Raw genomic sequence first — 72,089 nt, 5'->3', positions numbered from 1 at the left:
CTACCAAAATCTGTCTCACCTAAGCTTAGAAAACCTGGTGAGAGGGCTTCCTAAGATTGGGAAAAAGGTAAGGGTTGTGTGTGGCAATTGCCAAAAAGGAAAACAAATTAAAGTCGTACACAAGAAAACAACTACCTTAGCCACCTCAAAACCACTTGAACTATTGCATATGGACCTTGTTGGTCCCACCAGGGTTCAGAGTCATGGTGGGAAAAGACATTTCTTAGTAGTAGTTGATGATTACTCCAGGTTTACCTGGGTCACCTTTCTAAGGGAAAAATATGTTACATTTAACGAGTTAAAAAAAACTCGCTAAGCGACTCCAGACTGAAAAAGGATGTGATTGATTGGATTCGGAGTGATCACGGAGGAGAATTTGAAAATGATCGATTCCAGAAATATTGTGATAAAACTAGAATTCAACATGAATTCTCAGCACCAAAAACTCATTAACAAAATGGAGTAGTTGAGAGGAAAAATCGGGTGCTACAAGAGATGGGCTCAGTCATGCTAAACAGTAAAAATCTAGCTAAAAATTTCTCGGCCAAAGCAGTCAATACAGCTTGTTATATCACTAACCGCATCTATCTTAAAGCAGGCTTAAACAAAACTCCATATGAATTGTGGTATGGAAAGCCACCAAGCGTTAAGTATTTCCAGGTATTTGGTAGTAAACGCGACATAGAGACTGGAAAAACTTGGAAAAATTTGACCCTAAGAGTGATGGGGGTATTTTCTTAAGATATTCTTTAAATAGTTGTTCTTATAGGGTTTATAATCTTAGGATCCTTGCTATAAAAGAAACTGTTAATGTTGTTGTTGATGATCAACTACATGACAAAAATGGTCCTACTATTGATGTGGATGAAGATGTGGAACCAATCATAATAGGTAAATATGATGACAAACCCACTTCACCACGAGAGTTGCAATCCTTGGGGGACATACCGGTTATCAAGGATCATCCTCTCAATCAAATAATCAGACATCCGCATGCTGGTGTGAAAACCCGAAGGCAACTAGAGACAATAAATAGTCATATTTGTTTCGCCTAAAAAATAGAACCTAAGAATGTTGCAGAAGCTCTACAAGATGAGTTTTGGATAGCCGCAATGCAAGAAGATCTGCAACAATTCGAAAGGAATGAGGTGTGGGAACTAGTCCCAAGACCACAATACACAAATATCATTGGAACCAAATGGATATTCAAAAATAAGTCTGATGAATATGTGAATGTTGTGAGAAACAAGGCTAGACTGGTTGTGCAGGGATACTCAAAAATCGAGGGCACTGATTTTGATGAAACATTTGCCCCGGTTGTGCGACTTGAGTCTATAAGAATACTTATGTCCATAGCATGAGCGTTGAAATTCAATTTATTTCAAATGGATGTAAAGAGTGCCTTTCTCAATGGAATACTAGAGAAAGAAGTTTATGTTGAACAACCCAAGGAATTTGTTGATCCCAAATATCCTCATCAAGTATTCAGACTGAGAAAAGCCCTCTACAGTTTTAAACAAGCACCCCGTGCGTGGTATGAGCCCTTAACTTAATTTTTGATTGACAAGGAATTTTCAAGGGGGAGTGTTGTTAAGACCCTTTTTGTGCAAAAGATTGGCAAAGCCTTACTCATTGCCCAAATTTATGTGGATGACATTGTATTTGGTTCCACATGTGAAGACATGGCTCATGAGTTTGCACAATTAATGCAATCTGAATTTGAAATGAGCGTGGTTGGTGAGGTCAATTTCTTTCTAGGATTGCAAGTGAAACAATTGCAAAATGGGATAATCATTAGCCAGACCAAATATTCAAAGGAATTGGTAAAACATTTTGGTCTTGATTTTGGCCGGACACACCATACTCCCATGAGCACTACACTTAAGCTATTTAAAGATCAAACTAGTAAAAGTGTGGACCAACACTTGTATCGCAACATGATAAGGAGCTTGCTATATCTCACAAGTTGGTCGAACACTTCATTTAGTGTAGAAGCTTGCACTAGATTCCAGGCTGATCCTAAAGAGTCACACTTAACCGCTGTCAAGAGAATAATTCGATATGTGGTTGGGACCACATATTTTAGGCTTTGGTACCCGTTTGACACTCTACAACAATTGCTGGGTATTCAAACGTCAATTGGGTTGGAAAAATGGAGGATCGCAAATCGACCGGTGGTGGTTGCTTCTATATCGGGAATTGCCTTGTGTCTTGGCACAACAAAAAGCAAAACTCCATATTTTTATCAATTGCCGAGGCCGAATATATAGCTATTAGTAGCTACTGTGCCCAGCTTCTATGACTGAAGTAAATGTTGACAGATTATGGGATTAGGCATAACACTATGACATTATTTTATGACAATACTAGATCCATTAATATTTCCAAAAATCTGATTCAACATTCTAGAACCAAGCATATAGATATCCGACATCACTTTATACGTGAACTTGTTGAAGAAAATATCATTTTGTGTGGATCATGTGCCTACCGAGAGACAACTTGCCGATATACTAACAAAACCTCTGGATGCTAATAGATTTGGAGATCTCGAAAAGTCCATTGGGGTATATGCGATCTAGGTTTTTTATCGACAAAACTATTTTAACTGTCATATTCGAGGATTGTAATTAGCCCCATTAAACAAATTTTGTGTATAAATGTGTTAGTTTATTTTTGTATTTTTTTTTTTTTTGTTTTCTATGAATTTTGTATCCTAATTTGAGGGTACAAATTCAGTATTTTAGGTATATATTTATGTACATCTCATTGTTTGAGTCAAAGCATGCTAAAACTACAAACTTAGGTAGTTTGCTAGTCTTCGATGTCTCCTTCGATGACATCAAAGTCTGCCTTGGAAGTTAAGTTTTTGATGACCTTTGATGACATCGAAGACACTTGGATGACATCGAAATTCAAACTTCAATGCCATTGTAGACACTTCGATGACATCGAAGTATCATTGATTCCGATTTAAGTAGAGTGCGGAAAAGGGATTTTCACTTTCGGTTCGTCTTCCACAAGCTTCACCCTATCTTTTTGGCTCCCAACACAACTGCACCAGCTCCAAATCAATATCTCTTTGAACCAACTCCTCAAATCGAAGGATTCTTCATCAAAATCGTCAGTAAGACGGTTAGTTTCTTCACCATTCTGATTTATTTATTTATTTATTTATTTTTTGGGTTCTCTGTCAAAATTTGGGATCTTTCTTGTGTATTTTTGTATATTCCTTTCAATTTTCATTTGTCTCTCCTTATCTTACAATGTCGAAGGATAAAAGGGAAAGCTAAGGTAGTGGGGGAGTCATCACGAATCCTCCAGAAGGGCTGGGGCAACTTTGTTTTTGGTTGAGGAAGTTTTACCTTCTCTTCCGCCTCTCTTTTTGTAACAACCCATTGTCTCTGCCAGTGATGCTTTTGAGTCCTTGTCAGAGTTTCTAGTATTGATGGAAACATTGGGTGAGTGACCTGTTTCCATACGCCTTCATGTGTAACAGGAGGTTTGACCATCCTCACTAGGAGTGGCCCCCATCGCGAGTGATGACTAGGAGTTGACTGATGTGACTAGAGGTGACCGAGGTCATTATTTGGTCGGATATCACATAGCGATGTTCCCATCCATTCTCTGGAGTGTCTTTCGACCTAGACCGAGTTTCTCGAGCACATCAGTCGCAAAGTCAAGAACCTATATGAGTTCTCCTTTGGCATCCGATCAATCATTCCTCGAGCGAGGGACCTGTCGACACCCTTGCACGGGTCAACTGTGCATTCTTAGCTGACCATCCAGGCTGAGGTCGATCTTTGGCCGCGGATGGTCCCTCAGATTGGTAATGACCATTTTTATTTCGATATTGGCCAGGAACGGATTAGTGTCGATTAACATTGCCTCCTTGCACTTTTTCAGAAAGTTCAACAGTCCACGGTTGATATGGTCTTGAATGATGTTTTTGAATACAACACATTTGTTAGTCAAATGTGATCAAGTTCTATGCCACTTGCAGTACTCGATCTTTTGTAATCCATCGCTCGAAGGTATCTTATGATTTGTGAAAATTTTAATGAATTTTTCAACCAATAGAATGTCAAATATTTCCTTAGCTCATGTGATATCAAAGGTATATACCTTCTGAGCCATTTGTGCAGTCAGAGTGGTCGACTCTGCTTTGACCAATGTTGAATAGACTAATGGCTTTTTAGCCACTACTTCAGCAATTGCAATCTCGTAATTGGGGTCATTGTAATACGTCCATAATGATGAGTTTTATTGCCTTGCCTCTTCCTGCAACAGCTCCTCATACATGAGAGACCTTTTTTTGGTCAGGCCATATAAATCGACAAACTCTGTACTAATGAATTTCTTACGGAGCTTATATTTGAGCCTATCTTGTGCCAACTGTACAAACTCGGCCTCGGTCATGACAACTTTATAGTGGCTCTTCACCTATTTGAACTGCATGATATAAATCTCACATGATTTCCTTGACAAGTGTCAGAATTGTGCGAGATCAACCATGGTAATTTCTCTATTTTTTAAGAACTGAGTGTGGAATTTCTCCCCCAACTCCTGCCACGTGTGCATTGAGTCTGACAGTAGATTTGAATACCAAGGGAAGGCCGCTCTGGTCAGTGAGTGACTGAACAATTGTAATTTATAGTAATCATTGTTGGCCAATTCCTCAGACTGTATGGTGAATCGACCCACATGCTCGATGATCGACTAGCGAGAACAGGGAAAAATATAACCGATAGTTTCTTGGCAATGGTTGTTGCTAGGCTATCCACCCAAGGTAAGGATTGTGGTACACGGGCATAGTGTTGTGGCCGAGCATTTGGCTAGCAATCTCTTGGACCATTTGTACTATAAGGTCATGATCCACCTGCTGAGGTTACATGGCTGGTGGGTGATCCGGACCAAAGTGGTTAAGATTATCTTGAAATCTATGGGCCTTCTGTGGATTGAACCCACCTGATAGTCCAAGATTCTTATTTTTGGGTACAAAATTTCTGACCTCCCGTTCAGGTCGCCTACCTTCCATAGGAGGTGGCACATTCCTTGCCTCCTAAGCATGAACAAGGGGTGGATTATGTTGTATAGACTGCGTTACTAACCGAGCTTCCATCATCATTTCGTTGTATTATTGACGGTGTTCATTCCGTTATCAAAGCTACTAGTCGCTGCATGGCTTTAGTCTGGCTAGCCATGTATCGATTGGTGCTCTCAGCTTGAGCACGAAATTGTACCCCTTGGGTTCTTCCATATTCTTTCACCATCTGAATGCTCATCTGAACATCCCAAAGCACGACAACCACTTCATCTGGGAGCACAGTTCAAGACATGGACGGTCTTGCCTAATCTGTGGTGGCTATTGTCGGGTTATTATTTAGATTGGATGCCTTAGGGGTGCGGGGACTGACACATCCTCACCTGGAGGTGGTGCGGTTGGTGTGGAAGGCTCGGCTTTGGCAATATGGCTGCTCCTTCTTTGTATAACTAACAATATCACACCGGTAATTTAGAGACAGGGTTCCACCGGGCATGCTAGAAAATTATTCGACATTGTTTTTCCGGGCAGGTGTGCGGGCATGTTAGAATTGAAATTGCAGCTCCAATTAGAACCAAACAACAATGACCCTGAGTGCTGAGGTAAGCAGACACGTAGTGTGTGACCGAGATCTAGAGAGATCAGTAGCCTATTCAGCCACTCGCTCAATGTGTAAAATTGGATCAGACGATTTTGGGAGGGTGGGGTTCATCCTCTGATGATGGGTTACTCCTTTACCTTTCTTACAAAAAGACTTTTCAATACAAAAAGAATAAAATGAGAAAGAAATCCTTACAATCGGTCGTGAAGAGTAGCTGAAGAACACCTTCCTGATTGATGGATGAAGTCCAGCGTGTGAGCGTAGACTCGAATTACAGCTAGATTACATGCTATGGGATTGCTGTTATTGATTATGCTAAGGAACAGAAATCAATGGGGTTTGAAAGTAAAGATTGTGCTGGAAATGTAAATTTGCTTGATAAGGAAAGTAATGGATTACACTAGGAAATGTAAATTGACAAGATAATTGATAGGATAATCGAAAGATAATGTTTAGTTTGTTTGGTTTGGTATGAGATGATTTTCCTTCCTATATTCTTCTTCTATTTATAGCTCTGATCCATCTATTCTGGATCCTTCCCACATTCTGACGGTTACTATAACCATTTTCCACTACTAGGCTTTTGGATGCTTCTCACATTCCTCTTCCTTCGTTGTCTCTCCTTTCACCATCTGTCTTGCAATCGATCAAACTCGGTCGCTCTATCTCTCTGCCACTTCAATGATACACAACACCGGGTAATAAGTCTCGTCTCACATTACCGAGAAATATCACCGTACATATCTGTAGATATCCGAGCGCGCCATGTATAGCCATATAGATCACACATAACCCCCTTTGATTGGTTGTGGCAAGGTACGACCGAAGTGGGGACGAACAGTATTTATTAGATTCTTAGTTTAAATATGGAATTATTCAGCCTGAGTTTTACCTTATTCCTGAACATGCTGGATACTCAGTTGTACATCTCAGAGTTGGACCGTTATCTCTTTAAGAGAAATGGTTCAAGAGGTCAAGGCCCCTTCTTGATTTCCAATACTAAGTGTCAAACTACTATTTAAATTTAAAGCCTCTAGAGCAGCTTGAACTACCATGTCCTCAGTCGAAGGTGGTGTTTGGACAACCCCAAGTGCGGGGATGCAATGTAGCAATAACACGGTGAGACCGAGGTTGTACCCAGAGGGACTTGTTATTGTGCGATTTCTAGAATACGTTAAAACTAAAACTAAAATCTTAGCTAACTAATAAAATCTAGTTATAAAGAGTAATTGTGGAAAAAACTATCAGAAATAAAACACTAAAGTGCCAAGGATCCATTTATAGCTTCCTTAATGTTAATTTACTTCATTTAATTAGATCACATAAGTGGAATCGAAGTCCTATCATATTCAACTGGATAATAGAGCAGTTAAATCATTGTTCATATGCTTCAAAACATATTTGAAATTTGTGAAATTGGTTCCCTCATAAAGCATCACCGTATTGATCGTTGGGAATTCAAAACATCTATCATGCCTGGAGTCAATGATAGATTAATGGATTTTACAGACCAAACGATTGTAAAACATGTAAGAGAATATTAATAGTCTTCCTAAGCATCCAAAGTGCCCGGAGTTAACAATAAATCAAATACTTCTATATTCAAACAAAAAATCAATGAATTGTTCAACATATAAATTAAATAACTTGAATCAAAGTAAAATAAACATTAAGAAGAAGTACAAGCTTCACCTCTTAGCTCTAGCTAAGAGATTAACCAATCATAGACATGATTGAACTAAAACTGAAATAGAAAAACATAAAAACTAACTAGAACCGAAAGATTAAAGAGGATAGAGGACTCATCAAAGCTCCATAACTCATTTCTTATCTCATATTTTTATGTCGAACTCTTAGAGAAGAAAGATCCATCTTAACAAATGTGGCTTATCATCCTTCTTAGAAAGAATGTATGTAAGACCCTAATCATAGTCCGTACTGTTTTGTGGACTTTCGCGGTCCTCTCGGTCGAATTCCGGCAACTCTGACCTGTATCCGATGTTTGCGCGCGATCCTAAGCCGGGTCCTGTATACCAAAGTCGGCTCGATCCGAAACTTGTATCATAGCGACCACACTGTCGCCGCGGTTCTAACACCACAACTCGCACACCGGTTTAATACCCAGGCCACGAGATGTGGGCCTGCGTTCATTCTGAAGAATCACCATGCGTTATGAACTTCTAGGGAATCTCTACGACATGTCACATCAAACCAAGTCAAGTACACCACCTTACCTCAATGCCACCTCACCTAACAACAAGTATAAGTGACCTCTCTCTCTTTTCCTACAAGTCAACCCTCTCTCTCCCCTCACCACTCATCTTTTACACATTTTCAAACAAAGCCATATCTTTCCTTACAACTACCACATCACCCCATCCCTTTAACCCATTACTTCCCTCTCTCTCTTAAAACTCACTCTCAAGCAACTAAGAATTCCACGTCCAAGCTCTCTCCCTAAACAAGTGTGGCCCACTTTTCCACCCTCATCTCTCATCCCCACCATCAAAACTCCATCATCCACTGTTAAAAGTCGAGCATAGGACCATACAAGTACAAGGAGCTAAAGAAGGAGGCCAATAGGTGGGTGCTCTACCGTTGATTTGCATTTGAAAGTCCACTTGTTGGTGGGACCCATTAAGATGTATATGTTGTAATCATGAGGGACCCATAGTGGCGGGGTCCCTCCATCACCGTCTTTCTCTCTCTCCCTCTCTCTCCCTCTCTCTTTCTATTCGTTTTGATGAAATCGGCCCCACTAATTTGTGTTTCGTCTACACCGTCCATCATGAATGGTGGGACTCCACCGTGAAGTACAACTGCACCCGGGCTGTCCAGGGTCTGGACGCACCCAGATCCATAGCTCAACTGGCAGACTGAGTGGAGATACCTCGTTTCAACACTTAAGGTCTTAGTGGAGGTGGCTAACATGAAGTGTGTGTATACTAACAAGCTAACAAAAAAAAAAAAGAAGAAGAAAGAGGATGAGGGCATGGACGCTGACACATCCCACCCTCCCACACACGTGTACACACACACACATATATATATATATATATATTACTTTATAATATAATATTTTATATTACAAGATGCACGGGTGGGCCACTCATACGCGGGACCCACCTTCAATTTACACCATCTGCACGGTCCAGATGTATCTGGACGGTGGATTTGTTCATGTACATATAATATATTATATTATATGTTATATATTTATATATATTAATATAATATATATTATCATGATTTGAGGTGGGCCACACGTGTGGCACACCATGTAATGTGCATGAGATCTCCACCGTCCAGAACATTCGGGCATCTGGACGGTGGCTAGTGTAATTTATATATATTGTATTATATTATATTATAATATATATACATATGTAAGGTGGGCCACGTGAGTGGTGGGTCCCACTGATGTATGTTTGTATCCACGCCGTCCAGCTATCTGGATGGGTGGAGTCCAACTTGATGCATGTTTATATTAACGCCGTCCATTCATCAGTGGACAGGTGGAGTCACTGTGATGTATATTTGCATCCTCATTGTTCGTTAATTTGGACGAGGCCCCACATGGTGTATGAGTTCTATCAGCGCCGTCCATCCATTTGTAATCCAGACCATTCAAATGGACGATGGGCACTGACTGGCTAGTCTGCCACACCAGTTATAGCCACTATTTCCAGTAGCAAGTTTTGTGGGCTACGCACGATGTACGTGCTTCATCTATACCGTCCATCAATGGGCACCATGACATCAGTAAGTTCTGTGTGGCTTACACCTGATATATGTATTTTATCCATGCTATTATCAAATGGACCACACTGCAGTAAAACAGTGGGGGGATTGAACGTCCACCATTGAAACACTGGTGGGAGCACAGAAGTTTGAAGCAATTAATACAATATTTGTTTTCCTTCTAAACTCCAGGTCTTTGTGACCTTATGAAAAGACTGGATGGGAAATAAATACTATGGTGTGGCCCATTGAAATTTAACTGTGGAAATCGTTATCACGACTGTCATTTGTGGTATGGTCCAGATGATCCTTGTATATGATTCATTTTTAAATAATGCTATAAAATCATCTCTAACAATGGGTGAAGGGAGTAGTTGGTACGACCCATTGGTATGGGCCATTTAATGTATTAGGAGCCCACTTGATTCGGCCCATTTGTAATGGCCCAATCGATTCGGCCCATTTGTAACGGCCCAATCGATTCTGCCCATTTATACCGGCCCATTTGATTCGACCCATTTGACTCGGCCCATTTGTAACGACCCACTTTGATAAATATAAGGCCCATGTGATTAGGCCCATCTTGATGTATTTGTGGACCGTTGCTGAGGCCCACTTTTATCACGCCCCAAACCCGGGGACGGACAGTTTTCGTGATGCCCCGAATTCGGCACTTGACTTCCATATACCAAGTCCCGAGTTCGGCGCACCACAAGGAAGATTTTTGACTGAATTTTTTTTATATACATATAATAATACCTGAGCATGAAGATCCATGATCAAAATACCAAGCAACACTCTCCATTATAAATCCTGATGGTTACAAGTACCATGCTTTCTAAGGGTACACGACGTCAACATTGCCAAATTGAAAAATAGATACAATGCATCGAGAAAGCTTAGTCTTCCAAGCTACTCCTGCCCTGAAAAAAATGGGAAATAGGAAGCTTAGGCAAAAAGCCTAGTGAGTACACACGTGTGTGCAGTGTGTCGTACATGCAAGCAAGATAGATATGCCACGAAGAAATCATGTATGGTGAAAGGCATATAGTATGTAAGGTATGATGTCAATGCCAATGCCAATGCCAATGCAATACATATGCATTATAGTAATACTCCGAATCAATGCTACCAGCATCACCAAGTTATATTTTCATTTCTCCTATACCACAACCGTAACCGTATTACATGGATCCGTAATCACATCATCATCATCGTATTGTCATGCCATAATCATACAATATCGAAAATACTGGTAAAATCATGAATCATACAATATCATAGTAAACAGAAATACTGACAAGTTCATGAGTCATACAATATCAGAGTATGCAATACAAATTAGCTATTCAAATGAGGAGTCATAAAGAGCCAAATATCAGATATCGAGGATGCAATGTAATATAAAATTCCTAATGAGTTCACGAATACTGTCAGTCTTATCGAAATACAGAAACACAGTAACCCAAAATGCCATATGCCGTGGATGTAATGCAATATGCAGTGTGAATGGAATGACCATACTGGAGTGAATTCAGGATGATAGTACTTAGTATCATAGGCTATGGGGTCCATCACAAGGGACTTCTATCCAAACCAGTCCCACACCTAAATTTGGATAGTCAGACTCAATGTGGTAAACTCCTGATCTTAGATTAGTTGCGCGCCCTAACCGAAATCATAGTCATTGCGAAGGTACACGTAACAAATAATTACGCACCACCAGCCCGAGTGGATAGTGAGTGAATGAATGAATGAGTATGCAATTCCTGCTCAATAAGTCCACATATCAGTACAGTTCATCTCTGGGATCATCACCGGGGTTTAGTACATTCCAAATGGCACTGCTGCTCTCCCAGCCGCACAGTCCAAGTGAACATAAGAAACCTCACTATCCGCCTGGCCAATAGTCTGCCAATACCTATCTGGCATGTCGAAAGTGGACCCATTCACGAGCTAGTCAAACTCAGCCTAGTATTGCCCCCTACGCTCGGGCGGGTAAGGCTACACCCCCTCCCAACCGACCACGACACAGTGGGAGACGCGACCTGGTATTCGGTACTCGGGCGCTCATGTATCCACTCGGTCTCGACGTTGGGGCGTCTCCTGGCCTCGGAGGTTTAAGAATTTTCACACAGGGACATCTATGACCCCCGTATGCTAGAACCAAACATTTTCGGTATCCCATCTGGCCATCCACGATATGCCTGTGGAGGCTACGGCCCTGATGTCGCTAGGGCACACAATGCAAGATGTATGAGTCATACAATCCAGTCATGCATCAATCCTACGTAAACCGTGCACTCATGTGAGATAACCTCCACCTATCAGGGAGTCTCATAACAACCTGCCCAATGACATATGCAATAGTTAACCACATCTCAAAACATGCAGATGATGCGTATAGGCATGTATCATAATGTTATGCAGTCACATACTCATAATTAATATCAATAACCGTCATTGACAATCGACCTTGACAATGTAGACATTTAACCAACATTGCCCCCAAGGAATGACCCATATAGAGCCTAACATATAATGGACCCATGGCCTCACATAAGGCCAACTATACAACACTAGGAGCCTTACTCAAGAGCTTAATACACATAACGATTGGTCTTTCGCCTAACATACATCACAATGGGTCTCATCATATGGGCCGAAAATATATCACAATGGGCCACTCATACGGGCCTAATATACATCACCATATGCCATGACCCATGGGCCCCAAATATATTACAATGGGCTACGACATATGGGCCGGAATTACATTACAATGGGCCTCGCTAATGGGCCATAAATACATAATAGGTGGGCCCTGCACATGGGCCTAATGTACATCAAGTGGGCTGCATCAATGGGCCACATGTCACGCCCTGAACTCGAAAACCGGGCTCACAAAATTTCTGATCGCCGAATCCGGCGCCGACAGTCTCCGTAGAATCCCATTCTTGGCTCCCGGCACCCATTTACCAGGTTCCGATCCTGGGATATTAGAAGGAGGATTTATAATCATCAGTCTGATTCATAATGAGCATAACCAAAAGCATAACCCATGAACAATAACCACAAGAACACCACCACAAAATCCACTATGATAAAAAACTTTTGAGTACAATACGTCTGAAAGGAAAATACAATGTAACGAAAGTAACAAAACTCCAGAAGCTCGGCTGCACGCTCCAACTACGGCGAGACTATGGCTGCGACTGCGTCCTGGCGTCACCTGCACTTATCAATCATGCATAAGCTTATAGAAAGCTTAGAGGGTGGTGTAAGTGTGTGCGCAATATAAGCGTGCTTAGAATGCAAGGTCAGAGTAATGCGGAATCATGGTGATGAGTACATGAATGCAATCAGCCGTACCAAGGCTATGCGGTGCAAGATATGAACGCTATCGGCTATAACACGGCCATGTGATGCGAGATGCAACTCAAGCATGCCAATCTTCATCATATATTAGTACAGTTCTCATTCTGGATAATCACTGGGGTTCAATACACTCCAAATGGCATTATCGCTTTCCTAGCCGCACAGTCCAAATGAGCGTAAGAAACCTCACTATCCGCTTGGCCAATAGTCTGCCAATACCTATCCGGCACGTCGATAGCGGACCCATTCACGAGCTGGTCAAACTCAGCCTAATATTGCCCCCTACCCTCGGGCGAGTAAGGCCACACCCTTTCCAACCGACCACGACATAGTGGGAGACGCGGCCTCTTGGTATTCGGCCCTCATACGCTCATATATCCACTCGGTCTCGACGTTGGAGTCATCCTCTGGTACCATCGGGTTTAGGGATTTTCACCCAGGGACATCTATGACGCCCCGATGCTTAGTAACAATATTTTCGGTATCCAATCCAGCCACCCACGATGTGTCTGTGGAGGCTATGACCCTGATGTCACTAGGGCATACAGTAATCACAATCACATTAATGTAAGTGCATGAGTCATACTATCAGACATGCAACAATCTTGCGCGTACTGAGCGCTCATGTGGGGCAACTCCACCTATCAGGGAGCCCATAAACGATCTGCCTCAAGGCATATGCTATGATTAGTCACTTCTCATATCAGGCATACATATGATGCGTATGATCATGAATCATGGATCTATACTATACATGTTATGTGGTGATGGGCTCTGATCAAAATGAAGATGGGCCTAGACGGCCTTTATGCTACCGGTATGGGCCCATTAATGGGCCTTAGGGAGAGTGACAATGCGGACATTTAACCAACATTGTACTTGCAATGTGGACGTCAAACCATCATTGCTCCCAAAGCACGGCTCGCTATAAAATCAACACATATACCATGGTGGAATCATACTACAATGGGCCTTATGTACGTCCTATAGGGCCTTGACCCATGGGCCTCCAGTACATCAAATGGGCCTCAACATGGGTCTTGTATATACATATCAAGGTGGGCCTCAATGATGGGCCACAAATGCATCAACATGAGCCTAGTCATATGGGCCTTGCATGCATCACAATGGGCCTCATAATATGGGCCTTATACAAATCAAGGTGGGTCTCAATGAACGGCCCACAAATATGCCAAGATGGGCCTCATCGCATGGTCTTAAAAAAAATTTCCAAATGATTGGATGGGTTGGATGAAACACATGCATCATGGTGGGGCCCACACTTATGGAGAGTGTGGTTTACAATACATACATAAGTGGGTCCCATGTGGGGCCTACCATAATGTTTAATTGCCATCCAACCCATTGGTAAGGTCACTCAGACCTGGGGCCCACAGTAATGTTTATTTGCCACACAACCTGGGCCCACTGTAATATTTATTTGCCACACAATCTGTTTATAAGGTCACATAGCCGTGTAAGATACACCGGCTAATCAGCTTCCACAGAGGTGGGTCCCACGCGGGGCCCACATATACATATATATATATATTTATTATTATTATTATTATTATTATTATTATTATTATTATTATTATTATTTTATCATGTGGACAGGGAGCCCACCGTGAGGTGGTTCACAAATCCAGCCCACACATCATGTGTGTCCCACTTGGCTGAGGGTACAGACCAAGTTTCAGTCGCATCCAAATTTCAGGTAGGCCCCACCAAGTGTTTTTATATGTTTAGGCATGTCTTCACATGATTTTAGATGGTGTGGCCCACCTGAGTTCCGTATACAGCTGATTTTTGGATGGCCCACAGACAAGGAGGGGGGCCAAAAAATGGATGGCGTGGATGTATAAAACACACATCATGGTGGGGCCCACGGCTGGACCGTGGCTGTCCGCCCTCCCACTGACAGCGGCAGCAGCAGGTGCTGATACCTCTTTTCTTTGTTTTTTTTTTTTGAAAACCATTAATCCAATGGTTTTTGATAGGTGGGGCCCTCATCAAGAAAATCCACCCTGGCCATTGCATCCCATGGCTCAATATTGACCAAACAAGCCTAATATTGGGTATGTTTCGGCGTGTAGAATCATCGGGTGGGTTTTCAACGGTAAAAATTACTATTTCCTATGGTATGGTCTGCTTGATTATCAGATTGGTCCCAAATTTTGGCTCAATGGCTAAAATGATCTGGGCAACGGGATAGACGGCTTGGATTATATGCATACATCAAGGTGGGGCCTGCATGAGTGGCCCACCACTTCTTTCTCTTTTGGCTAGCTCGTTAGTACACTCCCATGTCAGTTTACACTTCACTGTTCGCCAACAGCACGTCTAGCGTCCAGGGACGCTGGACGGCATAGGAAAGCACATCATTGTGGTGGGTCCCACGTGGATGTGGCCCACCAACACCTATATACATATAATATATATATATATATCTTATATTATATATATAATATATATTATATTATATATCATATATATATATTATATAAAATATAACATATAATAAGAAGGGCATTGGGTCCATTTTAATAGTGGATGGTGTGGATCTTCACCTACAATAGGGTGGGCCACACCGTCTAATGTTGATGAACGGAGTAGATATCACACATTTTGATGGGATCCACACATCATAATGGAGAGAGAGAGAGAGAGAGAGAGAGAGAGAGAGACAAGAGAGACGTGATGGAGAGGAGGGACCCCGCCACTATGGGCCCTCCATTGATACAACAGTACATCAAGTGGGTCTCACAACAAGTGGACCTTAAATTTTGAAATTAACGGTGGATCACTCACCTCTAGGCCTCCTCCTTGCTCCCTTAGCCTTCTATGCTCCTTGCCTTGCCTTTTGATGGTGGTTGATGAAAGATGAATGGTTAAGATGGGAGATGAGAGGGTGGGCCACACTTGGAGTTGAGAGAGAGTGTTTGGACGTTGGAATTTTGGGTTGCTTAAGAGATTTGAGAAATGAGAGAGAGGGAGTGAGGTGATGGGAATAATATGGATGGGGTGATGTAAGGAAGGGTATGAGTTGGGTTGAAAATTTGTAAAAGGGGGTATGGTTGTGGTTGAAATTGTGTAAAGAGGAATGGTGAGGTGGAGAGAGAGACTGGACTTTTGAAAAAAGTAGGGATGGGTTGTTGTACTTGATTTATACTTGAGGTATAGAGTGTACTTGATTGATTGATTGGTTGATTGATGGGATATATCGTAGAGATTCCCTCGATACTCGCAAAGTATGACATTTCTTCGGAATAAACGCAGGCCCACATCTCCTGGCCTGGGCATCGATTCGGTGTGCGAGTCACGGCGTTGGAACCGCGGCGACGATGCGGTCGCTAAGATATAAGTTTCGGTTCGAACCGACTTAGGTATGCAAGACCCAGTTTAGGATCGTGCGCAAACGTCAGATACAGTGCGAAGGTTGCCGGAATTCGACCGGAAGGACCGCGGAAGCTAATGGAACGGTATGAACTAGGACACAGGTCTTACACCGCACACAAATGGGCCTCATACTCATTAAGTGGGCTATATCAATGGGCCACACTAATGGGCCAACCACTTTACTAAACTTTCACATAGTCAGGCGACCAGTACCACAATTTCACATAGTTTAGCAGTCACCTAAGCACCACATAATCATATGGTTGAGTGGTCACATAATGTCACTCTACTTGCCATTATTAAATGATTTAAGGTCACATGGTTAATTATCATAACTCATACATGGTTAGGTTGCCGATGCCATAATTTCACTTAGTATCCTGGTCTAGTGACCGCATCTCAAAGTATCCAGGGCACAATCACAAGCATACCCACTATTCCCGGTTACACTAACTCTTAAACTGTAACCACTCAATACTTCATATGGAGAATGACTCAGATTCGATGTCACATAATCAAGAGGCCAAAAACTAGTTTCCATCATATCAAATATAATTTAGTGGTCCCCGCATCTGCCTCATTTATGAGCATAATGTAAGGGTTGTATTTATGTCGCATGACACCGAATTGAGGGCCACTCCATTATCAAGTTGTATAATCCAACCTATATCATAATTCTCATGACTAAGAAAATCTGCACGTACAACCCGATTGTTCATGGTTTGGGTGACTATGGCTATGCCCATAAGCACGTGGTCATAACATTGGGTGGTCAATAATGCCACCTGACTTCATGTAGTTAGTTGAACTTGTGTGAATTTCGAAATCATACGGTTAACCGCCCACATATACTCCACAATTGCATTTGATTAGGTGGCCATACATACGTCACATGCCCACATGATTAAGGGGCCAAATACATATTGCACCCTCACACATCTAGAGTCTACCTAATTGTTATAATTGAACATGTTTATGGGTTTAAACACATGTCATATGATTCTACTACTTAGGACCGCACCCTAACCAAAGTGCCAAGTGGTGAAAGGTTGTGCACTCGTTATATAATTAGGTAATCTAAGGCAGCAACATAATACAATGTATGTCACATACTAAGTGGTGAAGGGCTATACACATAACATAATTTCACATGTTTCAATATAGTATATATTTAATACATGTGGATCACGAACTCTTGTCGAAGAGGGCCAATGGTTGGCCCAAACAAGACTACTACTGATGGGCGCACATGCATTCACTCAAAATGGGTCTTAACATTCTTGGGCCCACACATCAATGGAATTCAAATGGGTTCTATGTGGTGGAGAAATTTTAACAGAGATCGGTACCATTCACATATCAATCCAATTGCATAATTAATAGGCCACCAACCCATGGTGGGCCTGGGGCTAATAAAATCAAGTCAATCTATGGCACATAGGGGCCACACCACACACAAAAATTGAGAGGATTGCCCTCCATTAAAACATTCATGATTACTTTTCAGGCCACTGAGGCGTGGATCACAAATCCAGCCCATCCATTATGTGTGTACCACTGAATTGAGGGGTCAGTCCAAGTTTCTGATGCATCTAAATTTCAAATGGATCCCACAAGTGCTTTTTATATACTTGAGCTCCGAGTTACATGAACGGTTTAAGGAGATCAAAATTACATGGGTCCCATAGTGATGTATTTACTATATCTATACTATTTATCTATATTTAGAGATCATTATAGAGGATTATCCAAAAAAATGAATCATAACCAAAGATTATCTGGAACTCACCTCAATTAGTAGTGAGGATAATGATTTCATCGTTGAACCATTCACGGGCCCACCATAACATTTATTTTCCATCCAATCTATTTATAAGGTCACAAAGACCTGAATTTAAGGGGAAAAACAAATTTCATATTGGTCCAAAACTTCTGACCCAAAAAGGGTTCCAATGGTAGACGTTCAATCCCTTTTTCTTTTTTTTTTTGTAGTGTGGACCACCTGATAGTTAGATTTGTCTTATTTTTCTCCTCAAGCATTAAGACAAGCTCACCAAATGGATAAATGGTTTAGATATAACATATACCTCATGATCAGACCCATGAAAATTGTTGATTTATTCAGCTTCATAAATTTATTTTTATTTATTTTTGATGGTGTGGGCCACCTGAGTTCCGTGTACGGCTGAATTTTGGAGGTGACCTGTTTTTAAACGGGAACCATCAAATGCATGGGGCTGATGTTTAACACACATCATGGTGGGGCTTGTGATGGGGCCCACCTCCTTCTAGCGTCAGTAGAGACGCTGCTTGCTGCAGCGTCAGACGCTGGCAGCAATAGCGTCGACGCTGTTTTGTTTTTGTTGTTTTTTGTTTTTATTTTTATTTTTCATATATGGGGCTCACAACAAGACAATACAGTCCATCTGTTGTGTGTGTCCCATGCGGTGGAGGGTTCGGTCCAAGTTTCAGATGCATTAAAAATTCAATTAGGCCCCAGCAAGTATTTTTATATGTTTTAGCATGTCTTCACATGATTTTTGATGGTGTGGCCTACAAGAGAACTGGATTGGCTTCATTTTTCAGTTCAACGCCTAAAATGTCGTGTGTATGCACGTGTGTGCATGTGTGTGTTTGGCTAGCCCAATGGCCTCACTTTGGGCAGTTTGGATGGCCTACAAAATTCTGGTGGGGCCCACTATCAATGGGTCCCACATAAAGTCTTTAATAATTTATTTTTATTATTAATCTTTATATATATATATATATATATATATATATATATTCCCATGAATCCACATCATTAAACACATCATTATCATCATATCATCACCATTTTTTATCATCTTTTTATATGTACTCTCTTATGTATCCACACCAAAATCATACAAATACAATAAGAAAGAGAACAAGCTAAGAGTGGAGTGGGTGTACTCACCTTGATGAATTAGATGGGTGGAATGGATGGTTGAGATGGATGGAAGGGATGGGATTGATGGCCCACCAAGATCAATTCTCTCTCTCTCTCTCTCTAGTTGTAGAAAAATGGTGAAAGGCTAAGAGGTGGAGGGGTTTATGTAGAGAAATGGATAAAATATGGTTAAGTTAGGCTAATGTGATTAATCTTAGCTTATGCTAGGATTATGGTAATTAATTCATGCTTTGTAATTAATGTTGGATTAAAGGAGTATGGGATGGCATGGTGTGATGATGTCATGCATGAGGTGTGGCATGGAAGAGAGTTGACTTTTCATGCACATGAGAGATGAGAGGTATGGGTGTGTGACATCACACACATGGGTAGAGATTCTCTCACCCATGTGTGGCATGTGCATGTGTGTATGACATGTGTTGTGCACATGTGTGGAGGGGAGTACATGGCGCCATGCGCACATGATACAGATCTTCTTCTTACTGTAAATCTCATCATGGTCGTAGTTGTCATGTTAAATTGGTTGTGGCTTTTATTCATATAGTGGAAATTAGAACAATGGACTTATGTTCCCTATTGTATGTTAAATGGGTCGTGGTTTGCATGCTACATGTGGCGCTTATTCAGGACGCTCGCTCAAAATCAGAAGGAAAGGTCGTAGTTTTTAACCACTGAAAAGGCCAAGCTATATGTCCTAGAGGGGGGGTGAATGGGACAGTGCCAAATTAAAACTTATAACAATGGAATTAAAATGAATATGATAGCCAAAGTAAATCACAATGCAGTAAATTAAAATAACCTCAAAATTCAGATCTTGAGAGGTTGATACAAACGTTGTTCTAAGGACAACCTTACACCAAAAACAGAGTTTATGGTAGGACAACCTTATTTCTAGAAAGATCTTTGTATCAAGTCTCAAATCGAAGAGGAATACAATAATAAATATAAACTGAATTGAAATAACTTGTAATTAAAAATGTATTGTTTTAGGGACAGCCATACACCATAAAAATGGCAGGGCAACCTTGCTGGAACAACTTTCAAATGAAATTGAAAATCAAGCTTATAAAGGAATAACAGAAAATAAATTCTAAGCTATTACAACATTCACACAAAGCTTGAATTAAATAATTACAACATTCACCACCATACATACATCCCACAAAAGAATAATTAAAAATTAGAAGAATAAATCAATCAAACACAAGGGTTTATAGTGGTTCGCCTGTGTGTTCACCAACTGTTAAACAACAGCCACACAAAAAGCTACTCCACTCCTAATATCCTCACACAGGGGATATTAGCGTTCACTAAAAATAGGTTTTCCCAGGTTCACCCAAAACCCTTACAATTGTGTCTTTGTATGTGGGCTTATACAATTAAAAACCCCACTTCGAGTTTTCTGGCTCTCCTCGGATAACCAATATAACAAGATTTTTTGGCAAATCTTGAAAGAAACCAAAATAGAAAGGATTTACAATATGTAAAATACCCGAATATATTCTTCGTTGTAGCACGGTAGAACCAAATCAAAGTAGATGATTGAATGTCCACGTTCAATGTCCAAGACTCGATTACAATGGTTCTAGTTCTAATAGATTTTAAATTAAACCAAATAGGGCTTGCCTTAATTGATTTTGATTCCAAAGAAAGGGAATAACAATTCCTCTTTTCAAATCAGATTGGAATAGCAGAAACAAAATCAATTAAAATAAAGCTAAGGAAAGAAGAATATTAAATAAGCACACTTAGCTTAGATGGAGCACAGAATTATCTCTCAGAAGTTCGACGAAGATTGGCTTGAATACTATATTTAATTCGATGATTTCTTCGAGATTCGTGCACTATTTATAAGTGAGAAGATTGGGTCTTCGAATGGTCTAGAGTGCTCTTCGACTAGTCGAAGCCATAACATATTTGAAAAAAACGACGGGATATACTTTGACCGTTCTACGACGGGTCGACTACGACTGGTCGTAGGTTTCCTTCGATCGTCGTAGGTCCTGTAAACCATCATTTGGACTTCGTGTCGAAGGTTTTACGATCGGTCGAAGATCGGTCGACAACTGTTCTACGATCGGTCGAGCAGTTCTTGGACTAGTCGAAGGCTAACAGATTTTATCCGGAATTTGTAACAAACTCACGACTGGTCGAGGAATATCTTAGACTGGTCGAAGCAAGTCTAGGACTAGTCGAAGAAGACCTAGGACTAGTCGAAGAACAGACCAATCACATGTAAAATAAACATTCGGTTTATGTATCCGAAATGACCTACTTCTAAGGTCAACCTATGGTCAATCAAACCTCAATCATGAAGTATGGACATTGAAACATTAGGAACAAGTGACCTTGAAGTATGAGCCTTGTAATCTTGATGTAGATCAAACCTTGATGTAGCTCAATCTTGAAAGTGTACAAACTGCCTTGAACTCTTCTTGAAGTCTTGCAGCTTGAGTCTTGTCTTGTGAGCAGTTCTTTCATTCAAGATCTTGAGTCTTGTCTTGTGAGCAGTTCTTTCATTCAAGATTGATCCTTGTACTTGTGAGCTTTGCTTGATGTGAGCTTAGCTTGTTCATGAATGTTGATCTTTGAGAGAGCTTCACTTAAGCAAGTTATATATAACATAACAGTGATTTTGTCATCACAAATTTGACAACAGACAGGGATAAAAACTATAGCACTTACAATCTCCCCCTTTGTCAAATTAGTGACAAAACACATAACCAAACAAAAGTAAAACAACTGGTTAATACCTGCAAATCAATATTCAATATTCAACATTCAACCAGTTTCATTCAACAAGATCAAACATATATTCCCCCTAACTCCCCCTGAGAAACATAACCAATGCTACTCCTCTCACAATCACATAAAGAACAAACCATTCTCCCCCTTTTTGTCACAATATGACAAAGGAGAACTAATTAAAGGAAGTCATGAGAGGAAACATGAGGAAGTAAGAGAGTATAGCAAAAGAGTCATATAGATACTCAAGATAGCATCACATATATCTAGCATAAATATTACATCAAGAACAAATATCCAGCATAAAATCTAACTCAAACTCAAGCAAACAAGTGCTAAGTAATAAAGTTATTACGGACCAAAAGTCTCATAAAAACTAGTCAGAAGTAGAACTTGATGAAGGAGCAGGAATAGAAGGATCAAGTTGGTGCATGCCTTTGTTCAAGCGCCTTAGATATTTGCGCATGTATTTGAATTGCAAATCATGAGCAACAGACATGTTTTCCAACTTAACATTAATATCCTCAACTTTACCCTCTAATGCACTCAGACGTGCATCAACATCAGATGGTACAAAATCTGGATCATTAGCTGAGTCAGAATCTAGTTCCTCAAAAATGTCATCCATATTAATGTCAACATCAGCTTCTTCATGACCACCACCACCACCACCACCTTGTTCAGGAAGCAGATCCAACTTCATCTTATTAATATTTGTATTGTTGAAGATCAGATGATGGATAGGTGCTTCATCAACAAGCATATCGACTAACATATGAGTAGCCAATACAGTCATAAAATAGGCAAATGGAATGTCACTATGACCAGGATGGAGTCGAAACTGAATAATGAAATGACAGATTAAGGATGGCAAACAAATCTGAGTACCATTTGAGATAGCATGGATAACACGAACCATAAATGAAGTCAAGTCAGATTTATTACCCGAACGAGGATACAGATTAGACACAAAGATTCTTTAGAGAATTTCGTATTTGGGTAACAAATACCTTGCGGGAGCGCATTCCCTTTTGAGTCCATTGAACATCCATATTGCACAAGTCTCTAGTGAGCATGCGTTTTTCAGCCATTGAGGGTTTATCAGTTAAATTATGAATAGGAATACCCTCATCATTCACAGGAATTTCCATAAGGGCTGAAATTAAATGACGATCAACGTCAAATGGCCCTTCTCTAGTAGAAATTTGAAAAGTTAAATTATCCTGTGAAAATGCACTAATACATGTAAACATGGATTGGGCAATGGACCGGTATGCAGGCCCACCCCAATGCAATAAATTAACCCAACCTACAGCTTCAAGCATATGAAGGATGTCAAAAGGTGCAATGTGATTGACATCAACAGGATGTTCAACGATAACATTACGAGATCTAATGTCCCTAACATATGATGGATCATCATTAGGAACAAGAAGATGACGCTTAGAGATAGCGGTCGATCTGGAGGAAGAAGAAGGACCACGTGAAGTAGTTTTTCTACCTCTAGAAGCCATTTGCAACAAGGATTTCAAGAAAAAAGGAAGTTGCAAAGGATTGAGAAGTGGGTTTTCTCAAAACAGATTTTTCAAAATCCAAACCCCAAATCTCAATGAATTTCAAAATAGAAAGCTTCAAGAGAGAAAAGGAACCAATCTAGACACAAATATGCAAGAAAAAGAGGATTTGGAACACTAACCTTGAAGGATTTGAAGGATGGGTTCGACGAGTCGAAGTTCGGCTCCAAGGAGAAGAAAGAAGAAATGAGGAAGAAGGTGAAAAAATCCCCAATTTAAGTGAAACTCGTGTTCCACGACTGGTCGTGGGTATCTACGACCGGTCGTAGTACGACTGGTCGTGTATACTCACGACTGGTCGTACAAACCCCAAAAATCAAAATTTCTTGCAATTTAAACAAAAATTGAAATTCAATCTAGCAAATATATACAATATTATACAAGAAGGCATAAATTATCAATTTAAAATGCACATGCCAAGATCAAATTTCATCTTTTTGAACCTGCTTTTATCAAGAGGTTTTGTGAAAATATCAGCACGTTGATCTTCCGTAGGAATATATTCTAGAGATATAACTTTTTCTTCTACTAATTCCCTTATATAATGAAATCTAATGTCAATATGCTTAGTACGAGAATGCTGAATAGGATTTTTTGAAATATTTATCGCACTGGAATTATCACAATGTAATAACATAGAATCCTGTTTAATTCCATAATCACTTAGCATTCGTTGCATCCAAACAAGCTGTGTACATGCATTACCAGCTGCGATATACTCAAGTTGTTGAAAGTGATATAGAATTTTGTTTCTTACTAAACCAGGAAACTAGACAATTTCCAATGAAAAACAACCACCACTGGTTGATTTTCTATCATCTAGATTACCAGCCCAGTCAGCATCCGCTAATTGGACATTGGTTTCATGAGGATATCAGAGACCAAGATTTACAGTACTTGCGACATATCTAATAATTCGCTTGACAGCAATCAAGTGAGATTCTTTTGGATCAGATTGATATCTTGCGCAAATACCAACACTTAGAGAAATATCAGGTCTACTAGCAGTTAAATATAACAAACTACCAATCATACTCTGATAAAGTTTTGAGTCAACATTTTTACCATTAGAGTCCTTTGATAGTTTCAGGGTAGTACTCATAGGAGTATCGAAATTTTTGCCATTCTCAAATCCAAATCTCTTGATTAGATTCAAAGCATACTTAGATTGAGAAATGAATATTCCTTCAGATTGTTGCTTTACTTGCAATCCAAGGAAATAAGTCAATTCCCCAACCATGCTCATTTCGAACTATGATTTCATCAAATCTGCAAACTCAGTAGTCAAGTCAGTACAAGTTGATCCATAAATGATATCATCAACATAAATCTGTACCATTAAGATATGATCATTATGTTTTTTAACAAACAGAGTTTTATCAACAGATCCCATTTGAAAATCATGACTTAAAAGAAATTTTGTTAGTTTCTCATACCATGCCCTAGGTGCTTGTTTTAAACCATAAAGTGCCTTTTTAAGCCGATATACATGATCAATATTTTTGGAATCTTCAAATCCCATTGGCTGTTCAACATAAACTTCTTCATGTAAATCGCCATTTAGAAAAGCACTTTTCACATCCATCTGATAGATCTTTATCTTTCTAAAACATGCAATGGATATAAATAGTCTGATAGATTCAAGACGTGCTACTGGTGCAAAGGTTTCATCGAAATCAATTCCTTCAATTTGAGTATAACCTTGTACCACTAGTCTAGCCTTGTTTCTAATTATATTTCCACATTCGTCAGACTTATTTTTGAATATCCATTTTGTTCCAATGATGTGTTTATCTTTAGGTCTTGGTACGAGATACCAAACATCATTTCTTATGAATTGGTTGAGTTCATCTTGCATCGCAACAATCCAGTTCTCATCAGCAAGAGCTTCTTTTACATTAGATGGTTCAATTTGGGATGTAAAACATACATAATTACATATATCTTCAAGTTGTCTACGGGTGCGAACACCGGTGAGAGGGTTTCCAAGAATTTGAGTGGTTGGATGATCTTTAACAGTCCTCAGAATCAATCTGATTCGATGAAGTATTGGGTTTATCAATGATTAGTACTTCATCATTATCTGAATTAGAAATTGGTGTGTTTAAGTGATCATCAATGACAACATTAATGGATTCTTGAATCACACCAGTCCTTTTGTTCAGGACCCTATAAGCTCGACTGTTTAAAGAATATCCTAGAAAAATACCTTCATCACTCTTCGTATCGAACTTTTCCAAATTTTCACGATCACGTAAAATATAGCACTTGCTGCCAAAAACTCGAAAGTATTTAACAGTAGGCTTTTTATTGAACCACAATTCGTAAGCCGTTTTATTATTATCTTTTCTAGTGTAGACTCGGTTAATAATATAGCAAGCTGTGTTGACTGCTTCAGCCCAAAGATTTTTAGAGAGCTTCATGCTATTCAACATGACATTAGCCATTTCTTGAAGCACCCTATTCTTTCTTTCAACAATTCCATTTTGTTGTGGAGTTTTGGGAGCAGAGAATTCATGTAATATACCTTGGTCGGTACAGAACTTCTCAAAATTGCTATTCTCAAATTCAGATCCATGATCACTACGAATTTTACTGATTTGAGAGGATTTTTCAGTTTGAATCCTTTTGAGAACTTTTCTTACTTCTTCAAGGGTTTTAGATTTATCCCTTAAGAAGACTACCCAAGTGAATCTGGTAAAGTCATCAACTATTACCAGGATATACTTTTTACCACCACGACTTTCCGTTCTGGTAGGTCCTATCAGATCCATGTGGAGAAGTTCGAGTGGTCTTGATGTGGTATTTGAATTCACTTTTTTTGTGTGAGTTCTTTGTTTGTTTGCCTATCTGACACTCACCACATATTTTATCTAATTTCTGAAGTTTGGGTAAACCTCTTACAAGTTCTCGTTTGCTCAATCGATATAAATTTCGATAATGTACATGTCCAAGACGTTTGTGCCATAAATCAGTCTCGTCTGTATGGACCATGTAACATGTTTGATTAGATGAGCTGGATTCACTAATAATATAGCAATTTTCAGACGTTCTATGTCCAGTTAATATTACAGAACCCTTATTGTTTAGTATTTCACAGCTTTGATTAGAAAACCGAACATTATGGTTATTATCACATATTTGTGATATACTAAGCAAGTTGTGCTTTAGGCCTTCAACGTATAAAACATTTTTAAACACAGGAAGATTAAAAAGTTGAACCGTACCTTGGCCTATAATCTTGCAGTTGCTACCATCACCAAATGTGACTGAGCCATCAGTCATATCTTTCAGATCGGTGAATAAAGCTTTGTCACCTGTCATATGCCTGGAGCATCCACCTGCCTAGGTACCACTTTGAATGACTTGTTGCTTTGAAAGCGGTGTGAGCAACCAAGCAGGTAACTTTAGGAACCCATTTCATAACTGTTTTGGGTTTAGGAACATAGTTGGTCTTCTTTTGTGTACATTTGTAGGAATGACCTATAGAGTTAGATTTTAAGAGCTCCTTGAGTAAATCAACTATCTTTTCAGCTAGAGGATTTCGTTTCTGATTAAAGTTGACATGGCTGCTTCTAGGTTTTTGAAAAGTTTTTGAATTTCTAGAAAAATCTTGATAAGTACTTTTCCCTTTTGAGTTTGAGGACTCTCCTTTAACAAACATAGGAGGAGTATACTTTTGTTTAGGAGGTAAATTTTTATCATAGCCCAACCCGGATCGATCGCCACATTTTCTAGATCCGGATAAAAGTTTCTCTAACTTTGGATCACCTTGGGCATATTTCCATGTGTCATTTAGACTCAGAAGAGAAGATACTTCAATTTTAAGTTTATCAATTTCAGATTTTAAATCAAAAATAATGGAGTTATTGAATTCCAAATCGCATTTTGATTTTTCAAAACAATCTGAAATTTGTGATTTTTCTAAGACAAGTGATTCAAAACAATTTTTGAGTTTAGAAAACTTTTCTTTTTGAATTTTAAGTTTGACAGCAATTTTACAACTTTCCTTATATAGGGCATTGTAAGCGTCTTGAAGATCATCTTCATTTTCACATTCACTATTCAGATTTTCTTCACTTGTAGAGTCATTATCTGAAAATGTGAATTTGGCTAGAGTCATAAGAGCTTTAACCTCATTGCTCGACTCAGTTTCAGAATTCAGGAGAACCTTCAGAATCAGATGATTCATCCCATGTAGCCAACATACCCTTCTTCTTGGGTTTGTCCCTTTTAGGACATCTATTTGCTAAGTGCCCATATTCTAGACAGTTGTAACATTGACTATCTTTCAAAGATTTTCGAGATTTGGGTCTAAACTTCTTTTTGTCATTTGATTTTTGAAAATCAACCATTTTCTTGCTTTTGAAAATCTTGTAAAATTTTTTAGCTAAAAGAGCCATATCATCTTCTGAATTATATTTAGAAGTACATTTAGAAGATTTTAGTGCGATAGATTTTCCTTTAGGAGCTTTAAAGTTTAACTCGTAGGTTTGTAGTGAACCAACTAGTTCTTCTACCCTCATATTATCCGTATCACGAAGTTCCTGGATCGCGGTTACTTTAGAATTGAACCGTTCAGGAAGTGAGCGTAATATTTTTGCACACACTTTACTTTCTAGGATTTTGTCGCCAAGACCCCACATTGAGTTTACAATGTCATTCAATCTAGTGTAAAAGTCCATAAACATTTCATTTTCCTCCATATGAATTTCTTCAAATCTGGTTGTGAGGAGTTGGACTTTAGATTTTTTGACAATTGTAGTACCCTCGTGTGTCATTTCTAATATATCCCAAGCTTGCTTTGCAGAATCACAGAAATGATTCTTTTGAACTCATCCGGTGATAGTGCGCAAGTAATTGCATTTAGTGCTTTAGCATTTGCACTACTCTCACTTTTCAAGAGTGGTCCATTGGTAATATGGTGTGACTTTCATTGATTTTGAACCATCAACCCCAAGAACTTCCATGATAGGAGGATTCCATTCGGTCAACTGTGGCTTGCGACACATTTTCATCCATTGATTTGAGGAAGATCCTCATTCGGCTTTCCAATAGGCATAATTGGAGCCATCAAAGGGTGGAGGCCTAGAGACCGAAAGGCTATCAAAATTTGACATCTTAAATAGCTTAAATTGTTAGCTCAGAATTAAATCCAAGAATAAAAAAGAGCTATTAGGCTCGATACCACTTGAAAAGGCCAAGCTATATGTCCTAGAGGGAGGGTGAATAGGACAGTGCCAAATAAAAACTTATAACAGCGGAATAATAAAGAATATGATAGCCAAAGTAAATCACAATGCAGTAAATTAAAATAACCTCAAAATTCAGATCTTGAGAGGTTGATACAAATGTTGTTCTAAGGACAACCTTACACCAAAAAACAGAGTTTATGATAGGACAACCTTATTTCTAGAAAGATCTTTGTATCAAGTCTCAAATCGAAGAGGAATACAATAATAAATATAAACTGAATTGAAATAACTTGTAATTAAAAATGTATTGTTCTAGGGACAGCCATACACCATAAAAATGGCAGGGCAACCTTGCTGGAACAACTTTCAAATGAAATTGAAAATCAAGCTGATAAAGGAATAGCAGAAAATAAATTCTAAGCTATTACAACATTCACACAAAGCTTGAATTAAATAATTACAACATTCACCACCATACATACATCCCACAAAAGAATAATTAAAAATTAGAAGAATAAATCAATCAAACACAAGGGTTTATAGTGGTTCGCTTGTGTGTTCACCAACTGTTAAACAACAGCCACACAAAAAGCTACTCCACTCCTAATATCCTCACACAGGGATATTAGCATTCACTAAAAATAGGTTTTCCCAGGTTCACCCAAAACCCTTACAATTATGTCTTTGTTTGTGGGCTTACACAATTAAAAAAACCCCACTTCTGAGTTTTCCTGGCTTTCCTCAGATAACCAATATAACAAGATTTTTCCGCAAATCTTGAAAGAAACCAAAATAGAAAGGGATTTACAATATGTAAAATACGAATATCTTCTTTATTGTAGCGCCGGTAGAACCAAATCAAAGTAGATGATTGAATGTCCAAGTTCAATGTCCAAGACTCGATTACAATGGTTCTAGTTCTAATAGATTTTAAATTAAACCAAATAGGGCTTGCCTTAATTGATTTTGATTCCAAAGAAAGGGAATAACAATTCCTCTTTTCAAATCAGATTGGAATAACCGAAACAAAATCAATTAAAATAAAGCTAAGGAAAGAAGAATATTAAATAAGCACACTTAGCTTAGATGGAGCACGAAATTATCTCTCCGAAGTTCAACGAAGATTGGCTTGAATACTATATTTAATTCGATGATTTCTTCGAGATTCGTGCACTATTTATAAGTGAGAAGATTGGGTCTTCGACTGGTCCAGAGTGCTCTTCGACTAGTCGAAGCCATAAGAGATATTGAAAAAAATGGCGGGATATACTTTGGCCGTTCTACGGACGTCGTAGTCCTGTAAACCATCGCGGACTTCGAGTCGAAGGTTTTACGATTGTCGAAGATTAGTCGACACTGTTCTTACGATTGGTCGAATTTCTGGACTAGTCGAAGGCTAAGATTTTATCCGAATTTGTAACAAACTCACGATTGATCGAGGATATCTTAGACCGGTCGAAGCAAGTCTAGGACTAGTCGAAGAAGACCTAGGACTAGTCGAAGAAACAGACCAATCACATGTAAAATAAACATTCGGTTTATGTATCCGAAATGACCTACTTCTAAGGTCAACCTATGGTCAATCAAACCTCAATCATGAAGTATGGACATTGAAACATTAGGAACAAGTGACCTTGAAGTATGAGCCTTATAATCTTGATGTAGATCAAACCTTGATGTAGCTCAATCTTGAAAGTGTACAAACTGCCTTGAACTCTTCTTGAAGTCTTGCAGCTTGAGTCTTGTCTTGTGAGCAGTTCTTTCATTCAAGATCTTGAGTCTTGTCTTGTGAGCAGTTCTTTCATTCAAGATTGATCCTTGTACTTGTGAGCTTTGCTTGATGTGAGCTTAGCTTGTTCATGAATGTTGATCTTTGAGAGAGCTTCACTTAAGCAAGTTATATATAACATAATAGTGATTTTTTCATCACAAATTTGACAACAGATAGGGATAAAAACTATAGCACTTATAGATATAACTTTGATATATATATATATATATATATATATATATATATATATATATATATATATATATATATATATATATATATAAGACCCATATGATGGGGCCACCTGTTTGAATCTGAGGCCCATTGTGACATGTATTAGGCCCATGACGCGTGGCCCTTTTAATGTATTTGAGGCCCATGGGCAAGGCCCAATGTGATGTATTGGAGGCCCATAGGTAAGGCCCGATGTGATGTATTCGAGGACCTTGTGTGAGGCCGTGGAGCCACTATGTGTTTGGTTCTATGTGGACTAACCACTTGGGGAAAATGTTGGTTAAATGTCCACATTGATGGGCAATGATGGTTAGATGTCTACATTGTGACCTTCCCTTAGGCCTTGATAGGATTCTCACCGATTGCCGAATATCGATCGAGGCCGATTTTCGATTCTGATTTGTCGTGGCCGATTGCCGATTATCGATTGAGGCGAATTTTCGATTCTGATTTGTCATGGCCGATTGCCGATTATCGATTAAGGCCGATTTTCAATTCTGATTTGTCGTGGCCGATTGTCGATTATCGATCGAGGCCGATTTTCGATTTTGATTTGTCGTGGCCGATTGCCGATTACCGATTCTGATTTGTTGTGGCCGATTGCCGATTATCGATTAAGGCCGATTTCCGATTCTGATTTGTCATGGTCGATTGTCGATTATCGATCGAGGCCGATTACCGATTCTGATTTGTGGTGGCTGATTGCCGATTTCAATTGTCGAGGCTCAATGTGATGCATATGTGACCTATGTTTGAGACCCGACGTGATGTGTATTCATCCCATGTCCAAGGCCCAATGAGATGTGTATTGAGGCCTATGTGATGGGGCCCATTATGATGTATTTGAGGCCCATGGGCAAGGCCCATTGTGATGTATTCTTGGCCTATGGGCAAGGCCTATTGTGATATTATTACGCCCATGATGCATGACCCATTTGATGTATTCGAGACCCATGTGCAGGGCTCACATGTCATATAGTTGAGGCCCATGAGCAGGGCCCACCTGTTGTGTATATGTGGCCCTTGTGTAAGGCCCATTGTGTAAGACCCATTGTGTTGTATATAGGGCCTTTGTGTGAGGCTGTGGGCCCATTATATGTTTGGCTCTATGTGGACCATACCTCGGGGGTAATGTTGGTTAAATGTTCACATTGTCGAGGCCGATTGCTGATGTCGGTTATTGATACCGATTATGAGTATGTGACAGCATAGTATCATGATACATGCCCATACGCATCATCTGCATGTTTGTTATGAGATGTGGTTGACCATTGCATATGTCATTCGGCAGGTTGTTATGAGACTCCTTGATGAGAGGAGATTGTCTCCCATAAACGCATGGTATGCGCAGGATCGGTGGATGACTGGATTGTATGAATCATGCATCTTGCATTGTGTGATTGTGATTACTGTACGCCCTAGCGACATTAGGGCAATGAACTCCACAGCCTTGTCGTGGATGGTTAGATGGGACACCAGAAAGTTTGGTTAGAGCATCTGCGCACTTTGAATGTCCGTGGGTGAAAGTCCCTAAACCTTCGAAGCCAGGAGACACCCCAACATCGATACCGAGTGGATACATGAGTGCCCGAGTGCCGAATACCAAGAGGCCACGTCTCCCACTGTGTCGTGGTCGGTTGGGAGGGGGTGTGGCCTTACCCGCCCGAGAGAAGGGGGCAATACTAGGCTAAGTTTGACCAGCTCGTGAATGGATCCGCTATCAACGTGCCGGATAGGTATTGACAGACTATTGGCCAGGCAGATAGTGACATTTCTCACGCTTACTTGGACTGTGCGGCTGGGAGAGAGGCGGTGCCATTTGGAGTGTACTAAACCCCGGTGATGATCCCAGAGATGAACTGTATTGATATGTGGACTTATTGAGCAGGAGTTGCATACTTGTTGAGGGTCAAATATTGCATGTTAGACCTTAATTATTACCTGATTTTACATACATGATTTATGCTTAACGCCCTGCTTTAATCTTATTTTTGGTGCAAGGTGTATTTACGAGCCTGGACGGAAAAGGATGTTAAAAGCATGGATTTAACGCTCAGGAATTACCAAGGCAATGGACGGGACTATAGGGGACTGAGATCGACAGATTTACACGCCAGAGATCCGAGAAAATCAGGAAACTGAAGCTCAAGTAGCCCAAAATTTGTCCAGAATGCAAGATCATGGGGTTCCCACCATCCGTTCGGCTCGAAACTTCATACATGGCCAAGGGACCACAAATTAACCGTACACGTCAAAATTCAGCCCTTGGATCAGTGTGTAAGTGACCCGATGGATAAGATCAGACAATAACCATTAAGAAAGCATCTTGGACATCCTTGGGAGATCAGGACCCAAACTGAATCGATGGAAAGAGCATGAAAAACGGTGGATACCCGTCAAATTTCACTTCTTTTGGATGATACAGTAGGGAGAAACGAACGATAGACGTTTCTAAAAGGGAGAGTGGCAAATTTGTAAATATAATGAACTCCATATCCATGCAGAATTGGCTTGCTTCAACGATGGGTAGTGACTCATCACATGTGGATGGTGTGGCCCACCTAGTGTTCAGATCTACTTCATACTTTGACTCATGGGCTTACACGTTACTAAGAAGAGGATGAACGGAGCAGATCTCCGAGAATACCATCAGAAGTGGGCCCCACCTATTTTTTGTACAAAACATCCAAATAGTGCCAAAAACGTCCAGTGACGGACGTGCTTGCGATTGGGTTTTGCCAGTGGGCCCCATCCATCATCCTTTTTCATGATCCGAACCATCCAATGCACTCAGAAGATAAATTCGACCGCAACCTGAGCGATTCCAAGCTTCCATGCACACGTTCAAGACTGCAGTAGTAAGGAAAACGCTGCTGCGTCTATTGATGGTGTGGCCCATATGAATAACAGATTCACTCCAAATTTGAGCCCGTGATCAGGCATGAATACAGAAGCTCTAATACTGGATTTGATGCACCATAAAGTCAGTATAAGTGGACCCCACCGACCTCATCCATGGAAACGGAAGTTTCCGTTTTCCTTCCGCGCAGCTGCTGTGCGCACGGAGCGCGTCCGCAAGTTCCAGACGATCCGGGAAGTAGTGGACCACCACCGTTGTTTAGATGGCCGATCCGGACCATCCAGATGAAGGTTAAGCAAGAAACGACCCTAGTCATGGAGCTAGGCTACAACGTGAAGCCATGCACTGTCCTAAAAATCAGGCCAAACGCAACTGTCCATGCGTTTTCGCTGCATGCGCAGTTCGGTTCCGCTGCAAACTGCGAAAATAGTGTCGGTTCTACCGACTCTTGCTGTGTAACCGATTCCACCGCCCCTAGCACCTATAAAACAGAGAGAGAGAGAGAGAGAGAGAGAGAGAGAGAGAGTGTGTGTGAGAAGGATCATCTTTGGGCTGGACGTGAAGCACAAGAGAGAGAGGGATCTCTTGGACTGTGGAGAGTGGGCAGCCGTGGAGGCAAAGTGGTCGGCCAAGATCTTCTTCTTTCTTCCCTTTTAGTTTTTCTTCTTCTTTTAATGCTTTTATGAGACTTTAGTCTGATCATGATTATGATAGGCTAAACCTCTTAGCTAGGGCTAAGAGGTGAAGCTTGTAGTGTGATTGGGTTGTTAGCTTTGCTTTGATTCATGGTTATTGAACTCTTGTGGATTTTAGTTTGATTATTAAGGAATACTTTTAGTTTTTAATGGTTTATTGTGACTTAAATTACAGTAGATCTATAATAGCTTTGAGTATGTTCTTTTCATTATGAGATTGTGAACTTAGGAGGCTCTGTTGTTCACCATTGTCTCCTTGGCATGGTTGGGTGACGGAACCCCTTCCTAACTTTCACAATTCTCTTGTGATTGGCTGTGGTATTGGTAAATTGCTGTTGTTTGCCATAGTCTCCTGGGCATGGTTAGGTGATGGAATCACTTCCAAATCTACACCAATCGTATCTGTTGATGATTAGATCCATGAGACATTCAGAGATCTGACAAATCTCTTCTTACCAACTGGATAGGATGGGACTCTGATTCCAGTTGTGTCCTTGAATCAATACAAGGTAACTTCCCAATTGCTACAAGTGGATCCTTGGCACCCTAGTTCCCACCTTTATTTTTATTAGTTTTTAATTAATCTATTCACAATTATTCCCTCATATTCGCTTGATTTAGATTACATCTTAGTCTAGTTCTAGTTCTATTTAGTTTCAGATTACGTACAGGTATCAGTCCCTTGGGATTCGACCTCGGTCTCACCGAGTTTATTACTACATCACAACCCTATACTTGGGAAGTGAACAATACTCATTCATTCATTCATTCACTATCCATTCGGGCTGGTGGTGCGCAACTATTTGTTACGTGTACCTTCGCAATGGCTAGGATTTCGGTTGGGGCGCGTGACTAACCTGAGATTAGGAGTTTACCACATTGAGTTTGACTATCCAAATTAGGTATGAGACTAGTTTGGATAAAAGTCCATTGTGATAGACTCCATAGCTTGCGATACTACGTACTACCATCCCGACTTCACACTCCAGCACGGTCATTCCATTCGCACCGCATTTTGCATTACATCCGTGGCATATGGTACGGCTGACGCCAACTGTGTTACTCATCAGGAATGTATATTGCATTGCATCCTCTGCATCTAATATTTGGCTCTCTATGACTCATCATTTGCACAATTTAATTTGTATTGCGTATCTTAATATTGTATGACTCATGGACTTGTCAGTATTCCCGCTTACTCTGTTATCGTGTGAATTATGATCTTGTCAGTATTTCTGATTATTCTAATAATTCATGATCTTGTCAGTATTTCTGCTTATTTCGACATTGTACGATTTATAGATTACCAGTATTTGCAGTATTGTATGACTATGACATTGTATTGAATACTTGACACTTACCTTGTGCACACACTTACACCACCCTCTAAGCTTTTTATAAGCTTATGCGTGATAGATGCGTGCAGGTGATGCAGCAGTGTTGAGTTTGGAGCGTAAGTGGTCTTCTGGAGCATGATTTTCAATTTATGTATTTTCTTCTCAGTATTGTAGTCAAATGATTATATTAGTGGATATGTGATGGTGATATTGCTCTTGTGTTTGGGTATACTTGTGGATATGCTTCTTTAAGATAAATGTACATTGGAAAATCCTCTTTGTAGGATCCCAGGATTAGAATCTGGTGCATGTGCACTGGGAGCCGAGAATGGGGTACTACGGAGGCTGTCGGCACCAGATTCGGCAAACGGGAATTTTGTGAGCCCGGTTTCTGAGTTTGGGACGTGACAATGTACTTTAGCCCCACATGGTTAGTGAAAATGATGATGGTATTGGATCCTATCAAGTAGGACTTAAACTTGTCCAACGCAAACACTATGGCTAGGAGTTCCTTTTCCGTAGTGTAATAATTTACTTTGGCAGAGTTTAGAGTTCTACTTGTATAATAAATAACATATAGCCTATTCTTTTTTCTCTAGCCTAACACAGCCTCAATACCATAATCGCTCGCATCGTACATAATTTCAAAAGGTAAACTCCAGTCGGGTGGTTTTATGATGGAAGAACTAGTCAATATGCCCTTAATCTTAGTGAAAGCTTTCTCGCATTCCTTGCTCCACTCAAAGGGAGTATCCTTTCGAAGAAGATTGCACAAAGGATGAGAGATAAGTCTAAAGTCCTTTATGAACCTTTAATAAAAGCCGCCATGTACTAGAAGGATCTCACCTCGCGTATGCTCGTGGGTGGAGGTAGGTTAGATATTAAATCGATTTTAGCTTTGTCTACCTCAATTCCATTGAACGATATGATATGTCCAAGGACTATTCTCTTCTGAACCACGAAATGGCATTTTTAACAATTTAGCACAAGGTTTTTTTGTTCGCATCTTTGCAGCGTGAGTTTAAGATTATCATGGCATTTGCTGAAAGATTTACCAAAAATAGAGAAATCATTTATGAAAACCTTTAAGAATTGTCCCACCGTGTAAGAAAAAATACTCGACATGGATCGCTTAAATGTGGCGGGAGCATTACATAGTCTGAATGGCATTCTCCAGTATGTGAAAGTGCCAGGACATGTAAATGTTATCTTCTTTTATTCTCTAAGGACTATCTCTATTTGGTTATAGTCCAAATATCTGTCAAGAAAACAATAGTAGGAATGATTGACTAACCTTTCTAAGATTTGATCCACAAAGGGGAAAGGGAAGTGGTCTTTGCTTGTCATGGTATTTAATTTTTGGTAGTCAATGCACATTCTCCAACCAGTAGTGACTTTAGTTGGCACGAGTTCATTTATCGCATTGGCTACGACGGTGATCCCGGACTTCTTAGGTACCACCTGAGTTGGACTCACTCATTAGCTATTGGATATAGGGTATATGATACCCACATCTAACAACTTTAGCACATTGGCTTTAACCACTTCTTTCATATTTGGATTTAATCGACATTGTGGTTGTCTAGATGTTTTCGCATTATCATCGAGGTGAATGCGATGAGTACAAATCAACGGATCGATTCACTTGAGATCTGCAATCATCCACCCAAGGGCTCCTTTGTGTTCCTTGAGAGTAGAAGCATACTCTCTTGTTCTTCATCCAAGTGGGAAGAAATCACCACTGGATATGTTTCATCTTGACCCAAATAAACATATTTAAGATCAGCTTGTAATGGTTTTAAGTCAAGCTTCGGTGACTTGATACTAGATGGTAAAGACTTTATCTTAGTTTGGAAAAAATTTTCAAATTCCGACCTCCATCGGTTAGTTTTAAGTACTGGTGTAGTATCAAGCAAGGCATCTATCTTCCTAATTATATCATCATCTAAATCAGGGGAGTGGGTCGAGCATGTCTCTAGAGTGTCAGAGTATAGGTTCAAAAGTGACATATCTTCCACGAATGAGTCAATCATATTTACTTTGTAGGCATCATCAACATCCTCCGATTGTTTGGATATATTGAATATATTCAGCTCTAATGTTATGTTCCCGAAAGTTAATTTCATGATACAATTCCTACAATTAATGACGGCATTTGATGTTGCTAGGAGTGGCCGACCAAGGATGACATGAATTTGAGTGCTTGTATCAATGATAGGTTGTGTGTCCAAAACAATAAAATCTACTGGATAATAGAGTTTATCGACTTGGACGAGCATTTTCTCTATCATCCCTCTCAGTATACAAACCGATCGATTAACAAGTTGAAGTGTGGTCCTGGTGGGTTTTAATTCACCAAGGCCAAGCTGTTCGTAAACCGAGTATGGAATTAGATTCACACCCACTCCCAAGTCAAGTAGTGCATGTTCTATCTGGTAATTTCCAATTACAGGAGATAACTTGGCTACCGGGATCTTTATATTTTTGAGGCACATCTTACTTAAGGATAATACTCACTTTTTTTTGTTAGAAAAAAAAAATTCTTTTTAATATTTTGCTCTCTTAGCCATACAGAAATCTTTAAGAAACTTAGCATGTGATGGGATTTTCTTTATGGCATCCAATAGAGGAATATTGATTTTCACTTGCTTTAGAACCTCCAAGATATCTTAAGTGTTAGACAAATGTTTTGGTGAAATCAACCTTTGAGGGAACGAAGCAACCGGCTTATACTATTTTTCCGTTTCTTTCTCATGTGAAGCATAACTAAGCTCGTCATCCTTGTTTAATTCCTCTGAGTCTTTAGGCTTCTCAGCCCTTGTCGATATGCTTTTATCAATTGTTTTGTCACTTTTGAGAGTGGTGATATACTTTGCTTGTTTCACATGGTAGTTCGAAGAGCTCGAGTCACTTATCTCGCATTGTGGTTTTGGGTTAGGTAGAGGTTAGGCTGGAAAAGTTTCATTCTCCCTAACTATATGTGACTCCAATCTTTGAATGGAATTGTTAAGGTCGTTGAATGCTTGCAATGTGTTTTAATTGAATAACTCTTGATTTTGGATGTGTTTTAGAAATGGATTCTCTTGGGCTCTTTTCTGATTTAGCAATGAGTTGAAATTTGAAGTAAACATCTATTGAGGTTTTCTATCTATATTAATGGTTTGCCCACTCCTTAAACTAAAATTTAGATGGTTCCTCCAACTAGAATTATATGTGTTTTAGATGGGGGCGTTGAATGGCCTTTGATAATTGTTCACGGCATTAGATTGCTTGTGTAACAACTCTTGGAATGCAGAAATTGTAGGACAATCTTGTGTCAAGTGTATGTTACTAGTACAAATATTACAAACAATTTTAATGGTCTCACCGAGTTTGATCGTTTCTACTTTCTTTAGTCACATGGCTTTGACCTTTCTTGTGAGATTAGCCACCCTAGCATTCGCATCGTCCTCCTTCCTCAAGATGTACATTCATCCCTTCTCTCTAGACTGAGTCGGTTTGGGATCAGTGGGCTTAAATGAAGTAAACCATGACTGTGCATTTTCAGCAAGCATATCAAAATAATCTCACGTGTCATCAGGATCCTTATTCATAAATTCTCCATTGCGCATCATCTTTACGAATTGCCACATGGGCTAAGTCAGTCTATATCATAGAAAAATCTTATTACCCACCAAGTTTCATAGCCATGATGTGAGCATGAATTCAAAAGATCATTGAATCTCTCTCAACATTGGAAGAAGGTCTCTTCCTCTTTCTGAGATAAATTTATGATCTCCCTCCTTAGGATATTTGTTTTATGAATCGTGAAGAAATTTTTAAAAAACTCCCGAGTCATCTCAGCCTAGTACTAATTGATCTTAGTCTTAAGGAGTAAAGCCAAGACTTGGCCTTCGCCTTTAAAGAGAAACAGAACAACTTTAATCTTAAAGTGTAGGGTTGCTACAGTCTCATCAAATTCTTTTAGGTATAGATATGGACTTTCAAAATCGAGTCCATGAAATTTTAGGAGTAGTTGGATTACTTTTGGCTTAAAATCCACATTTCCTAAAGGTGTACTCACCCTCGCTGGTTGTAAGTAATCTTGTAAAGTTCTAGGCGGATGAGCATTATGTAAATCGTTCTCATGTTGTTGGTCCTCAGCAGGATGGTGAGGTTGACTTGCAGCCATATTTTTTGTCAACTCAGGAGTTCTAAGGTGGTGTCTAATCCAGTGATGGATGGGCAAACCTTCGACTAATCCTCCTTCACTTAAGATATGTAGAGTATTGTCACGGATCTACTTGGGCATGAAACACTAGTCTTAAGTCTAAACCAAAACTTAGAAAATAAAAATTATAGAGAAATTAAGAAATTTAAAATATTATAATTGGAAGAGTTGGAAAGATATTACCAGATTAATGATTCTATTTAAATTCTACAAAACAGAAAAGTAAACTTAGTATTTGATAACTTAGAAAAAACTAATATGAAAACACAAAAAAAGTTAAACCTAATCCTATACTAATTCCAATACTAATGTATTTTAGAAAAAAACATAGCTGAAGTCTCCGCAACGATACTAAAAACTTGTTCGGACAACCCCTAATTACAGGGCTGCGATATAGTAATAACTCGGTGAGATTGAGGTCGTACCTATGGGGACTTTCTATTGTACAATTTTTGGAATACATTATAACTAGAACTAGAATCTAAATTAACTAGTAAAATCTGGTTATAAAGAGTAATTGTGGAGGAAACTATCAGAGATAAAACACTAGAGTGTCAAGGATCCACTTATAGCTTCCTTAATGTTAATTTACTTGATTTAATTCGATCACATAACTGAAATCAAAGTCCTATCCTATCCAACCACATAATAGAGCAGTTAAATCATCATTCATATGCTTCAAAATGGATTTGAACTTCATTGTTCCTTCACAAAGCATCAACGTATTGATCGTAGGGAATTCAAAGCATCTATCATGCCCGGAGTCAATAATAGATCAATAGATTTTATAGACCAATTGTGAAACATGTAAGAGAATATCAATAGTCCTCTTAAGCATCCAAAGTGCTCGGAGTCGACAATGGATCAAAGTAAACTGAAAATATTTATATATTCAAACAAAAAATCAATGAATTGTTTAACATGTAAACTAAATGTACTTGAATCAAAGTAAAATAAACATTAAGAAGAAGTACAAGCTTCATCTCTTAGCTCTAGCTACGAGATTAGCCAACCATAGACATGATGAAAAAAAATATAAAAACTAACTAGAACCGAAAGATTGAAGATGAGGGAGGACTCCTTGAAACTCCATTCCTTACTCTACTCCTTCTACCCTAATTTATGTTTAGAAGATTCTAAAATATCCCTTTATATATCCTTGATTCACACCGACTTTAAAATCGACTTGATTTTACATAGTTATCGCAACTTCGATGGCACTGAGCTCCCATCGAAGAGTCCGAGTGAAATCAGGAAACTGTCCAGCAACGAACTTTTAATTTTGCATGTTTTCTCGATTTCATTGAACCTCTTTCGATAAGATCAAACTTGGCTTTGATGGCATTGAACATGCCTTCGATGACATCAAAAAGTGCCTAAATTTGTCTAGCAACAAAAATCGTATTTTCATGATGTTTGCGATGGAATCGAATGTGGCTTTGATGGCATCGACACTTAATTCAATGACATCGAAGGTGTCATCGATGCCATTAAAGGGTCGATTTCTGCACTTTGAATCCTCGATTTTGTTCTTTCCTTACTTGATTTCCTTTGATCTTGGACTCTTGAATTCTTCAATCTTGACCTCCATAAATCTAATCCTCCACTTAGTTATTCTTTGAGCATTAAATCATTAATTTAAGCATAATTTTCTCTTTAGCTCTCAAAATCACATAGTAAAAGAAAACATGCGTAATTAGATCAATTAAGTACATTGATGTTTATAAAACCAATACATAACAAGGGAAAAATATACAATATTTCACTCTCAACAGGTGGCGCAGTTAGTGTGGAAGGATTGACCTTCACAATTTGATTACTCTTTCTATTCATATTTTTTATTGACAACTTCTTGCCGATAAATTAAAGATAGTGTCCCTCCGGGGGTGCCAAAAATCTGTTGTCATTCAATTTGCTGTAAGGCCAGTTTTCAATGAATATTTATGATAGCCAAGTAATTTTTTGTTCTACCAGGCATGCCAAAAACCTATTGGTATTCAATTTGTTGCATGCCCGATGTTCAATGATTATTTATGACAACCAAGTATTGGGTCCTACCGCCCTGCCAAAAACCTGTTGGTGCTCGATTTCCAATTCTAATCACGTGATAAGTGTAGGTTAGCCAGAATTGAATTTGCGGCTCAATTCAAACCGAACAACTATGACTGAGATCAAATGAGATTGGTCGCCTATTCAGCCACTCGTTTAGTATGAAAATATGATTAGACGATATTCAGAGGGTAGAGTTTGTCATCTAATGATGGGTTAAACCTTTGCCTTTTGTATGAAAGGACTTTTCAATATAGATAAAAGAAAATCAGGAAAGAAAACCTTACAGTCGGTCACGAAGAGCAGCTATGAAACACCTTCTTGGATGGGGAACTGAATCCAGCATATAAGGATGAACCTAAATTACAGGTAAGATTCTTAGCTACGTGATTAACATTACAGATTACACTATGAAATGTAAACAACAGGCAAAAACTAATGGATTATACTAAGAAATGTAATTGGCTAGCAAAAAAGTAGAGTGATTATACTAAGGAATGTAAATTACGCGTAATTGAAAGGACAATTGAAAGATATATTGGGTTTGGTTAGGATGGTATGAGACAAATCTTTATATTAAATTCCTTCACTATTTATAGCCTCACTCTGACAATCTGGATGCTTTTCACATTCTGACGGTTGCTATAACTGTTTAACAATTCTTAAACATTCTTGCTTCTACTCCTGCCATCTATCCTCTAACTGTATCTGCACGATCACTCTTCAATCGACTGCTTAGTAGATAACATGACATCGCTTGATGCACTCCAGCTATATTATCATAAAATCATCTTTGTATATCCCAAAAAAAAACTCTTAATAAACCACGCAAATCCATCCCGATCACTCACAACTCATTCTGATTGTCTTTTAAAAAAAATTGGCCACAGTAGCGTTTAACATGACCTAGTGTGATCTCGGGGCCAAGCTAGAGCCAAAACAGCATCACAGCCATTTTGTAGAATTGAGTGCCCTGGTACATGTCTCATAAAATATTCTTAATGTTTGGACGGCTATTGACTTATTCCTTCGTTCTCTCTTTCTACTGGACTTACGGTCACGTTGACATTTTCCTAAGGTATCTCTTCTGCCTAATTTGAATTGTGCCAGGGTATAGACGATAGTGTGATGTATCCAAAACATGATTATTCAAGTATTAATGAGATGAGAAAGCCTAAGCTGTTTATCACCTTTTTTGCTACCTTACCAGTGACTTTTTCGTAAACATGTATGAGATGAGATCTTAACCGATCGTCAGGCAGACCATACCTTAAATGGCCCGCAGCCTGAATTTCACACTAATTAGACTATCCCAAGCCTTGTAACGACTGGAGGATTTTTTCTAGGAAGCTAACGGGTGTCAAAGGATCTTTGATTGATTTTCTTTTCCCAATGGTTGGATTTTAAAGATCAATTGTGACATGGGTATGGCCCACTGTACGCTGGCCATATGGTATCATGGCAAGCCAGACATTAATCGAAACGGTCCCTTTTTTGCATGTGACCTAACTTTAAAAAAAAAAAAAAAAAAAAAAAAAAAAAAAAAAAAAAAACCATATCGGAAGATTCGTAAATTGGCCAACAGATGCACATTAAACGTAGATAATTGGTCAACGTCAAGCCATCTATATCTTTGTGTGTGGTCCACCTGATTTTGGAGCTAAATTAAAGCGCATTCAATAATGTGGATCTCGCGGACAAGAACAAGCGTGATGGATGGGCGTTTGGAAATACTGACAAGTTTGGTAGAATGGACCCTTGCGAGTACTGTTACCATGTCAGGTTTAGTTTCCCACCGTTGGATGGCAGAGTTGTAAGAGATCCTGGTCAATCAACTATGAAAAATGAGGAGTGAGCAACACATGATTTACTTTGAATGTAGACTGTTGAAAGAAACACCCAATTTTCTTACCCAACGAATGACGTGTGTCTCCGATGCATGTGCCATGCGATACTCCTGGGTAACTGTTACGTGGGGCCCTCGTTGTATCAAAACCCGGTAGGTTATGACAAGGAAAGTGACAAACACCATAGCCTGGTCAGAAGGAGAAGCTCAGAAACTCCGAAAGTAGACGGACTAACGAATTGGTAGCAAATGGCGCGTCTGCAGTCCTTTTGATGGATGAAGAATATTTCAGTAATTTAAAGATGGAAACAGAAGGCCTGCTACATGCGGCCTAGAAAAAGTCCCCACGTACACACCAACACTAGTATTCCATCGCCCCGCATTTTCCAGGACAGACACAATGGAGGGAGAACAACACAAGGAGCATCAACAGGTAATAGGAATTCGACGGTATATTGATTTCAGTACGCATGCATGCGTGATCGTTCATCTTCTCTTACATACATCTACTTGGCTTGTTTTCTTTTTATTTTTTATTTCTTTTCACAGAAACAAGGTGGCTTGTCTACTTTGGTGAGCAACGGCTGTGTTGATTTTCGTGGGCGACTAGCTGATAAGGAGAAAACGGGCCAATGGAAAGCCTCTGTTTTTATCATCGGTCTCTCTCTCTCTCTCTCTCTCTCTCTCTCAAAAAGTTACGTAGTAAATGTGTCACTTGTGTAAGGCATCCGGGCCGCTGAAAAAGTGGGCCACACCTTGAAGATCATCGCTGGCAAATATTTTCCTCGGGTAGGCTGATCAGCAGACAGCAACGGACACCCAATGGATACAACACAATGGTTTAGTCAATGTACACGAGAGGCCCACTTAATGAATGGGCTGGTGTGATGTTTTGTTTTGTTTTTTTTTGCATTGGTGAGCCTTCCATTGCAGTACTGGACACCGATTGCCTGCGACAGGAAGCTAGGGGGCCCACTGTTATGTTTGTGAGAAATTATCCAACCTGCCCTTAACATAGGAGCTTGGTTATATGTGTGTGGTCAATGGCTGATAATTTTGTAATACATCAATACTGGTAATATGTGTCTGGCCCTTTCTGTTTATGATGTTAATGATGATTTCATTTTGTTTCAGTGAACGAGGTTGCGGAGAGGTTGGCATTTTACGCAATTGCAGTGAGTATGGTTTCGTACTTGGTGTCGGAGATGCACCAGTCATTGCCCAACGCTGTCACACATGTAACGGACTGGGTTGGAGCTGCGTTTGTTCTTACTCTTCTAGGAGCCTTCCTTGCTGACGCTTACTTGGGCCGATTCAAAACCATCATCATTTTCTCCTGCATATATGCAATGGTATCATTTCCTCTTCTCCACCTAAACTCAAAACCATCATCATTTAGCCCGTGTGTACGATTTTTAAACTAATTATCAAGCCTTTCTTGTTAGCACTCTATTGGGTAATGCATTGTGAATCTCACAGAGATTAGAATCGTCCAATTTCTAAGAGCTTCCTTGGACGAGTCGGAATGGAAGAATTATCTAAGTAATAGATGTTGATGCAAAAATCTAGTCATCCCAACTAGGCCTTAGTGTACCTACAAAACCAAACTACAACGGTACCCTGGTTGCTACATGGAATAGAATAGGCACTTTGGGTCTACTAGAACTAGAGTTTTTTTTTTTTTTTTTTTTTGCATACATTTTACCTTAGATATCGCTCTTATTTATAGTCATTTGGTGTAGTTACATATATGGCAATGAATCTACCATGCACTTGCGTATCATGCAAGGAATCATCCTCTGAAATCAAGGCATTATCCTTGGCGTGATTCTCGACGAAGATCTCAAGGGATTGATCCTCTTCAGATTTGAATAAGATCTCCCAGTTGTCGGCTCCGATGAGATCCTAATAGTTGGCTGAGGCTGACCTCTTAAGCTGGATTGACCGAGGTCTTGTAGACCGAGCTGGACTATCGATTGTGGTCGGAACCTATCTTTGATGTTGGGTCAATACGTAAGGTCATTCATTGGTTGTGATAGCAAGACGCCAACCAGAGGCCACTGCTGGTGGTTGGTGCACGGGCTGTTTGTGGAGGTCGTGCTTGGTCAACAGGGCCAAGCTCTTATCCGACCTCCTTCCCTTGCACTTTGTGTTCTCTCTTAGTCGGTTATTTGATCAGTCCAATTTTACCCATAACAATAGATATCATCGTTATAATGATGACTAGCTTCATACTGATATGAACATACATCATTGAATGGAAGTTTTCAGTGGCTCAAGTTCACAGTTCAACGGATGAATGACACCATAGCGAGCCTCGCTCACTCCAAAATAGTGCCTTGGGACTTGTATAAACTGATGTGGCCCAATAAAAATGTGTCATTAGCACTAGTGAAATACAAAGCCCATGGAGAAAAGGCAAAATATATACTAATTTCAAACCTAGGATCTTTCATTTCACTATGGGCCTTGTGTCTAATACAAGCACAAGCACATGACACTTTTTCATTGAAATACGTTAGGATTTACAGGAATCCTGGTGACTGGGCAATTCACATCATCTATAGACGCGATGGTCATTGATCCCACAAACCACCCTTGTTTGGAAATATAACAGCCGCTGTTGGCACGTGCATTTCACGTTGAAAGTGATTGTTATCGTTGTAGTGGTGCTATGGCGTTTTGTTTTTGAATCATGGTATATATGTATGCACTTCCAGGGAATGGTCCTTTTGACACTCTCCGGCTCTTTGGACAACCTGCGCCCTTATCCTTGCCTGGATCCAAGAGACCGGAGGACATGCCCGTCTGCAACTGATGGCCAGACAGTTTTCCTCTACACTGCACTGGGGCTGATCGCCCTAGGAACGGGTGGGATAAAGCCATGCGTGTCTTCATTCGGAGCAGACCAGTTTGATGATGGGGATGCGAAGGAGACGCACCAGAAGTTTGCATTCTTCAATTGGTTTTTCTTCGCCATCAACATTGGAGTGCTCTTTGGGATAACACTCCTAGTGCACGTGCAGGTCACCATGGGATGGGGTTGGGGATTTGGTGTACCCACAGTGGCCATGTTCATGTCGATTTTGGTGCTTGGTGCCGGGGTTCGTTTTTATAGGTATCACAAGCCCACAGGTAGTGCATTCACCCGCTTTCTTCAGGTTGGTGTGGCCGCCGTTAGGAATCATATGCATGGGGTTAAGCTAGGAGATGGGACTCATCTTTATGAAGTGGGGACACCAGAGTCGGATATCGTTGGTGCAAGGAAGCTGCCTCACACGAAACAATACAGGTGCACATGTTTTTGTTTTTGTTTCTTTATTTTTGCCTTCCAAAAACATTGTGATTTTTGACTTAACATCTGACCCGATCCATTGTGTGAAGCCTAGAACATTGGAAAACACGTGCTATGGTTCACTTGAGATTCAAAATGGCACCACTGATAAATGGATGGATTGCATTCCAATTCTTCCATGTGGTGTGACCCACCTGTGTTTTGGACCAACTATTTATTTATTTATTATTATTTTTTATTTTGGATAAAAGGTGAACTTGAAGGGTGAACGCTGTCAATCGATTGAGTATGGATCACATTGTAATATAAAAAAATTTCGATCACTCGTCAGTTGAATAAATGAGAAAACTAAATAAAAGATATATGAAGAATTTGTTATTGATAACTACAATAAAATCTCGATAGGGAAGATTAATCGTGCTCTTGAATCTTCCCCATCTTATTCTTATAAATCCTCATCTTGGTTAGTTCAACTATATCTCAGGCGTAATTCACTTTTATAAACTTTAGTTCATTTTTTTGTGGCATCAATCCATTAAGAGGAATTGACACTTTGCTTATCTTGCGTGTAAGATTGTGGTCATCTTTCACACTTGTATCATGTTGGGGACACAACAAGTCCTTACATGACTTATCCAACATGGAAGTAACTTGAAACGAAATCACACAGTGCAATAAAGAAAGAAAAATTCAAACAACTATAGAGAACACACAAATTTTACATTAAAAAACTCTAGCGGTAAAAAAATCTTTAAAAAAAAAAAAAAAAAAAAAAAAAACATGGCACCAAGTAACAACCAATCCACTATGAAAAGAAAGTTACAAGAGACGGGATAACTTACAAATTCGAAACCCTAGTTTCTTCCTCTTAAAACCTTTACTCACATTTTGCTCTCTCACATTCATCCTAGGATTAATCCTAATCCCGTATTAACACGGTTTATATAACTCTCATACAAAATTAGAAACAAAATCATGCACCTCGCAAAATTGTGCGAACCGTCGATTGAACCGTCAATTAATCAACTCCAATCGATGACCTTCGTCAAATCGACACCTTGTGTTTGATCTAATTGAACATGCTCAAAAGTGTCCAAAGTGTAAACTCATATTTTTGGGATTTATGATCGAATTGACTAAGTTTTCAATCGATCGAAATCCCTATTTCTGTATCAGATTAAAGGAAATCAATCAACAATCTCCACCATGGCTTCAATCTAGCATTTCTATTGTTCCAAGCGGCTATCATTATCTCTAAATTTCTTCATGGTAGAATCACTATCATCGCTTCTTGTGTACACTCAATCTTCATTCATACTTCACTAAGCCCAAAAAAGTCGAGCAAAACCTGAACTTCTTTGCAAAAACCATATTCATAAGCATATCCATCGGATTTTCACTGGTCTGAACCTTCTTAAGAGTAACACCACCTTCTTCTAACATATGTCAAACAAAATGATGATGAACATCAATATGTTTAATCCAGGAAAGGTTCACCGAGTTCTTTGCTAAATTGATAGTGTTTTCACTATCACAATACAAAAGCATGCTTCCGTTGAAGCCCCAACTTATTCATCATCCCTTTTAACCAAATAACTTCTTTGAATGCTTTCGTCACTGCCATATATTCCGCTTCAGTGTTGGAAAGAGCAATCAAAAAATGAAGTTTTGACATACAAGTGATCACTTTAACACAAATGAATAATCAGAAACTGACCTTCTATTATCCACATTACCAGCGTAATCCGTATCCATGTGTTCATCTTTGAGGAACAAGGGACCCTTATCAAACTTGACGTTTTGGCTAAATATGATTTTGCGTGAAACCAGGTCATTGAAGGAGATTTTCCTATTTGTCTCTTCTCCTTAAGGTCATAGCTAACATTCATACAAGACATCATATTTTTAGTCTTGTCATTTAGAAGGGCAACCTGCTTGACCAATTCCCTCATCTTGTCATGCATCCTTGGAGGAGTGGGAATCTTTGTCCTTAAGGTTTTCTTCAACTTCTTTGGTGATCTCTTAGGGGACTCCTCATTGGTTGTGTCATTCTCCTAGTCATAACATATTTACCTATACAGTTTAGGACTAGACTTAATTTAAATAGCAATTGTATTTTTCTTTTATTTCGCTAGTAGTTTCCATTTTGAGGATGTGTCCCTATAGTTAACTTTAGGAATGAAATGCATTAAAATATTAATAGAATAAAAAGTATGAAGGCAACATGATATGATTAATTTTAAGAGAATTATATGACAGACATAACTGAGACACAAGGGACCCAAAACTCAGATTAGAAAGTATCCTATCATTTTAAGTATGAATAAAGAATTTATGCTAGAAAATCATGCTAATCCTTATCCTTTGTATGTGGCGAATCAATTAGATTATCAAGGATGACGGGCTTCATCGTCAAACTTAGTCTAAAATTTAGTGCATTTTTCGATTCATTCCTTTGAGCTGAGATTGCAACATGCGACCGATGTCACAACAAGAGGCTCATTGAATTACAACAATACACTCACAAATGACCCAACAACTTTGCAGTAAGATGGACTTTTGAACTTATATCATTAACATTATCCACCTCCCCTGGTTTAGCGCAACCAAACAATGAACTACTTTGGTTTAAGACCACCCGATTTGAGATGAACACCATCTCATTAATCCTTAACATATAACATAGGTGTCGTGCTCTTTAAATTTGAGAAGTGACAAGCATTCTCAGTTAATGCCACTTTGGTGGAACATGCAACTAATTCTACTTCCAATATTCAAAAAAATAAGATATACCTAATCAATTGCCCCTAATAATAGATATTCTCAATGCCATTGACAAAAAGATAGGTAATTTGCCTATTGGCCTACTGAGGTCGCAATACTTTACCTTTCTACTCACTTTAGATCTTTAGAATCTGTATGAGCACAATGCGTTGGTATTGTCCAATGCCCTTGACTAGGATGGGCAATTTAAGCCTAAGTGTCTTATACATAGCCCTAAAAATTATGATGATATTATAATATGAAAATGCCATATGCATGGGCCATTAGAATCTTAGATTAGTGCTGAACAGAACATTGGCTGGAAGAATCCAAAAGGACATAAACTCAAGTTGGAGGACTTAATTAATCAGATCCTAGGCCAAGAACAGTCTAGATCCCCGCCAGACAGTGATTTTAGAAAATCAATAAAGATGTTGACCAAATTAATAATAGTTTGGCTTTCGGAAACGGAAATAGGATTATGGTTGATTGCATTAGCTAAGAACCAACCAAAAACTACGCAATTACAATAGAAGTTTGTGCACAAATTAATTTTGATGATATTGGCTACTCTGTACCCTATTAATTTGGAATGGTTACGGATGAATATGGATAGCTTAGTTTCTTCTTTAATCTTTACATTATGTCTAGATTGCAACATGTGGTAGCATGTTGTTATTTCGATGGGAGACATATATATTTACAATCCGGTGGCCTGCAGCTTCATATATGTTCCCTAACTCTCTCGTGGATGTAGTGCTCATGGTACTTTCGATAGCTTGATGAATGGGGCCTCTAATTTTGGTGGCATACGCACCATTCATCAATGAATTATCAGATCAAACTCGTGTATTTCCTTCCCATCAATAGATTAATGTTGTCTTCGTGCCTCTCTCTCTCTCTCTCTCTAAGAGATCGAGAAAAGCCTCATCTAACTCTACGTCTTTAACAAGAGGTAGCTCCAGTACTCTACTCCTCCATATTAGTTTTGCGACATCCAGGTGGAGCCCACTGGTTTCTCGTTAGGTTGATTTGATCCGTCCAAATCTTTTCGAAAACAGGCGTGCCACGTGTGGTCCATCCTCAGGTCAGATTCAAACACATGCATGATGGTAGGTTCACACATCGTGTTGTATAATCAATTTATTCTACAAAAATGTTTTAGAATAATGGGCCTCGTCATTTCCCATGCCTCTTAGAATTCCACTATAAATTTTCTAGGCTGCTCATGTGTACAACTCATCCTATATACGCCCCAGTAGTAAGTGCCGCATTGGCATATGGCAGAAACATCTAAGATTCCGTCCAGTGAATCTTTCCATGCAGATGATATGTCATAAAAATAAGGCTATTCCAACCATTTAGAAAGAGCCAACCCTTTATTTTGTGAAGGGGTTTTGCCTAGCAAGTAGGCTGGCTTGATGTTTGAGCCAGGGCATCTTCAAAGGGGTCTGACCTGACGGATGGCTTGGATTATAATATGTATATTATTAAAAATATTGATTCCAAGTACCTAGTCAAATCACCAGGAGACAGTCCGAGTCAGACTATGGGTTGGCTAGCTACGGTGACTGTTTCAGTATGTGTATGCTTGGAATGAGCAGGCCATACCAGTGTCCATGAGTTGAAATCTAGGGTACCATAAAAATGTGAGTATTAGATGGACAAACAGATGTCCACCTAATCAGTTTTCAGTCACCCTATTGTCGGCCTGGTTCTTATGATTTGCCAGCGTCTAAATATTCTACCACGTGTCTCAAATAACTAGAGAAAATTTGGATACTCTACCATGGTAGTACAAAGATATCAATCAAAGAGTTTTGCTAAGCCATACATTTAAAAGGTTAATAACCCACACCACAAGTGAAGTATCCAAGCTATTCATTAGGTGATTCTGACCATGTAAATGTTCTCTGACAAAAATCTGGTCCATTCAGAAAGTGGGCCAAAATGTTTCAAGAAAAAAAAAAAAAAAAAAAAATCTTAGAAAAATGTTTTTCAGCTATAAATTTGTTTTATAAACTATGGTCCACCTGATGATAATTGGAAGGACCTGATTATTAGCTCATTTAAGCATTGCTGTATAAACTATGGCCAACCGGATGTGGGTCTCGCACCCTGTGGTCCCATAACAGCTCATTTAAGCATTACCATTCTATTTTATTTATTTATTCTTTGGAAGGTCCAAATTCTATTTTAATTTATTGTTATTTCTAAGCCTTCAGGAAATAATACAAGATGGAAAATTTTCAGGTTCTTTGATAAGGCTGCAGTAGTAACCATCTCCTGGGGCAGCAACACAAACAGATGGAGGTTATGCACTATTACCCAAGTAGAAGAATTCAAGTCGTTTGTAAGAGTCCTGCCCGTTTGGGCTTCCACCATTGCCCTCTCGATCTCATTTGCACAGCTCTCCACGTTCTTTGTAAGCCAGGCCATCATCATGGACCGAAAGCTCCCCAACACCAACATCGCCATTCCACCTGGCTCAGTCCCCGTCTTCAGTGCCATCAACGCTCTCTTACTTGTTCCCATCTACGAGGGCCTCATGGTCCCCATTCTACGGCGATACACAGGCCACCGCTGCGGGATCACATCCCTACAACGTATGGGCGTTGGACTCTTCGTCTCCATCTTCGCTATGGTTTCTGCCGCCTTGGTTGAAAAGAAGCGTCGTGACCATATCAACCCACCAAGCATGAGTGTCTTTTGGTTGGTCCCTCAGTTCTTTCTCATAGGCAGTGCAGAAGTGTTCACCTACGTCGGCCAGCTTGAATTCTTCTATAATGAAGCGACAGATGGAACCCGGAGCCTTAGTAGTGCAATGTTCTTGAGTGAGATTGGGATCGGTAGTTGGTTAAGCACTGCAATCGTCAAGACCGTCGAGGCTAGTACGGGAGGGGTAGAGAAGGGTTGGCTACAGAACAATCTCAACCACAGTCGCCTCGACTATTTCTATTGGATCTTGACTGCAATCAACGGTGTTAACTTCTTCATGTTCTTGGTTGTTGCTTGGTTGTTTAAAGGTAGCAATGGATTTAATGGCAGTGTTCGAGACGTGGCCATCGATGATGAGGCTATTGTAAAAGAAGCCAAGAATGGCCCCGAAGGGCAGCTTGAAAAGGTCTGATTGAAATCAGAGAAGGGGGAAAAAAAAAGAAAAGAAAAGAAAAAAAGAAAAGAAAAGAAAAAAGAACAGAATAGAATAGAAAAAACAGATCAAGTTTCAGCGATTAATCATATTTCCTTACTTCTCATATGTTTTGTGTGACTGTTTGTCCATGCAATGCTGTTTATGATTCTTAGACATGCTCCACCGAGTGCATTTCATGCTTAGCTGTAGTTGTACTTTATTACCAAGATTTGATGTTTTCATATACGGCACTCTCCCTTTTGGCTCAAGACAAATATAACTCCCTCTTTATGCCTATTACCAAATAGCTATTTATTTTCCATTTTTTACTAAAAGACAAAAAAAAAATAAAAAATACCCCATGTTCGGTAAACATTCTCTGGTAAAATATGATGGAACCATGTTTGATGTTGGGCATGGCACTGATAGATTCCTAGCATGGGTGGATCAAAAGAAAATCAAATGGAAGTGAAGTAGTTCATCACATCCAGGCCTAGTCCTACATAGGGCATGACATAATTGGGCTGTAACACATCTGATTCAAAGAAAATCAATCCATATGGAAAGATATTGCCATTTGAAGTGTGAACCTTAAATCAGCCATAATTTTTTATTTGGGTAGTCTTTATGGGACGCACGACCTAGCAATCTTTATCGAAACACGTCATCTGAGGTCAACTGACCACATGGTGGGTCGTGTCTGTCCATTTTATGAGAAAACGCATGCTTCCAATTCACAAATGGAATTTTAGAAAAAATACTATATTTTTTGTAATTCTGATTTTTTATAATATATATATTTTTTATTTTCAGAGTCAAAGATTTCTTGATGGCTTTTAGCCATCAGAAGGATCATCAGGAAAAGGGGTGTCGGCGTTTCTTGCCAACGGCCTTAACCATCGGGACTGGCCGTCGGTAATTCCGACGCTGACGCTCCCTTTGCGCTCGGCTTGTCTGACCAACGCCGACGGGTAAATTCCGTCGGCATTAGTAGTTAAAAAACAAAAAATAAAAATAAAAGTAAATTTACAAATTATTGGAAGCGAATTGCCTGCCTCTAACTAGGAACAGAAATATCTTTGTGGGGCCCATGCATTTGGCATTCATGTATCTTAGTCAAGACCATCCATCTCTTAAATGTCTAGAGCATGTCCATAGTACAATCCTAACCAACCAACTATGTTTAATCTTCACAAAAGCAAAGAAATATCCATATACAAATTATCAATTTTTATAGCAAATTTATCAAATACCACTAGAAAAGGAGCAAAATTAAAACATTATTTGAATATAGTATGAAAGATCTAATTGTACCACAAAGAAGAGAACAGAATAACTTGTAGCAGTTGCAACATTTTGAACCACTCAAACACACGAGAAGAAAAACCCACAGAAAACAAAAACTAGTATGCTATAAATAACTGAATGGTCATTCACCTTAGGCTGTGTTTGGTTGCACCTGTTCACTACACCAAAATCGTCATTTAGGAATGGTTTGAAACCATTCCTAAATGCTTCAGGAACGGTTTAAAACCGTTCCTAAATGAGGCGTTGAAAAAAAAGGAACGGTTCAGAACTGTTATTGGTACCATTTAAAATTTTAGGAACGGTTTTAAACCGTTCTTAATGTTGCCAATGGTCAGATTTCAAAAGGGATTGTAGGAACAATTTTAAACCCTGGTAAACACACAAAATTTGGGGTCAAGAGCAATAAATTAACCGAAGTTTATTACATTCCATCAAAATAGAGATTAATCCAAAGAAAAACATAAGAAAAAAATGTGCTTGAAGATGTTTCATTGCAAAATCAAATTTACAAAATAAGCTACAGTAAAGGCTAGCTGTAACGCCCTGAAAATTGGGGGTCGAGCAGAAGTTCAACTCCCAAGTTCCAATGCATCACCTATGCAACATGGATAATGATGATTAAATGTTATCCGTGTTAGTGCACTAAACATGAGTGAGATTATACCAAATCAGCATATCATACCCCAGAAACAGTTAAATTATGCAAGCGGAAGACCATGATAGGTATGTATAAAACATATAAGTGGTGGTGCGTGTCCAGAGTATAATAATGTTCCAGGTTAAACAATTACATGTATTGTTTCAAAATACAAAATATCAAAATGTGTAGGTCCGTCTACATCATGAAATCCCTATAGCCCTGACGATCAGAATGCGGCCTACATGAACCCGCCAGAATACTGCATATACGAGAACTCCTCCTCGTCGTCATAAAAATCAAGCTCCGCTTCATAAGCTGCGCCATCATCTGTAACTAAGACAGTCTGGTTGGTGTTTTAAAACACCGTCCCAAAGTGGGAGTGAGTAATCAACTCAGTGGAACTATAAGGCAAAGGTTACATGTTATCAATTCAGTCAAGCAGTAATGATAAAGCAGTACAGCAATCATGTCCTAGATTACTCTTGTTAATGCAAGAATGGTATGCGATAAAGATGCATGCCCTCGCTTACACTCCCTCAGGGACTTCATCTCACGTTCGCGCATGGCATCCTCCCGAAACGTGCGCTTCCTCGCCAAAGCACATGCAGTGCGGTGCATGATCGTGATTAGTCAAGTTCTTAATTAGGCATATTTATACAGTAGGATTGAGAAGCTAAGGTACCTCCCTTCATATCATTTACCCAAACATTGATCCATCTAGGGTTGTCAATCCTAGTTAATCACATATGAAGAACAGTTCCAGGTAGCTACGGAGCCGTTCGTCACCTCAGCGCAGGCCTAGTTTTTACTCGAGGTTACTATGAAAAAGCTCGTCACCTTAACATAGTCTTAGATTATACTCGAGGTCATTACGAGCTGGTCACCTGATCGTAGGTCGATAGCTTGAATACAGTGTCTCATACCACCGTATTCGGCTCATGAGTCTGGGTTGCTCATTGGACACTACGGGGAGGCTCGTCGCCCCAGCTTAGGCCGACAGCTCGACCACGGTATCCCATACCACCATGCCCGGCTCATAAGTCTTAGCGGATCGAGGTACCAAGGTTCAACGGGCCTTTCACTGATAAGTTTGGTACCTTAGATTCAAGCAATAATGTCCAAACATGGTGAACATACATTGGGCTAATCGGGTTACTTGACAAGCTCGACTGGTACGAGCGTACGTTGACTTGATCGACATGGAGTGCTTAAGTATTCCGTGTGGCCTAACCACTATCGACAAACAGCGTACGACTCAGATTTATCAGGCGTATCCGTTGTGGCTAAATAGCATGGCCATCGATCATAAACCATTATCGATTGCCTGGACTACATCGTAGCCCCAATCACACTCCAACCAATACCATCCATATGTGATATTCCAAGACAGCATGTGACAACCAAATCTAAACATAAATCCCATTCGAGCATTTCAACAAACACATACCACACATGTCATCATACATAGGCATTCATTTGAAAATCACATAGTAGTAAGATAGGTTGCATAAAGGAAACTGTAACTATATATAAGGGAATTGAAAATCCTATCTCAACACCCTCAGTAAGTACATTACATCAAGCATTTTCTCATTCAGGCATTTTATCAAACACTTAGACCACATATATTGCATACAGGTAATAAATTCGTTAAAAACACATACTATAACTAGTCCTTTCACAAGGAGTAGCCACGTATACAACGATCATGTATTGGCAATCAATAATCATAGCAAGCACAAATCATAATTCCATACTTATTCAAGCAATTTTACAAACACTTACACTATACACTTCAACATACATGGCGTATGTTGGTCATAACATGTATTAGGACAAATCCTTTCACCAAGGATTTGTCACATATACAATAATCATATATCCACCACGGATAATCATGGCAAGCACGAATCCAAATTCCATACCCATTCAAACATTTTTACAAACACTTAGACTACACACTTCAACATACATGACGTATGTTGGTCATAATATGTATTAGGGCAAATCCTTTCACCAAGGAGTTGTCACATATATAACAATCATATATCCACGACCGATAATCATGGCAAGCATGAATCCAAATTTCATACCCATTCAAACATTTTTACAAATACATGAATTACACTATATTCAACATAGTTCATATATATATCTGTAAAGTGAGGGAAACATCGTATCTAGCATAAGAAATGGTAACCAAGTCAGTTATAAATCATTAACTGACATTGACAGCCTTGAAAACCATAACCTAAACATTTATAGTCCGCACCTTTCGCCGGTAAACTCGTAACGGATTCAGTTTGAACACTCTCACCTTATAAACTAGACTTGAATACCTAATCAATAAAACGGGTTAGCCATTTCACTAATCTACGTATTTTGATTCCTAAAACAGGTTAGTGTTAGGGTTTCTTACCCAAGAACGAAATCAGAATCTCCGGTATAGCAACACAGAAGCGGTAGTTACGTACGTGGAGTAGTGGGATCAAATCCTAGGAACTATCTCACATCACTCTTTCACTTCTCCACTTTCTCCTTCACTTTCTCTCTCTTTTCTCTCTTAGGATTTAGAATTCGTATGGAATGAGATAGGGGTGGGTAAAGGCCCTTATATAGGCCCAGAACTGAAGGGAATGGCCCTAGGGCCATGGTATACTTAGGTTATAGCCAAAGAGTGTCTATTTCGATCCAACGGAGCACATCTAGAGGCCCCTTTTCTACATACGATCTAGGAAAAGTTTTCTAACATTGGATCTAGATTAGGTTAAGTTTTCGGTCCGATCGAATTTACGGAATGACCGCAGAGGACCAGTTTTAGTTCAACGGTCACCGCCACTCGATCAGGGCCACAAGTACATTGACCTGCATATGAAAATTTTCCTGATCTGAGAGTGTATTTGGGTCAGATTTTGACGGTCTGAAACCTTAGAATTGGCCTGCAAGCGAACGGCCCAGTTTACTTAAATCTGAGTACATTTTCTAAAGATATTCGTGTTTCTCACACACTTCGCTCTGGGCTCAAGTTGCGTGTTTTTGGATACTATCTGGATTTGACTTCCGAGATGGTTGTCAAGCCCAGTAATGCGGTCAGAAGTGTATAGTTTCGCGGTTGTTGGACTTTCGACGCGCGGTCTAGGTCCAATACGAAGTTTCAATGTGCTCCCAAGAGCAACTGGGTTTAGAGGTTGATCCTAGATTTCAGGGTAATATAGCGTAAATGAATCTACAAGTTTTGGGTGTTGCAGATCATATTTAAAGTGATAAGTACCAATTTCACAGGTAATCTAGTTTAACACTTAGTTAATTCTCGTCTAATTTTTAAAGGATTTGGTCCTGAGTGATTTCTGCCTGAGGTGGTACTCGGGTCTTGGTACGGATTTTTTTGAGACGTTACAATCTACCCCCCTTAAAGAAAAAATTTTATCATTGAAATTAGTACCTTTTCGTACTCCTTGAGAATCTGAGGGTAGTTCTTACGGACCTCGGCCTCTATCTCCCAAGTAGCCTCTTCCTTAGTGTGATGCGTCCATAATACCTTCACCAGTGGAATAACCTTACTGCGTAACACCTGCTCCTTCCTATCTAAGATATGCGTCGGTCGCAGTACATAAGTAGCGTCCTCACTCAACTGTACTTGCTCCCATTTGATAATGTGGGAAGGGTTAGGAACGTATTTCTTCAGCATAGATCATGAAATACGTTATGTACGCTTACGAGTGGCGTGGGCAAAGCAAGGCGGTGGGCCACCACACCCACTCGGTCCAGTATCTAGAATGGGCCAATGAATCTATGCGTAAGCTTCCCCTTCTTTCAAAACCGAAGGACTCCCTTCATGGGAGAAACTTTCAGAAACACATGGTCCCCGACCTCGAACTCTATTGGTTGCCGTCTCGTATCGGCGTAACTCTTCTGTTTGCTCTATGCGGCAAGAAGTCGACACCTGATAATGTCGATCTTCTCTGAGGTCGCTTGTACTAACTCAGGTCCAATCAAACTTCTCTTGCCAACTTTTGCCCAGCAATGCGGTGCTCTACATGGGCGCCCATACAATGCTTCATAGGGAGCCGTACCAATACTCGCCTAAAAGCTGTTGGTGTAAGCGAACTTGGCATAAGGAAGACAGTCTCCCAACTGTCCTTGAAATCAAGCACGCAAGCTCACAACATGTCCTCTAACACCTGGTTTACCCGTTCCATTTGCCCATTTGTCTGTGAGTGGAACGTGGTGCTGAACTTCAACTTCACACCCATTGCTTCCTGGATACGAGTACAAAAGATAGATGTGAATCGTATGTCTCGATCCGACATGATCTCCATAGGCACTCCATGCAGACGTACTATCTCCTTGATGTACAGCCTAACCAAATCGTCTGTAGAGTTTGTAACTATGATTAGGAGGAAATGAGCCGATTTCGTCAATCAGTCTATAATCACCCAAATGGAGTCATGCCCCTTCCTCGTCTTCGGTAACCCTGAAATGAAATCCATAAGATGAAGTCCCATGTAAGACCCGTATCCTAGTCCGTACCATTCCGTAGGTTTCGGCGGTCCTTCCGGTCGAATTCCGACAATCCTTGACCCATATCCGACGTTTGTGCGCGATCCTAAGCCAGGTCCCACATACCAACGTCGGCTCGATTCGAGACTTGTACCATTGCGACTGCACCGTCACCGCGGTTCCGGTGCCTCGTCTCGTGCACCGATCCGATACCCTAAAAGGGAGATGTGGGCTGGCGTTTATTTCGAAGAAAACGCCGCGCGTTTGCAATCCCAAGAGAATTTCTAAAATATGTCAATCAATCCCATCAATCACCTCATGTCAAGTACAAAGCAACTCATGCTTTCTTTCTCCACAAGTCAAGCAAGCCCAAAAGTCAACTAATCCATCACCTCACCCATCACTCACATCCATCACCCATCTCCCATCACTTCTCTTTCAACCTTTCTCTCTCTCTCTCTCTCTCTCTCTCTCTCTCTCTTTCTCTTCACAAATTCCAAGCAACCAAATGAGCTCACGTCCAAGATCTTCCATGAGAGAAAAGTGAGTTGTGTGGCCCACTTTCCATCCCAAAAATCCATCATCTTAGCCCTTCATTTCTCATCCTCTCCATCAAAGTGAAGCACAAGGAGATCGACTTTCTATCAGACCGAGAAGATCGAACGGTGGGTGCTCATTAGGCTAGATTTTTTTATGTTTTGATGATGGGCCAAATGAGGCCTACCGATTGATGGTATGGATCTCACCTTGGACCCTAGGTGTGGCCAATGGCCTACCTTGATGCTCATAATCATTCCATGATGGGGCCATTCTCCATGGACCCCATCATGATGTTTATTTTCCTTGTATGAAAAGAGGTCATCTAGACCGTCCATTTTTGGTGGAGAAGGGATCTCCACCATTGATCCTTGATTTGGTAGGCCTACATGTATTGGGACCCACTTGATGTATGTTTTAAATTATGCAAGGGAGGGCCCATAGTGCCGGGGTCTCTCCATCACACATGTCCCTCTCTCCTTCTCTCTCTTTCCCTCTCTTTCTTTTATTCTTGTTATGTGATGATGTAGTGGTGTGGCCCACTTGGATGGATCCCACCTTAATGTATGTTTTATCCATATTATTCATCCATTTGGTGGCCCACCGGAGCAAGGCCCACCTTATGCATGTTTTATGCCAAGACCGTCCAATGTCAAGGGACGCTGGACGTGGAAAGAAAACACGAATATGAGCTTGGTTCAAGCCTTGGGGGTGGACCACTCATGTAGGCCCCACCTTGATGTACGTATTCAATCCACGCCATCCATTCTATTTGCCGACTCATTTTAGGCGTTGAGCTGAAAGATGAAGCTGATCCAATCTTCTAGCGGGCCACACCTTTGAAAACAGTGATTTTCATCGTTCAAACTCACTTTAATTTTTCTACATACCGAAAGATGCCCAATATTGGGCTTGATGGATTGGTTATGGACTATAGAGTCCATTGGGTGGGCTGGATTCAGCTGATCTAGGCCCCACGTATGAAAAACCCCAGAATTTCAGTGTTTTACAAAAAAAAATTATATACAACAGCAGCATTGCTGCTGCTGCTGTTAGAGGCGCAGATAGCGCCTGCGCTAGGCGGGCAGGCAAACGTTAGGCAGGGACCCACGGCTCCAGCTATGGGCCCCACCGTGATGTATATTTGTCATCCAACCCGTTCATATGGTGGGCCACTTCCAATAGTGGGCCCCCTCCAAAAGTCAGCCATATCCAAAGCTCAGGTGGCCCACATCATAGGAAATAGCGGTGATTAAATGTCTGCCATTGGAACCCTTTTGGGTCACCACAGAAGTTTTGAATCAATATGAAATTTGTTTTTCCCATTCATCCTGATACGTGCGACCTTACCAATGGGTTGGATTGCAGGTAAACATTATGGTGGGCCCTATGTGGAGCCCACAATGATGCATGTATTTTATGCCCACCATCCAGGCGGACGGTGGAGCCCACAGTAATGTATGTGTTTTATTCACACCGTCCACCGCCGTGGACGGTGGAACCCACCTTTAATGTATCTGTTTTATCATGCCGTCCAACCATTTTGCTGGCTGCTGGACGAATAGTGGACCCAGTATGATGCATGTGCTACATCCAAACCGTCCATCCACTTTGAAAGCTCATTGTATGGCATGAGTTAAAGAATGAACCAGATCTAAAGTTCAAGTGAATCCCACTATTTAAAATAGTGGACAGTGACCTCCACCATTCAAACTTCTTAAGAGCCATAGTGGTTTACACTCATCTTTGGGTATGGCCCATTTGATATGCATGGGGCCCAATTGGTGTGGCCCATTTGATATACATATGGCCCATGCGAGGTGGCCCACTTATCATATTCATGGCTCGTTGGTTGAGGCCCACCTCGATGTGTATGAGGCCATTGTTGAGTCCCACCTTGATATGAATGTAAGGCCCATGTTATGAGGCCCATCTTGATTTATTTTTGGCTGTCCATCGAAGCCACCTTGGTATATATATGAGGCCCATGTGATTAGGCCCATTTTGATGCAATCCAAGGCCCATGGGTTATGGCCCATTGCAATGTACATAAGGCCCATTGGTGTGGCCCATTGATGTGGCCCACTTAATGAATATAAGGCCCATGTGATATGGCCCATTTGATGTATTGAAGGCCTAATGGGAAGTACCTAAGGTTCATTGCAATGTGTGATCTCACATGGTTTAAGTAATGAAGTTTATGACAGGCTATGCCTTGGGAGCAATGTTGGTTTGACGTCCACATTGCAAGTATAATGTTGGTTAAATGTCTGCATTACGACTCTCTCTAGGGCCCATAGATAGGCCGTACTTGTTATGTGTAGGCCGTCTAGGCCCATCTGCATTGTAAGGATAATTCATCACTTTATAACATGCTTAGTATAGCTCCATGATACATGCCCATACGCATCATACGTATACTTGATATGAGGAATGTTTGATCATAGCATAAGTCGTTGGGCTGAGACATTTACGGGACTCCTTATGAGACGGAGTGCCCCCACATGAGTGCGTGGTACACGCAGGATTGCTGCATAATTTGACGATGTAAATCATGCATTTCGCATGTGTGACTTGATCACTGCACGCCCTAGCGACATCAGGGCCATGGCTTCCACAGGGACATCGTGGATGGTCGTATCGGATACCGAAAATATTGGTTCTAGCATTGTGGGCACTTAGGATGTCCTTGAGTGAAAATCTCAAAACCTTTTTAGTACTAGGAGATGCTCCAACGTCTAGACCGAGTGGATACACGAGCGCCCGAGTGCCAAATACCAGTAGACCACGTCTCCCATTGTGTGGTGGTCAGTTGGAAGGGGGTGTGGCCTTATCCACCCGAGTGAGGGGGCTATAAGCTATGCTGAGTTTGACCAGCTCGCAAATGAGTCCGCTATCGACGAGCCGGGTAGGTATTGGCAGACTACTGGTCAGGCGGATAGTGTGGTCTCTTCTACTTGCTTGACTTTGTAGCTAGGGAGGAAGCAGTCAATGTAAGGTGTATTAAACCTCGGTGATATCCAGAGAGGAACTATACTGATATGTGTACTTGATGAGGACTGACATGCTTGCTTTGCATATCGCATATGGCATTTGGCTAATAGGCCTGGCATCGCATGGTCTCGGTATGACCGATAGCATTCATGCCTTGCATCACATAGCTTTGGTACAGCTGATAACATTTATGGACTTACCGCATATTTCTGCATTACTCTAATATTGTACACTTGGCACTTGTCTTGCCCACACACTTACACCACCCTCTAAGCTTTTGTAAGCTTTTGCACGACCGTTGCGTGTAGGTAGTGTTGGACAGCAGCAGCACTGAGGCAGGAGTGGACATCAGTTTATTTTAGAGCTTTTTGATCACCTCATATTTCCCTTCCCGCTTTGTACTTAAAGTTTTTGATATAGTGGATATGTGGTGATGTTGTTTTGTGACTTGGTTATGCTTGTGGTTATGCTCCATTACAAAATAAATCATGATGAAAATCCTCCTTGTAGGATCCCAGGATCGGAATCTGGCATGTGAGTGCCGGGATCTGAGAATGGGGCACTACAGAGACTGTCGGCGCTGGATTCGGCAAACGGGAATTTTGTCAGCCTGTTTTTTGAGTTTGGGGCGTGACAGAAGTTGGTATCAGAGTATAACTTGGGAATACCTGAGGATCACATCACATATCTACTATAAATAGGTTCCGAGTCCGAATAACTTAGCGATTTTCTGACATAGACCCTTAACGTTTATGCCTTCGAGAATTCTCAAGGCTGATAGGCCCTTCTTCCTTCATGTAGGACGTGATGGCTAGAAGGTCGACCTGAGCAAATCCCGCTCCACCACCTGCGATTCCCGCCCCACCACCTGTAACTCCCGCTCTACCACCTGCTACTCCCATTCCATCACTGGATATTCTTGCTTTCCAGCCTGAGAATGCCACTCCTTTAGCTGAGACTGGTGCAGATCCGACCGTACCTGTGAGTGTCACCCAGGTGCAGCAGATGCTTCAGGCGATGACTGCTATTCTTCAGGGGCAAAGCAGGCGTCCCACTATTACACCAGCCGAGGCAGAGCAAGAGCGTGCGAGCGCCCTTCTCAAGGACTTCTGACAACACGATCCTCCACATTTTCGGGGCGAGCCTAACCCTACTGCAGCGGAGATATGGTGCTCCGAGGTGGAGAATATATTTGACACAATGAGATGTACGACCCAGTAGGGAATCCCATTAGCTGTATTCCTTCTCCAGGGTGAGGCTCAACATTGGTGGGCATCTGTAGCCCGATCAGTAGTGGCCGATTTTGAGTGGACCTGAGAGGACTTTGTAGACCGGTTTGACCGAAAGTTCTTTCCCGAGCATGTGCGATAGCAGCGCGTATTAGAGTTTGAGACTCTAGTCTAGGGAGACATGATCGTGTCCTAGTATGAGGCATGTTTCATCGCACTATTGAGATTTGCGACGTATCTTGTTGACGATCAGGGGTGGAAGGCCCGCCATTTTGAGAATGGTTTGCATCCTGCCCTTAGGAGTCGTGTGATCGGACACATGCTTCTGACATTTGAGCAGATCGTGGAGAGGGCACAGATTTATGAGTCAGATTGGGCCAGTTTGCAGAGAACCCGTGACCAAAGAGGAGATCAGAAGAGGAAGGCACCCTCTAGTAGTTCCTAACAGCAGTAGCATCGTTCATAGCAGTGACGCACGACCCGTCCAGCATTTCGAGCACCAGCAGTACCCCCAACACCACCTCTGGGACCGTTCACAGGTACTTGCTTTGGGTGCGGTAGGACAGGACATTGCATGCACGAGTGTCCCCATCCACAGTGGTAGTAGCCGAGGACATCGCATCCACCTCCACGACAACCACCACAGCAGTAGCAGCGACCATAGCACTAGCCTCCGGGGCCTCCCTCACAGTAGCAGAGGCAGTAGATCAAGCCGCCACAGCGACAACAGCATCAGCAGAGACCAAAGAGGGGACCTGCACCTCCCCAACAGGCCCAGGGCAGATTTTATACCGCCAAGCAAGACCCTCATTCATCAAGAGGGGTCATCGAGGCTACTCTCCCTATTTTTGCATGCATTGCATAAGTATTGTTTGATTCTGGTGCATCACATTCCTTTGTAGCCAATGATTTCTGCCAATCGACCAGTTTACCGATGGAGTCTGCCCGTGAGGGTTTGTCAGTATCGACGCCCTTAGGGAAGACTATAGTGTTGGGCCGATTTTGCGCGTCTTGCCGCGTTCTAATTGGGGATATCTTTTTGCTTGCAGACCTATTCATTTTGCTGATGTCTGATTTTGGTTTTTATCTTGGGCATGGACTGGCTTGCCGAGTACCACGCTATATTGGACTGCTCCTTGAGGATAGTCACGTTCTGTATACCGTTCCAGTTTGTTACCGAGCCCAGAGGAGACAGCTTTCCTGCCTATTGTCGTGTGCCATTGAGGAGCCAGCTGCTTTGAGTATCGACCAGCTGCCGGTCGTTTGTGGTTTTCCCGATGTGTTTCAGGAGATTCCGGGATTATCACCTCGTCGACACACCGAGTTCCAGATTGATCTTGTGCCTGGTACCGCGCCTATTTCGAAGGTCTCGTATCGTATGGTACCATTGGAGTTACAGGAACTGCAGAAGCAGTTGGACGAGTTGCGCGAGTTAGGCTTTATCCGTCCAAGTAGTTCGCCGTGGGGAGCGCTGATACTCTTCGTGAAGAAGAAGGATGGCTCGTTGAGGCTTTGCGTAGATTACCGCGAGCTCAATAAGGTCACGATCAAGAACAAGTACTCGCTCCCGAGGATCGATGATTTGTTTGATCAGCTGCAGGAGGCGCAATTCTTTTCGAAGATAGACTTGTAGTCCGGTTATCATCAGGTTCGGGTTCGAGATGAGGATATCCCAAAAACAACTTTCAGGACACGCTACGGTCATTTTGAGTTCCAGGTCATGTCTTTCAGGCTGACCAATGCGCCCGCAGTGTTCATGCAGTTGATGAACGAGGTCTTCCGTCTGTGTCTCGACCAGTTTGTTGTGGTGTTTATCGACGACATTCTGATATATTTGAGGACCCGTGAGGAGCATGAGCGGCATTTAGAGATTACATTGCAAACCCTCCGTGCACACCAGCTTTAAGCGAAGCTGGAGAAGTGCAAGTTCTGACAGGAGGAGGTGAAGTTCCTCGGTCATGTGGTGATGAGGCAGGGTGTCACATGGACCCCTCGAAGATTGATGTCATGCGTCAGTGGGGCCAGCCCACGAACACATCCGAGATTCACAGTTTTCTTGGTTTGGCGGGCTACTACTGACGTTTTATTGAGGGATTCTCTCGCATTGCAGCCCCATTGACCAGGTTGACCTGGAAGGGTGCCGAGTTCGTATGGAGCGACACTTGTTAGCAGGCATTTACGGAGTTGAAGGACAGCCTCACGTCTGCTCCTGTCCTCACTCTTCCCTCTGGGAGTGATGGATTTGTTGTATTTACCGATGCCTCGCGAGTTGGTTTGGGTGCTGTCCTGATGCAACACGAGAAGCCGGTGGCTTATGCGTCTTGACAGCTCAAGGTCCATGAGCTGAACTACCTTACACATGATTTGGAGCTGGCAGAAGTGGTCTTCGTACTGAAGGTGTGGAGGCACTATCTTTATGGGGTGAGGTTCGAGCTCTTTTCCGACCATAAGATCTTGAAGTATCTGTTCTCTCAGTCCGAGCTAAACATGAGGTAGAGGCGTTGGATGGAGCTCCTGAAGGACTATGATTTTGATCTCTGTACCACCCGGGTAAGGCAAACATGGTAGCAGATGCCCTCAGTCGTCAGCCAAGAGGCCTGGTGGCGCACATGATGATTCAGGAGTGGAGGATGCTCGAGGACATAGCAGAGTATGACTTCGAGTTTGGTCTGCAGTCATCTATTATTTAGCTATCGAGCTTATCGATTCAATCCTTTCTTGTCACAAAGGTGATGGAGGCTCAGCAGACAGACGAGTCATTACAGGATTACCAAGCAGAGGCAGCATCTAAGAGTCAGAGAGATTGGCAGATTGGTTCTGATAGTGGACTTCGTTTCAGAGGCCGATTATGTGTCTCGGATATCCCTAAGTTGTGCGGAGATCTTATGACCAAGGCACATCGATCACGGTTTTCTATCCACCCTGGCTCGACGAAGATGTATCGCGATATGAGGCATCAATATTTTTGGGTGGGGATGAAGCGCCAGATAGCTAGTTTTGTGGCTGAGTGTGACACGTGCCAGCTTATTAAGGCCGATCATCAGAGACCCCTTGGTCTATTGCAGCCATTGAGCGTTCCGATGTGGAAGTAGGAGCACATATCTACCGATTTTGTCATGGATTTACTGATGACTCAGCGCGGTCATGACGCCATTTGGATTGTCGTGGATCGTCTAACGAAGTCGGCACACTTTCTTGCGATTTGTGAGACTTGGCATACAAACCGGCTCGCCAAGATGTTTGTTGATGAGATCGTGAGACTGCATGGTGTTCCTATCTCGATCGTTTCAGACCGAGACCCGAGGTTCACATTTCAGTTTTGGAGGAGCTTTCAGAGAGCGATGGGGACTGATTTGCAGCTCAGCACCACGTATCATCCGTAGACCGATGGCCAGATCGAGAGGGTTAACCAGATCCTTGAGGATATGCTTTGGGCCTGTGCGATTGTTTTCTTGGGTAGTTGGGACGAGCACCTGCGATTGACTGAGTTCATGTACAATAACAGCTATCGGGCGACCATTGACATAACTCCTTTTGAGGCATTATATGGCAGACCGTGTAGATCTCCGAGTTGTTAAATCGAGGTTGGAGAGCAGCATCTCTTAGGTCCCGACCTTGTACAGCAGACGTCAGAGGTTATTGACATCATCAGGCAGAGGATGTGCACAGCTCAGAGCCGGCAGAAGAGTTTTGCTGATCGTCGGTGTCGTCCCTTGGAGTTTGCTGTTGGGGGCCATGTGTATCTCAAGGTCTCACCCATGAAGGGTGCGGTTCGTTTTGGAGCGAAGGGCAAGCTTGCCCCGAGATTTATAGGACCTTTCGAGATCACCGAGCGCGTTGGCACCGTAGCTTATCAGTTTGCCTTGCCATCTCAGTTGTCTGGTGTCCACAACGTTTTTCACGTCTCTATGTTGAGGAAGTGTGGGTCAGACATCGTACCTGTTATTGATTGACAACTGTTGGAGGTTCGTGAGGACGCTTCTTACATTGAGCAGCCAGTTCGCATCCTCGATCGAAAGGAGCAGGTCCTGCAGACCAAGGTCATTCCCTTGGTGAAGGTGCAGTGGGGCCATCATAGTGTGGCTGAGGCATCTTGGGAGTGCGAGGCAGAGATTTGAGAGCGTTATCCCCATCTTTTCGATGTTTGACTGTATGATGTATGGTGTTTTGATTATATATGATGTTATGTTTCCTATTCCCTTATGAGTTATGTTGAGTTGTGATGGTAGTGTAAATTTTGAGGATGAAATTTTTATTAGGTGGGGAGAGCTGTAAGACCCGTATCCTAGTTCGTACCATTCCGTAAGTTTCCGCGGTCCTTCCGGTCGAATTTCAGCAATCCTCTACCCATATCAGACGTTTGCGCACAATCCTAAGCCGGGTCCTATATACTAATGTTGGCTCGATTCGAGACTTATACCATTGCGATTACACCGTCGCCGCGGTTCTCGTGCCGTGTCACACGCACCGATCCAATACCCTGGTAGGGAGATGTGTGCCGATGTTTATTTTGAAGAAAACGTCGCGCGTTTGCAATCCCAAGAGAATCCCTACAACATCTCAATAAATCCCATCAATCAGCTCATGTCAAGTACAAAGCAACCCATGCTTTCTTTCTCCACAAGTCAAGGAAACCCAAAAGTCAACCAATCCATCACCTCACCCATCAATCACATCCATCACCCATCTCCCATCACTTCTCTTTCAACCTCTCTCTCTCCCTCTCTCTTCACAAATTCCAAGCAACCAAATGAGCTCACATCCAAGATCTTCCACGAGAGAAAAGTGAGTTGTGTGGCCCACTTTCCATCCCAAAAATCCATCATCTTAGCCCTTCATTTTTCATCCTCTCCATCAAAGTGAAGCACAAGGAGATCGACTTTCCATCGGACTGAGAAGATCGAACGGTGGGTGCTCATTAGGCTAGATTTTTCATGTTTTGATGATGGACCAAGTGAGGCTTACCGATTGATGGTATGGATCTCACCTTGGACCCTAGGTGTGGCCGATGGCCCACCTTGATGCTCATGATCATTCCATGATGGGGCCATTCTCCATGGACCCCATCATGATGTTTATTTTCCTTCCATGAAAAGAAGTCATCTAGACCATCCATTTTGGGCGGAGAAGGGATCTCCACCGTTGATCCTTGATTTGGTAGGCCCACATGTATTGGAACCCACTTGATGTGTGTTTTAAATTATGCAAGGAAGGGCCCATAGTGCCGGGGTCCCTCCATCACACGTGTCCCTCTCTCCTTCTCTCTCTTTCCCTCTCTTTCTTTTATTCTTTTTATGTGATGATGTAGTGGTGTGGCCCACTTGGATGGATCCCACCTTAATGTATGTTTTATCCATACCATTCATCCATTTGGTGGCCCACCGGAGCAAGGCCCACCTTATGCATGTGTTATGCCAAGACCGTCCAGCATCCACGGATGCTGGACGTGGAAAGAAAACACAAATATGAGCTTGGTTCAAGCCTTGGGGGTGGACCACTCATGCAGGCCCCACCTTGATGTATGTATTCAATCCACGCCGTCCATTCTATTTGCCGACTCATTTTAGGCGTTGAGCCGAAAGATGAAGCTGATCCAATCTTCTAGCGGGCCACACCTTTGAAAACAGTGATTTTCACCGTTTAAACTCACTTTAACTTTTCTACGTACCGAAAGATGCCCAATATTGGGCTTGATGGATTGGTTATGGACTATAGAATACATTGGGTGGGCTGGATTCAGCTGATGCGGGCCCCACGTATGAAAAATCCTAGAATTTAAGTGTTTTTCAAAAAAAAATTATATACAATAACAGCATTGCTGCTACTGCTATCAAAGGCGTAGATAGCGCCTGCGCCAGCGGGCAGGAGGACGTTAGGCAGGGACCCACAGCTCCAGCTGTGGGCCCCACCATGATGTATATTTGTCATCCAACCCGTTCATATGGTGGGCCACTTCCAGCAGTGGGCCCCCTCCAAAAGTCAGCCATATCCAAAGCTCAGGTGGCCCACATCATAGGAAACAACGTGATTAAATGTCTGCCATTGGAACCCTTTTGGGTCACCACAGAAGTTTTAAATCAATATGAAATTTGTTTTTCCCATTCATCCTGATACGTACAACCTTACCAACGGGTTGGATTGCAAGTAAACATTATGGTGGGCCCCATGTGGAGCCCACAGTGATGCATGTGTTTTATGCCCACCGTCCAGGGGGACGGTGGAGCCCACAGTAATGTATGTGTTTTATTCACATCGTCCACTGCCGTGGACGGTGGAACCCACCTTTAATGTATCTGTTTTATCATGCTGTCCAGCCATTTTGCTGGCTACTGGACATATAGTGGACCCACTATGATGCATGTGCTGCATCCAAACCGTCCATCCTCTTTAAAAGCTCATTGTATGGCATGAGTTAAAGAATGAGTCTGTAACACCCTGAAAATTGGGGGTCGAGTAAAAGTCCAACTCCCGAGTTCCAACGCATCACTTATGCAACATGTTTAATGATGATTAAATGTTGTCTATATTAGTGCATAAATATGAATAAGATTAAGCTAAAACTGCAAAACATAATCCAGCGACAGCTGTAATACGCGAGCGGAAGACTAAAACAAATATGTATAACTTGATAGACTAGTTTAGGTCCTCAAAGTATGTATGCATTGCCAAGTCAATAATTACATGTATTATTTCAAAATGTAAAATATCAAAAATGTAACAGTCCACTACAAGTATAACCCTGAAGCCCTCGTCAATCAGAGGGGTCTATGTAAACCCGCTTGAATAGTGCATATATGAGAATGCCTCCTCATCATCCTCGAAGTCCGGCTCCACCTCGCAGGCCGCACCATCATCTGAACCTACAACAGGATCTAGTTGGTGTTTAAAACACCGTCCCGTAACGTGGGAGTGAGTGATCAACTCAGTGGAACAATAAAGTAAAGGTTAACATGTTATCAATTCAGTCAAGCAGTAATGATAAAGCAATACAATCAAACATCCCTAGATACTTTGATTAATGCAGGAATGGTATGAATAAATGATATATGCCCTCGCCTGCACTCCCTCAGCGATCTTCATCTAACGGTCGCGCATGTCAGTCACTTCCTCGTGCTCTCTACACATCGTCAAACGGTACATGCAATGTAGTGCATGAGTATGATTACCAAGTTCTTATTAGTCCTTTTCATACAGTAGGATTGGGAAGCTAAGGTACATCCCTTTTATTAATTCCCAAATGATGATCCATTCTAGGGTCGTCAATCCTAGCAATTCTCATACGATGTTGTGGTTCTAGGTCGCCACAAAGGGCTCATCACCTTATTAGTGCAGGCCTAGTGTACTCTTTGTTGCTACGTAAGGGCTCGTCACCTCTACGCGGTCTCAGAGTACGCTCGAGGTCACTACAAAGGGCTCGTCACCTTATCAGTGTAGGCCGACAGCTCGAATACAGTGTCCCATACCACCATATTCGGCTCACGAGTCTGGGATGCTCACTGGTCACTACGGAGAGGCTCGTCATCCCAGCGTAAGCCAACAGCTTGACCACGGTGTCCCATACCACCATGCCCAGCTCATGAGTCTTAGCGGATCGAAGTACTAAGGTTTAAGGGATTTAAACTGGTGAGTTTGGTACCTTAGATTCAAGCAGTAGCGTCCATACTTAGTGAACATACATCGGGTCAATCGGGTTACTTGACGAGCTCGACTAGTACGAGCGCACGTTGAATTGACCGACATGAAGTGCGTAAGCACTTCGTGTAGCCTAACCACTGCCGACAACCAAGGTACGACTCGGGTTCATCGAACATGTCCTATGTGGTGAGACAACATCAGCCACCTATTCAGTGCCTGTTACCGATTGCCTGGACTATTCCGTAGTGCCAGACACATTCAATTATAATAGATAATTATACAAGCTAATCGAAACAGTAATGGATCAACAATGCCAATCATACAAGCATGTGAGCATTTGATGGATTTCAACTAAAACATGAATTCACACGCATGTACATCCTTAAGTAAAACAGATAGAAAATATAAGTTGGATGGAGGAAATCATACACATCGTTAAGATAG

At 41.0% G+C, this 72,089-nt stretch overlaps 1 protein-coding gene and 1 non-coding gene across 2 annotated transcripts; both read left to right on the top strand.

The window, feature by feature from the left end:
* Positions 1–39,190: 39,190 nt before the first annotated feature.
* LOC131232060 (small nucleolar RNA R71) lies at positions 39,191–39,296 on the top strand. Its single transcript, XR_009164665.1, has one exon. It is a non-coding gene; the product is annotated as a small nucleolar RNA R71 (small nucleolar RNA).
* Positions 39,297–44,055: 4,759 nt separating this feature from the next.
* LOC131231231 (protein NRT1/ PTR FAMILY 8.2-like) lies at positions 44,056–52,835 on the top strand. The gene is made up of 4 exons (XM_058227364.1): positions 44,056–44,269; positions 44,746–44,963; positions 46,332–46,903; positions 51,923–52,835. Exons 1-4 carry the CDS (start codon positions 44,086–44,088, stop codon positions 52,797–52,799), a joined length of 1,851 nt encoding a protein of 616 aa, XP_058083347.1. The 5' UTR covers positions 44,056–44,085; the 3' UTR covers positions 52,800–52,835.
* The last annotated feature ends 19,254 nt before the right edge of the window (positions 52,836–72,089 follow it).

Source organism: Magnolia sinica, chromosome 17, assembly GCF_029962835.1.
Source record: "Magnolia sinica isolate HGM2019 chromosome 17, MsV1, whole genome shotgun sequence".
NCBI classification, from domain to species: Eukaryota; Viridiplantae; Streptophyta; class Magnoliopsida; order Magnoliales; family Magnoliaceae; genus Magnolia; species Magnolia sinica.
This window is presented reverse-complemented; position numbering and strand designations above follow the sequence as displayed.

Bases quoted from the DNA above. Each gene is read 5' to 3' on its own strand.
- LOC131231231 (XM_058227364.1), top strand. From the start codon at position 44,086: ATGCGTGATCGTTCATCTTCTCTTACATACATCTACTTGGCTTGTTTT. The intron at 44,270-44,745 runs GTCTCTCTCTCT...ATTTTGTTTCAG, and splicing joins AGCCTCTGTTTTTATCATCG to TGAACGAGGTTGCGGAGAGG. The intron at 46,904-51,922 runs GTGCACATGTTT...GAAAATTTTCAG, and splicing joins CCTCACACGAAACAATACAG to GTTCTTTGATAAGGCTGCAG.